The sequence below is a fragment of the Sinohyriopsis cumingii genome, unplaced genomic scaffold (genome assembly GCF_028554795.1).
Source record: "Sinohyriopsis cumingii isolate HCF-2022 unplaced genomic scaffold, ASM2855479v2 utg002842l, whole genome shotgun sequence".
NCBI lineage: Eukaryota > Metazoa > Mollusca > Bivalvia > Unionida > Unionidae > Sinohyriopsis > Sinohyriopsis cumingii.
In genome coordinates, this window is record NW_028316314.1 from 118426 (window position 1) to 190514 (window position 72089).

A 72089-nucleotide genomic window follows, 5' to 3' on the forward strand; every position below is an offset into this window, starting at 1 on the left:
TGTGTCAGGTAGATAGTCAAACTCAATGGACAAATTCCTATAAGAATAAACTTTCCTTGATGGTAGTTACCTTCAGACTGGGCCTAATTGAAATCTATCTTTCACTTGTGAATTTGGCCTTTAAAAAGAGGGTTGAATGGTCTTTGATCACATTCCCTCAACCAAATCTCCTCTTAAGTGCTTGTTTTTTCATTGTGACGTTCTTGAATAACATAGATGATGTCACAGCACTGCTGCAGTGAAGAGCAAAAGATATGAGAATTGAAAAGGGCAGTGATAAAGTAAACTTATTAATTCAAATGCTGAGCCAAATTTTAATTTATATATATCATGTCCAAAAAGAATGCTTCAGCATTATTTCAGTCCGTTTGAGAATCTGAAGATTTTATTGATTTTAATAAATTTAAGCAGTACTATCTTTTGTCCTTATTAAGTGTGTGTAATCCTGCCACCTAGTGTGTGTAATCCTGCCACCTAGTGTGTGTAATCCTACCACCTAGTGTGTGTAATCCTGCCACCTAGTGTGTGTAATCCTGCCACCTAGTGTCTGTAATCCTACCACCTAGTGTCTGTAATCCTGCCACCTAGTGTGTGTAATCCTGCCACCTAGTGTCTGTAATCCTGCCAACTAGTGTGTGTAATCCTGCCACCTAGTGTCTGTAATCCTACCAACTAGTGTGTGTAATCCTGCCACCCACTGTGTGTAATCCTGCCACCCACAGTGTGTAATCCTGCCACCCAGGGTCAGATCTGTACAGTCATGTTGCCATGTTATGTCATGTTTTAACAGGCGCATATTGAAAAATATTCCTATCTGAGCTTTACTGTTTTGTGAGCAACTGGACAGTTGTCAATATCAAATGCTTTATCTCATATTCTCAAAACATTTTTACCACAAAAAATTCAAAACTTCTAATTAATGATCTTAAAGTTAAAGATATCAGGATCATTTAATGCAGTGTTCTATGCAGTAAGATATCAGCATTATTGAACTCCATATTATATAAAGTGAGATATCAGCATTTTTTAACAGTGCTGTATATAGTGAGATATCGTCATTATTGAACAGTGTTGTTAATAGTGAGATATGAGCATTATTGAACAATGTTCCATAAACTGAGATATCAGCATTATTGAACACCATATTATATACAGTGAAATATCAGCATTATTGAGCACAGTGTTGTATATAGTGAGATATTGGCATTATTGAACAGTGTTGTTAATAGTGAGATATGAGTATTATTGAACAGTGTTCCATAAACTGAGATATCAGCATTATTGAACACAGTATTATATACAGTGAGATATCAACATTATTGGATGCAGTGCTGTATATAGTGAGATATCATCATTATTGAACAGTGTTATTAATAGGGAGATATCAGCATTATTGAACACAGTATTATATACAGTGAGATATCAACATTATTGGATGCAGTGCTGTATATAGTGAGATATCAGCATTATTGAACAGTTATTAATAGGGAGATATCAGCATTATTGAACAGAGTATTATATACAGTGAGATATCAACATTATTGGATGCAGTGCTGTATATAGTGAGATATCAGCATTATTGAACAGTTATTAATAGGGAGATATCAGCATTATTGAACACAGTATTATATACAGTGAGATATCAGCATTATTGGACACTATGTTGTATAAAGTCCTAAAATTTCTGGAGTTTGAGACTGACTTTTACCTTTTGCTCTTAGAGTTTTGAGAAAAGGGGGCCTTTGCAAATTCTTCTTTAATAATGTTTGGTAGGAAAGAAGGTTTCATGCCTTGAAAGGACCTTTACAGTGTTGTTGTTTGTCTAAGTTTTCCTGAGTTCTTTTTAATATCCTCCTTATGTCTTGGCAGATGTACAATGTTTTCTGTTTTTTTTTTGTAAAATGGACAGAAATTTGTGTTAACTCAAAGTAAAAAAAGTGTGAATGCATGAAAACCTCTAATGTCAGTATAAAATATACAGATACATAAATTATATATAATCGGACACTGCATGTATATATGCTTATTTATATATTTTCTTAAATATTTATATAAAGCTCTCTCTCTCATTATAACAGTAGTTGTAATACATATTTGCAAATGCAACACACTGCAGTACAAGGAGAATGAAAACAAATTGGATGAATACTGTACATTATATTTGTTCAGAAGAGAGAAGTAAACACCATTTAAATGTGTTGCAGTTTAGATTATGAAAATTAAATTAATTTTTTTATTCCATGGCGTTGTGGATTTAATAATAATAATATCTGAAATAGAACATGAGACATATTACAAGACTTGATGCTGTTTTCTTTCAACCGTTAATGGAATACATTGGTTGCCCCAGTTCAAGTCAGTGATTTAATTTTGGTTATAGTGTCCATTGTGGTGCCAAGTTATATCTGTAATGGTTTTAAATTGAAGAGTAGTATAAGAAGAGAGGAGAGTTATATATGAATCATTCATATCTATATTTATTTTAGTTTCTCAGATTAAGGACCTGTAAAAAGTTTGGTTAAATATATACTGTATATACACACTTGTATGACGAGTCCCACTGCAAGTTACACAGACTCAAATCTGCCATTGCATAATGCGCTGACAGATCTGGGTCTGTGTAGTTTGTAAGGACTAATCAGTAGATAAACAACAAAGACCCTGGTCTGCAAACGCATCATGCTTCAGCAGATCAGGGTGTTTGCTGTTGGCAGTTGGACTTATAAGTGAGTATATATGGTGTAGAAAACTGAAAAATACCAAATATATAGCTCACAAGGCCAATGAGATATCTGTATTACTTTTATAATAATAATAGTAAGAATAAAAATAATTTATTATCTGCAGTCATGCCTTTAATTTTTGTGGGCTACAGAACAACATAGTTATAGCTACATGTATTTAGTTTCACTGGTACTGCGATAGATTTGTATTGTTAATGTACTTTACTGTTGTTATAGTATCAGTCTTGATCCAGACATAACAGTATTACTTATTTAATAGTGGTATGCAACTGTATATGTCTGCATGTGTGATAGCAGTTTGGATTTACTACTGTAATGAATTTGTGGCATTTATTAACATGAACTACATTACTCACCCACCTGTGAACAATAGTGTAATCCCAGATCAGCCATCACATAATGGCAGCTGCTGACCAGGATCTGTGTTGTTTTGTTTGAAATGCAGATCTTTGGTACATTAGGCAGCAGTTTATCTGGATCTAGATTTTTCACATCCATGTGTTTATCTGGATCTAGACCAGTGCTGTCCAACCCGTAGCCCACAGGCCGTATGCAGCCTGCGGGCTGATTTTAAATGGCCCGCCAGAGTTTGAGCAGCTATATAGTCGTTGCTTTTAAGTTTTCTGCTGCGGCCATCGGCTTTTCAGTGGCCCATGGTGTCAAAAAGGTTGGACAGCACTGATCTAGACTGTTCACATACATGTGTTTATCTGGATCTAGACTGTTCACATCCATGTGTTTATCTGGATCTAGATTGTTCACATCCATGTGTTTATCTGGATCTAGACTGTTCACATCCATGTGTTTATCTGGATCTAAACTGTTCACATCCAGCAGTGTATCTGGATCTAGACTGTTCACATCCATGTGTTTATCTGGATCTAGACTGTTCACATCCATGTGTTTATCTGGATCTAGACTGTTCACATCCATGTGTTTATCTGGATCCAGACTGTTCACATCCATGTGTTTATATGGATCTAGACTGTTCACATCCATGTGTTTATCTGGATCTAGACTATTCACATCCATGTGTTTATCTGGATCTAGACTGTTCACATTCATGTGTTTATCTGGATCTAGACTGTTCACATCCATGTGTTTATCTGGATCTAGACTGTTCACATCCATGTGTTTATCTGGATCTAGACTGTTCATATCCATGTGTTTATCTGGATCTAAACTGTTCACATCCAGCAGTGTATCTGGATCTAGACTGTTCACATCCATGTGTTTATCTGGATCTAGACTGTTCACATCCATGTGTTTATCTGGATCTAGACAGTTCACATCCATGTGTTTTTTAACAATTATACTCTACTACATTTCTATTCAAAAACATTTTTTTCTGAGTAGTACTGCACACTATTAAGGATTCAGTTTTGCTTATAGGAAACCATTTCATATTTTCATATCAGATGTAACATATTTATTATATTATTATATGTTGTTTTTTTTATATCGATGAGAAATTCTAATATGAACATGTTTCATCTTGTTAAACTGTGCATGGAGATAAAGAGGTATTTACATTGCACAATAGATGGTTAACTTGAGGTATGTGCATATCACCAACAGTACTGGTCATTATTATGTAACATTCTGATGCCATCACTGGCTCGCTATTCGATAATATAATATTACAGCCTCAGAAACAGGTGTTTATTTCAATCAATAAATACCTCTTTTTAATTCGTTATTTATTAAATAACGAAACAGAAACACTACCTGAAACAAACTAGTTTCATTTCTGTTATTTCCAACGTAATACACAATCATATGCAAATAAACAGGAAAAAAAAATATGACTGAGTATTCACAGAACTGCAGACTTGGTCACAGGTCATACGAAAAAATGAACACAATAATAATAAACATGGATACACGCTGTAAGCTAGCTCATAAAGTAGTCTTTTAAAGATATTGAAAATCAAGATCCATACACCACTTTTCATCAGGTTTTCAGCACAGAGTCCCATCAGGACTCCAATAGCACCGAGAGTTCAATCAGGAGACCAGTTGCTTAAAACAAATAAAAACAAAAAGTAATAAATTTGCATCAGTATCCACAATTAAAGGGCTATTTCAGGATTGTAACAAGTGGTCACATGACCATTCAGATATAAAACTGATGGGTCGAAAGATGGAAAAACTATAACGAAGTGTGAGGTAATTACAATTCTCCCACTTTTCAAATATAATAAATCTCTTCACTGCATTAGCATAGGGAAATTTTGTCTGAAAATTCCATTTTATGGTTAATTCAGTAATGGAGATTGAAATTTTGTATTGATTGCATATTTTATGAGCATTTTTATCCTGGCAGAAAACTTTTTTGTAGTTTCTTAGTATTAACCAAGTTAAATTCGTTATTTTTCATTTGATACAATTTTGTACTTGGTATTTACCCTTATGGTTCCTTTATCTTCATTGATCAGTATTCTACAGCTTTGCTTTTCTGTTTGAAGAAACATTTTTCATAGATAGCATCATAACATTCATTCTAAGCTTTATTTCAATAATTCATAAATTCCTAAGTATAAACATGAGGCAGGGTGGGGTGGAGTGGGGACTGGAAATGGTTTGAGTAAATCAAATGTTTTCATTTACTAAAAGGAGCCCCGAGTGACCGAGTGGTCTAAAGTGCTCACCATTCCGGATCACTCCCATCTCACCTCTGTCTTCATGTGTTCGAGTCTCTGGTTTGGCTAACATGGGTATGTGAGAAAGCTTGCCAGTAGCTTTTCGTGGGTCGGTGGTTCTTCTGGGGCTTTTTAGGGTTCTTCCTTCACCAGTCATACTGGCCGCCATGTATAGCCTATCTTGTGCTGAAAAAATGGCATTAAACCCAACAACAACAACAACATTTACTAAAAATAACTGTGGCCCTAACCTGTCTTTCTAAGATAAGGATATTGGTATTTCTTTTAGAAGCTGAGTAATCCTTTATTTTGACATGAAATATTCATGTAATATTCATGATTCCAGTTAAGAATGGATAATCCTTATTTTGATATGTATGGACAACCAACAGCAATAACATGTAAGCATTTCACATACTTGTTTTAATGTTACGGGCTGTTGGCTTTCCATACTACCGGTAGTTCATCTTTGCTTAATGGAAGTCTCGTCAGTTCATTTATGTGCATTCAGATATCATGTGATTGAAACGTATCTTATAATTGACACCCACAAAATTGTGTAATTGAATCTTATGGTTTTAAAACCTTTCCTTGTTATGGCCTCAACAGCTTGCCATATGCTTCCACTGGAGGACTCTTGTTGCATTATTCACTACATTCAAGTGATGTCTTATTTGGGGGTTGGGATGGTTGGGAAATGGTTACTTATTCAGTTTTGCAGGAAATATAACAGAGCTTTGAAAATTATAATTGCTGCATGCCTACTGTATTTTTGTTGTTTTATTATCATTATTGGTTGTTTTGAGTTGCACAAGGTTTCAGGTTTTAGAAAGTTCTTACTCAAGAGCTAAGTGAGTAATTCTAGTGATGTTTGAGTTATTAAAATGTTACTTTCTTCCTCCATCTTTTATTCATCATGTTAGTAAACATCATTTGACAGTCATGTTTGCCAAAACCAGTTTTCTTCTTAAAAAGTCATCATTCTCCTGTAGCATTGCTTTTTACCCAATGCAACATTTCTGAAAACATACAAACATGTTGCTTTGCAGCTAATTCCTAATTCATGTCATATTTTTCTCATCACATTTGATCACACTTTCATGAAATGCACCTATTTCAGCTGGCCGCAAAAAAAACTTATCCAAGAGCACTCTCACAGAGGTCCCATCTAACCCTAATATCACTGCCATGTTCCAGACAGGTAGGCCCAGCTTTCTTTCATTGTCCTTTTCTTTTCATTGGGGCTTTGCTTTGAAGACTGGGGGTTAGGTAGTGGTATAGCACTTTCAATGCACCATTAAGTTCAGATGTTCAGTTCCTGCTACCATCAGGTGTAAAGGCTTAATATTTTTCCAATAGATCAGGAGGTGACAGGCTTGGTCAAAAGACATATTAACGCTAATAGTGTATTAGGATGACATATCATAGGACCATTAGTCATGACATCATGTCAGAATATATTGTTGATTGTATACCACGTATACTTGCTTATAAGTTGAGTCAAATTGCAAACAACAAAAGATCATGATCTGCCATAGCATAATGCACCTGTAGATCAGGGTCTATGTTGTTTATTCTTCTGATTACTCCTAGCAAACTGCACAGACCCAGATCTGCTGGCACATTATGTGGTAGTAGATCTGGGCAGTGCAATTTGCAGTTGGACTCAATTTATAAGCAATTATATAGAGTACTTGACAAGCTATTGCTGAACTCGACAGTATGTGAATCCATCATTACTGAGTGAATTTCATTAGTACTTTCCCAGGAACTGGTAGTTTTCAAATCAGGGTAGTTGAAATAAAGTTCCTTTTCATTATGATTATGTTTGTATTGATCATTATCTTTTATTTCAAACCATGTGTCACCTCAGTATTGCATTCATATTGCCATACACTAACTTGGACTTTTTTCACTTCAGCAAATTCGTTTCAGCCAAATTGTATATACAACCACTTCATTTACAATATCTTTTCAAACTTGAACTGTTTGGATTCTTCAAAATCATTTTTTACTGATTGGAAGTACCATCTTCAAAATCATTTCTTACTTAATGCATTGGAAGTATCATCTTCAGAATTGTTTCTTATTGGAACTACCATCTGTACTAGCGTGTAAGTAGAGTCCCACTCCAAAGAATAGAGACCCTGATCTGCCATCACATAATGAGCCTGCATATCAAGCTCAGCATTGATTGTTCTACTAATTAATCTTAAGAAACTGCATAGAGCCAGATCTGCTGGCACATTAACGAAAGCAGATCTGGGTCTGTGCAGTTTACAGCTGGACTCAACTTATCAAGCAAGTAGTGCATATCAAGAGATTTTCTTTTAAAAAGTGCAGGACGTCTGCTCATCAATCTTCTTATCACATTCTGATTTTGGTTTGTTACATTCATTCATCATTAATTAACTCCAATATGGTAATCTGTAGTTTTCTTTGGTACTATAAAGTTTTGTTGAATAAAAATCGTGTCTTACAAAAGAAAGAGGTAGTTATTCAATTTGAATAAGAATTTGAAAGGATTTACCATCTCATTTGCAGTGTCATTATGCCAAAAAGTAGGGTAAACTGCCCAAGAGCTGAATATGTAAAGTAGTCTTGCACTATTGAACCTCTCATGTTACCACTGCCATTCTTTTTAAATCAGGTATCATCATTTGTTGATATTTTATATTTGCTGCTTATTTCTTGAAGAACAGGAAACATATCATCTACATTCATTACACCTTTGGTTCCACTCTTTCAAACTGTTTGAAATTAAGAGATGAATTTTGGTATGCTTATGCATTATCATCACAAGGTGGGTCATATACCATCTAGAAGGTCATATCTTCAAGGTCAAGGATCAGTATAGAAATTTCTATCACATTTTCCCCTCCTCCATTTTCTCCAATGTATATACATTAACATTATCATTTGAATGTGTCTTGCACACTTTTTAGAGAATCTGTGATTACTACCTTTAGAGACTGACACACACAGACACACACAGAAACAGACACACACACACATTGCAACTCATGAGAATCCCTCAGACGTGTGATTCAGATATGTTTTTGCACTTGTATCATCACCTTGTGAATTGAAGATTGATACAGCAGGAAATATTAAGAGAAGTGCATGGAGGTAATGTATGAGATATTTGACCCATGGACAATCATACAAAATTGGCTAGTGCTACCTTTGTAAGGACATTTTGAACAGAGTTAATCAGTGTCATATCTTTGCATGGGATATTGCTTGTAATAGCTTTTCAAGATATTTAGATGCAGTTTCTTATGAACATTGTTTCATAGACCTGGATTTTTTCCCCTGACCTAGATGTTTCTTTTACATGTTCTGTCCTGTTGATTCCATTTGACAACTTTATATCTTTACTTGGGATGTTGCTTCTTTTTAAGAATCCTTGAAGATAGTTGGCTATCTATCAGTCCATGTTATCATTAAAGGAGAAGCCCATCCTTGCCGACCTTGGTTTCCCAACACATATAACTGTTAAAGGAGCAAATACTAGTGAGAAGGGCTTTTTATGAAGCACCCATTGCTAACAGATCTAGTCTGAACACCTGTATAGGAAATAAGCACTAGGAGCTCTAGTCTTAATACATATGCAGGAAATAATTACAAATAATGCTAGTCTTAACACCCATTTGGGAAATAACTGTTCCAGCTCTAGTCTTAACTCCTGTGTAGGAAATAATTGCTAACAGATATATTCTTAACACCTGTGTAGGAAATAACTGCTAACAGTTCTAGTCTTAACACCCATGTAGGAAATATCTTGGCTGTAATTATTATTTAAATACACCCATTGAGACCAAATTTAAATTGTGGGTGTATCTTTGGATGAAAACGTGTGGTATAACTCATCTGGGTTATTGTAACCTACTTGGGTTATTGTAACCTACTTCCATTTCAGTTTTATATAATAAATAGGTATTTGAACTCCAGTATTTTTTCCTTTCTCACTTATTGTTACAAAATAGGTGCATATTGAGATGAGAAAGTGTGGTGCGTCAAAACTGGATGTATGTGACCTACATTCGAATGTGTTCTTAACATTGCTTAAATTGTTGAATCATATCACAGAAGCAGAGATATCATGTGAGCTTCTGCTTTCTCGTAAGAACAGGGCTGAAAAAAAGTTGGCCCAAAAGTCTGAATAGCTGGGGTTTTCTTGCAAACCATCTGATTCATCACATTAATACACTGTATTGTGTTATTATCCAATACATGTCTTAATAATCTTGCACAGTATAATCATATTGATCAACACAGCAAATGCATGTAATCATTTTCAGGGTTGTCTTTGGTTAGCCTATTAAAAGTCATGTCTTACCCAAGCATGCCAATGTTCATTGAGATTGGTATGTGTTCTTCAGTTTCATTGGTCTTGTTCATGTGCATGTTGTTTATGGTCTGTTATTAGACATTCAATGGCATAAGCTTAAGGAAGTCATTTACATATGTGGTGAATAGAATTATATTTTTTACAAAACCTTTTTCCTCAGGAATTTTATTTATTTTGCTCTGCCATTATCTTTATAGGTTTGTAATGAAAATTGTAAATAATTAACCAAGAAGGTTTTTCTTTCTACATAAAATGAGAGCACATATAAGTCATTTTCACACATTTTCTAATTGGTCAGAGGCCTTTTTTCTGTAAATTTAAAATTTTGCAATGGAAGAGGTGTTTGTATTTTTGGGACATTATTCATTTCTAGGTAAGTCTAATTATTTATCCTTCTCTAGTGAATTTTCTTATGCATGAAGGACTTTGAAGATGTTATTTTGCAGTTTAACACAAATTCAATCTGTTCATAGAATTTTATCATTTATTTGAGAAGCTATAAAGTAGTTGTATTGTGTGCATGAAAAATAATTCATCCTTTCATTGTCAGGATACACTTTGGGTGTAATTTATCCAAAAGCAATTATTTTAATGTCATTTTATACATAAATTTTTCATTGTTATCAGCTTCATCTTAGCATTGTTATCTTCATCATTTATAGTCATCATCATTATCATTGTCCTGATCTTTATCATCCAGCATTGTCTCCAGACTACTTGCCAGGGCAGAGTGATGGTTGCCTGGTAGAATATTGTAAGTGCAGTATTGTCTTGCACCAATGTGTTTTTGATATTCTTGCACTGCAGGTGAAAATTAGAGTTAAATGTTGTCAAGTTGATGCTGAAAATTGCACATGTTAAATTTTGCTATGTCATATTTTAAACCTCTTGAGAGGATAGGGCACAGGTTGCAGCACTCTTGAAAGGGGTGGGTGCAGGTTGCAGCACTCTTGAGAGGGTAGGGCACAGGCTGCAGCACTCTTGAGTGGATAGGGCACAGGTTGTAGCACTCTTGAGAGGGGTGGGCACAGGTTGAAGCACTTCAGAGAGGGTAGGGCACAGGTTGCAGCACTCTTGAGAGGGGTGGGCACAGGTTGAAGCACTTCAGAGAGGGTAGGGCACAGGTTGCAGCACTCTTGAGAGGGGTGGGCACAGGCTGAAACACTTCAGAGAGGGTAGGGCACAGGTTGCAGCACTCTTAAGAGGGTAGGGCACAGGTTGCAGCACTCCAGAGAAAGTAGGGAACAGGTTGTAGCAGTCACCTAAAACAGGCTAGAAAGACCACTTTCATCAGTGCTGTCCTAGAAAACAACTTTTTCTTTAATCACACTCAGAAATGTTCAGTATTAAATGCATGTTATTATTGTGCTGATGTGCCTTTAAAACAATATCACAAATGTACAAACTAAATGCATGTCAATGTTTTCATGCAAACTCAAATAAGTAGTAATTAATATACAGTGTGACCCCGCTATAACACAGTAGTTGGGAGCCATAAAACCCGAACATGTTATAAGCAACCAGGTCAGTTAGCTGAAGAAAATGATGCATGTAACCCCAAAAATTGGGGGGCAGGTAGGTAATAAATTTGGGCGGTAAAATACATGCTTCGTTAGCACAGTTATCATCTTACATCGATGCATATTAAATGAGCAGTACACTTGTAGTGAAAACAGAAAAGGCATATATAATATTTTACTATATTTAGAGAACAACACATTGGTACATAGTACGTGTATACTGTTTATATATACATGTCTAATGTATAGCATGAATCAACATTGTGTACTCACCCGCGAATCTAATCACATACATTGAATCCACAATACAAGTGATTCCATTGAAAATATGCAATCACACAGATTTAAAATATTCAATAATTTTGTCATAGGTCATATATGTCTGAATTTAGTGGAAAAACATAGCACAGTCATGTAACGGATGACGAAGCAAATTTACTTTTCAGTACGTCCTAAGTCGGTAAAAGTTAGTTTGCATTTTAAGGCACCATTACCATTGGTAGTGTTCGTAAGCATAAACTTTTCTCTGGAAAATGGAAACTTTCAAGGCATAGTTAATGTTTTCCAGTCACATTGGAAATGCAAAAATACAACAGATTCCATTGCTTTTATTTAAGTTTGGTACTTACTTCCTCTGAAGAAAGTTTCTTTGTTTTTATTGAAGATTGTAGTTGGCTTTCTTTAATGAAGGATGCATACGTTATTGAAGTTACCACTAAAGGACAGCTTTGGAGAACCAAGCAAATGCCCATTTCTTATAATGGCGGCAACATCAGATAATTATATTGCATGATTGAGACTGATCTTTTTTCCATTTGCTTAGTATGTTTTCATAACAATCGGTGCTTCAGAGGTAACATTTTATAAAAAAGGAATTGGCCATCATTTGTTCTATTCTAGTTACTGTTCCTCACTGCTCCTCACTGCCTATTGAACAGACCAACACTGGTGGTAGCGGAGTGATGCTGCTTTCCACGCATGCATCAGAAATTTAACAAAGGGTCAGTGAACTATAGAGATGCAGGTGTTCTGGTCTGATGGCAGGGATTATTACAGAAAATGTGACTGTTGTGAAGGATTTAATTCTACGTGAAAAGAAGACAAATTTTATTTCCCATCCACATACAAATGTCAGTCTGTGTAAATATATTAATTACTGGCAAGCGGCCAAAAATCCAATGAAAGATAGATTACGAGATAATGCCTCATCCGTTGATATCCGTTACTGGAAATGTCAACAACAAAAAAAGCGGATATCTCACAACATACAGTACTCATGCTAGATGTCAAGATAAGCGGATTATGATATAACAATGCACTGTTTAGACTGTTTGTAAATATGGACAAATAATTTGTTTATGTAATAATAGATAAATTTCAATGCATTTTGTATAACGTTTCCGGCTTCCTTTCATGGGGCCTCTGAATTTCTCCACTATAAACCAATGGTTGTATACAAGTTTAAACAGCCAATAATGTCGCCAATAAAAATAATTACCATATTTTGCCACTATAAAGGAAAATAAATCCAAGTTTGTGACATTGGTGAAGCCCTACACAATCCCGGAATAAACTTTTTACACGTTATTTTTCATACTTTTAAGAAGAAAAATGCTATATTTTCGTGTGCAAGACAAATACATATAAAATTTCAGGAGCCACGCCTTGATTGTCTGTTATTATTCATATGCGATCTTTTCCCCAAATGATAATAAACTTTTTGTTTTTTCATACTTTTAAGAAAGAATTTTTTTCATGTACAAGAAAAATACATGTATATGAAATTTTGGGAGCCACACCACGACCATGTTATATCCGTATTTGTGTTATAATGGAGCATGTTATAGTGGGGTCACACTGTATTGTACTGCTTTTTATACAGTATGATATAATATTTTGATTTCAATTTTAATGATTTTTCTATTCCCAAAATATCATATTTAATTCACTTTAAAATTGCCTAATTTTAAAATAATGGTTTTGGAATATGTTTCTTTTATATTGAAGTATACTTTATTTAGTTGTCATTTGCATTAGCAACTCATTCTGTAATTATGCAAGTCATAATTTGAATTGTATAATCATAGTAACCATAATGAATGTATTTGAGTGTCATTCTTTTTTGTGCAAAATTTTGTTGATCATCCATATTAACAACAACAAAAAATATTTGAATAATCTACTGCATACTTAAACTGTATTCTTTATTACTGCTTTTGCTAATTTCCTTTCCTTGCATAATTTACACAAATTCTTTGCTTGTGGAAATTACTGTCTACCTAACCTTAACCATGACCCTCAACCATAGTTAAGTCAAATATTTTAAAATAAATTTAAATATAAAAGAAAAATTGTACAATGGAAATTGTTTATCAGGCTTAAATAGTGATGGTTTGTCCTGGGTAATATATAATGAAATACTGTTCAGTTTATGAAATAATCTATCATTTGATTAACTATAACTGACAGATTTCAGTTTAACTTTATAGAGGCCTCATACTCACAGACTTAGGCTAAGCAATCAAACTTAGAATCTTTAAATATCTAAATTTTCCTGACACTAAAAATACAGACAAGTCAGGATAATCACCAGCTTTCTCGATTCTAACCTAGCTAGGGAAAAGTTATGTGAGACCGCTTCAGTGGCCTAGTGGTTAGAGCGTCCACCTCGTATGCGGAGGGTCATGGGTTCGATCCCTGGCTGAGCCATACCAAAGACTTACAAAAATGGTACTAACAACTGCCTTGCTTGGCACTCAGCATCAAGAGGTTAGTTTTAGGATATGTCAGCCTGGTGTCAGGATAATGTGACTGGGTGGGACATCATGCTACATGTCTGCGGCATGATGCCCCAGTGCTAGACATCACTATAAAGTGTCATACTGCAGACATCGTAGTGATATGACTGAAAAATTGTTAAAGCTGCATTAAGAATCCAAGTCACACATACTAGGGAAAAGATAAATAAGATAGAAAAGTTTGAAATGATGAGCAGAAGTGAAATTTTCATGATCCGATGTTTCATGAGCAGGAATTAAATTTTCATGATCAGATGGAGTTAAATTTCTGTGATCATATGTTTCATGAGCAGGAGTTAAATTTTTTTGATCAGATGTTTCATGAGCAGAAGTGAAATTTTCATGATCCGATGTTTCATGAGCAGGAATTAAATTTTCATGATCAGATGGAGTTAAATTTCTGTCATCATATGTTTCATGAGCAGGAGTAAAATTTTTTTGATCAGATGTTTCATGAGCAGGAGTTAAATTTTTGGGATCCGATGTTTCATGAGCAGGAATTAAATTTTCATGATCAGATGGAGTTAAATTTCTGTGATCATATGTTTCATGAGCAGGAGTTACATTTTTGTGATCAGATGTTTCATGAGCAGGAGTTAAATTTTTGTTGTCAGATGTTTCATGACTACAGGACTGAACCTTGTATTCAAGAAAATGTCTGAGCAAAAAAATTTAACTCCTGCTGAGATTTCAAACATTTTGATCTTCTAGAACTTTCTTCCAACTGAAGTTTAATTTACAAAAATTGCAGCATGATCTTAACTTTCATATCCATGTCAAATTTCACTGTGGAATTTAAAATCAGAGATAAATTTTTGTACTCCAACTGTTTTCTGACTGCTGATCCAGGCTCTATAGTAAAAATTTTAAGCACTAATAAAATCTGTTAAAAGTCCAAAATTCCAAAACAAACTTGGAGTTGGTAGAGACCTTTGAAATTTGACATATATAGTATGTATGTTGTATCCTTGATATACCACAAGATGTATAAATGTTTCATTAATATTTCATTAAAGGAAATGAGGCTTGCCAAGTTCTCTTTTAATGAAAGATTTATACATCTCATGGTATATCAAAGATACAGCATATATACTATACGTATATTTTTTTTATGTCACATAGAAATACACATACTTGCATTTCCAACACAGTTAAGGTTGACTACAAGCAACTGTGTATTGACCAAATGAATGAACTCTGTACAACACTGTGCTGTGTGCCCACTCAAAATGTAGTTTTTGACCTTTCAGAAATAATCACAATGTCCTTTTCAAATTGATAACTGGTTTCTTTCAGTTTCTGAACTTCTAATTTCAGTCATTTTGATTAAATAAATATAAGACGTGTAGGAATTAAACAAGAAAGATGATTTAAATGAAGAAAGTGGAGCACTACAAACACAGCATCATGACATGGTTAAATACTTGAACAGTGAATGCACCAGCTTTCACATACTGCCTCGCATAATGAAAGTTGGAAACATAAACTAATTGGAATGAGGAACTGGCAAGAGGTAATTCAAATATTTAAATGTATTTACAGTTCTCATAAGTCATTATTATGATTTAATTTACATTGCTACCAACCATACAATTGTTTCTATCCTCCGTTTTTAACTTTTCCCTCTCCATTGATACATGTGACTGCATTTTTCCATCATTCATAAGTCCAGAAACATTGTTGCATGACACAGGTGAAAATACTTCATGCTCATTTTTTAGCTGAATTCACTGGTATCTTTCATTGGAGGTCGAGAGAGAGAGAGATCATGGTAGGGTTGGCGAGATGTACAAAAAGGCATTGATTCGCTGCCCATCGCTACGTTTATTTGTTGGTTAATTAGTCTGCTCTCTTTCCACCCCAAACAGTGATTGAGAAATGTAGAGAGAGGGTAGAGCAGCCTTCAGATATTTTAATATTAAATAATAGGTTTTTAGACCCATATTACTAGTAATAGGTTTTATAAAACATGAATAAATAAATATAAAGAAACAAAGCATTAAATAGATTACAGTATGTGCATTCTTCCTTACAAATAAATGTACCATACAAGTCTTGACAGGCTATTGCAACTCTATAATTGGTATTGTGAACACTATTAAAATCCCATGGAACATTTACACCTGACCGTTATAAAGCCCCAGGTATTTGTAGGTTACTTGGTGCAAGTTCATTTTCTTTTTGTCTCTCACTCTTCATATTATCTTCCATTTGCATGAGAGAGAGAGAGGATTTCAATGGAATTCTGCACCCTGTTTAATTCTTTTAGAAGATGGGGATTACTGATATTTTTATCATCATTTTATTACAGTGCTAATGATTAATCAGCTAAAATTCATCACAAATTTAGAGAATATAGAAGCGATAGCCTATTGATGAAATATAACCTAATGTTGACACAGTATTTATATATGTGTATTAATGCACCGTGGCAGATTGCAGTTTGATATGTCAACAGTATTGATATATCAAATTGCTTTATACCAGCACTTTAAAAAGCCATGTTAATTTTAATGCATATGGTCTGTGTGTTAATATATCTATATATATATATATATATATATATATATATATATATATATATATATATATATATATATATATATATATATATATATATATATATATATACACACACACATACATACATACAGAGAGAATATTAAGATACCTACATAATTTTCATGTTTCAAACCTCACTTAGAAACTTAGAATGAAGTTATAAAATAAATACAAAGAAAGAAATTCAGAACAATTTAAATGTTCAGATTGCTTAGTGACCATCGGTCCAGGTGTATAGGACATGCTTGTAGATCCTGATCTAATGCACTGGCAGATCTGGCCCCATCACCACCGAAATGCCTGAGCACAAAAAAAATGAACATTGACCCAGGATTCTAACATTTGAAACCATATTTACTGAAACTTGGCTTGTACGTATAGATATTAATGCTAAGATATCCCTACAATGAATTTACATAAAGTTAAAATTTCTAAAATTTGAGCACGAGTACAATTTTTATTGATCAGAGAGCTTGATGGCTGTGTGACCAGGTCGACACAATTGAAGTTGCTTATAGCATCAGGTAAATGATATGGACCCAGATCTGCCAGTACGTTATACAGTAGCAGATGTGGGTTTATGGTAAACAAAAGATCTGCCAGTACATTTTAGATGTGGGCTTACTGTGGACCCAGACATGCCATTATGTTATAAAGTAGCAGATGTGGGTTTATTGTGGACCTAGATTTATCGTTATGTTATAAAGTAAACAGATATGGGTTTATTGTGGACCTAGATCTGCTAGCAGATGTGGGTTAATCATGAACCCAGATCTGCCAGTACATTATATAGTAGGAGACATGTGTTTACTGTGAACCCAGATCTGCTGGTACATAATTCAGTTTACCACTCCGGTAGAATAGTGGTTAGAGTGTCCACCTTGGATGTGGAAGGTCGTGGGTTTGAACCCTTGCCAAGTTGAACGAAAGACATATAAAAATGGTACTTAACAGCTGTCTCGTTTGGCGCTTATCATTAAGAGTTTAGTGTTAGGACTGGTCAGCCTAGTGTCATGATATTGTTACTGGGTGGGACATCATGTTACATGTCTGCGTCATGATGCCCCAGTGCTAAACATCACTATAAACTGCCACACTGCAGACATCATAGCTGTATGACTGAATTTGTTTTAAAGCTACATTAAAAATCCAAATCACACACACACACACACACACACACACACACAATTCACTAACAGATATTGGTTTACTGAGGACCCAAATCAGCTTGAACATTGCACAGTAGCAGATATAGTTTTAGTGAGAACCCAGATATGACATTATATTATACAGTAGCAGACATGGGTTTACTGAGGACCTAGATCAACTGGTACATTCTACAGTAGCAGACATGGGTTTACTGTGGACCCACATATGATGGTATATTATACAGTATCAGATATGGGTTTACTGAGGACCTAGATCTACCAGTACCTTCTACAGTAGTAGACAGGGGTTACTGAGGACTCAGATATACTGGTACATTATACAGCATCAAATATGGGTTTACTGAGGACCCATATCTACCATTATATTGTACAGTAGCAGATGTGGGTTTACTGTGGACCCAGATCTGCCAGTACAATGTATAGTAGTAAATATGGGTTTACTATGTTTGCATTTGGGAGTATTCTGCACAAAGGTTGAATACAATATAACAAAGTTTCTTCATATCCTTGAAGTTTTGTAATACTCAGAATTATCTATCTATATTTTTCCAGCTATTCAAAAAGTAAAACGATCCAACAGCTGGTCAGATTTCTCAATGGATGACTACAGGTTTGCAGAAGATGGTGACCCAAAAGAAAAAGCTATTCAGAATGAAAAACAACAGCATGAAAACAATTGCAGGCATGGTCAATTTATGCTTTATTTATTTTATTTTGATACTTTAAAATTTTACTGTGATACTTCATATATGCATTCATCTTGAAAAGTACAACTCATCCTTGTAAAGAGTTGGTCACAATGACCTTTTCTCATACTTAAGTGACAGTATAGAGTTTTGGGACCATGGACTGTTCAGGTACTCTACAAGATTCCTGTATTTTCAGTCATGTGTTTTGTATAAATTGAACTGTAAGGAGCAATGAAAATGCCAGATCTGAAATAGGGTACAATTGTTCTTATGGAAAAGAAGTGGGTCACTGTATATAATGTCATCTGAAATATATAGACAGAAACTCACTCAGAGCTCAGCATCTTCACTCCGATTTAATGAAATTTATTACTGGGGTAGACATGTTACATGTATTAATTATATATATAATTTTACATGGTTGGTATTGTGTTCAAGACAGATGTTCAGTCTTTATCAGTTGTTCATTACATATTTAATCTTGTAAGGTTGGCTGCAGTTCTTGCCCCCCTTATTTGCCAAAGCTGCCTTTGCATGAGAAAGTGCAACAAGCCACTGTCAAATACACTCACTGAATTTCCAACCCATGGCCAGTTTGGGATATTGTTTACAATAACCATAAAACATCTTACCTTCTAAGTCAATAAATTCATGCCAAGGATAGCAATCAACCTAATGCAGTTGAAAATTTGTCTTTTCATTATGTCCTGTTTGACATTTTTTGCCGCCACAGATTCTGGCTTATTTCTCTTAGGAGAAATAGTTACCTAATACTCATTTGCAATCTTAAATTTTATTTCTCTACTTTCACATGAATTTTCCTTCTCTGAATCCTCCCTATTACCATCCTTGCAAAAATAATTTAGCAAACTCATTTTATCCATGGAACAAATAATATCTTGCCTGACAACTACTTTTAAAGTGAATATAACATATGTTTTGTCATTTATATATGAACAGAGATGTCTCATTAGCGTTTTTGTTTTCATTATTTAAATATTTGCACATGGAAGTTAATCCTCTGTATAATCAAATAAAAGTTAGAGAATCATTGCTGTCATTTAGTCAGTTCATAAAGAATATCTTGTTGTGCAAAATCCTTTTATTAATTTAATTAATCTTGCAGGATTCAAATCAGAGTGAGCCATTGGTGAGGATCTTGTTTGAGTAAAGTCGGCTTAAAATACGGCTAAATAACCATATCTTCTTTGTTTTGTGCAACATTTTTTATTTGTTAGTAATTTGGTCACAGGAGGTAAATGTAGACATGTGAAAGGGGTGTAAACAAGTGTTCAGTATGCCCCAAGGGTATGACTGGCCAGATAAAGGTAGGTAAAGTAATTTAAGCATGAAAATACAGGCGTGCATGGCCCTTTTTAAAATATGAAAGGAGCACTTGTCCCAGACTAGCGACTTGGAAGATTTTACTTGCCTGACGTCGAAAAGGAGTAGTCAGGGGCATTGGGTTATGAGATTTGACCAGCCCTGCAGTCTTTTCTCTCAGGATTTCAGAATGTCACATACTGGAAGCATGTTAAAACTAAAAAAAATACTTTGAATCAGTGAGCTTTTATGCTGAAAATAAAACTGGTGAATAAAAAATGCACAGTATTCCAAATTTTATGCTCAGATTCAGACTTTTTAGACCACTTGATGGTTTAGTGGTTGGTTGCAGGTTCAAACCCGGCCAAGTCATAACAAAGACTTATAAAAATGGTACTAACAGCTGCCTCGCAAGGTGCTCAGCATTAAGAGGTTAGGTTAGTGTTAGGACTGGTCGTGCTAGTGTCAAAATAATATGACTGGGTGGGACATCATGCTATGTGTCTGCGGCATGATGCCCCAGTGCTAGACATCACTATAAACTGCCACACTGCAGACATCATAGCGATATGACTGAAAAATTGTCAAAGGTATGTTAAAAATCCAGATCAAACACTCACACTTTTTAAAGCTGATATTCCTCATTCACAGTTGTAAGGGTGGGCACTTCAGTCTTCATTTAATCAGGATTTTCTGCTATATCTCTTGAGAATGCTACTGCATTCTGTTCAAGTATCTGAATGAGTAAGAGTGAGGCCATTACATGTGACTCCCTTGAGTTGGCTGTTGCAATGAACTGTTGACAAATACAATAAATCAGTTGGGTTTATGATCACACTAAATAAAATATAAGATAGTCAGAACAGAGATGAAGGAATACATATGAAGATGATTTTTGTCATCAGTCAATTTGTGCAAACTGTTTTTTGTATAGAATTTTGGGTGTCAGATAATTTGAGGACCATTGACACTAGAAATAACTACATGATCACTTTGAAAGTTTCTTCAGATCTGTTGATGGTAGAGCAGCTGTCATTGTTGATTAATTATTAATTGTTGGTTAATTCAACCTTGAACAATTCTTAAATCTGAGGGGTTGTCTTGAAAATTTCTTTAATTGTGAAACCTTTTGTTTCATCTTTGAAAAGATTAATTTTGTTAAAAAAATTCCTTGCCTTTTGCCCCAAACTTCAAATTTCTCATAGAAAATACAGAACATTAAATATATGTATATATAATTTTTAAATTAAAAACTATTGGGTGTTTTTTTTTGGCACATTTTCATAAAATAATAAATAAAATGGGATAAAACAGGTGATTCATGACATGAGTACTTACCAGATGGAGCAGTATTCATGATTCATGACACTGGTACTTACTAGATAGAGCAGTATCCATGATTCATGACACAGGTACTTACCAGATGGAGCAGTATCTGTTTGTTGTATTGGTTTACTTATTATTTATATGTTTTTCTATATTTGTTCCTAATTATGCAGTTAAAAGAAATTAATTTCTGTATATAAAAATCCTTCTTTAAAATTTTTGGAAATTCTTGAAAACTCTATGAAAAATCCATTAGACAAAGATTCTTCTGGACTATATGAACCATGGGTATGCCATACTCTAGCAGATGGCTAAAATTACAGATTGGAATTTAGAAAATGATTGATAGGATGAGGTCTGTCAAAGCAAATGGGTTAGCTTTAAATGAATTCTCAAAAACTGCTCCAAAGAATGTAACCAAATTTGAGAGAAGCAACATGGCTTAAAGCCTTTAAAGTTTGTGTAGATGGTGCTAATATACCATCAGACATGGCTACCATTGCAAAAACTAACAAAATCTTTAAACAAATTCTTCTAAAAAAATATCTTGATGTAATTTTATCGACTTTCATTCATAGTAAGCATCCTTTAATAAAACTCTTTCAGGCTTATACAAAAGGCATATCCCCCACAACATATGACCACAGTTACTAAAAGTTGTTGTTGTAGGGTTTAACGCCACTTTTCAGCACATGATAGGCTATACATGGTGGCCAGTATTAATGGTGGAGGAAGAACCTGGGAAAACCCCCAGAAAGAACCACCAAACCACGAGAAGCTACTGGCAAGCTTTCTCACATACCCACATTGGCTGAATCCGAGACTCGAACCCATGCAGACAGAGGTGAGATGGCAGTGATCCGTAATGGAGAGCGCTTTAGACCACTCTGCCACTCGGGGCCCCCAATTACTAAAAGTAAAAATCATAAACTTAAAATGGCTTCTCAGAAATCCCTTAACAAAGTTTAACAAATATTGAGTAAAATGTCATTTTATGAAGGCCTTTATAGTTGAAAATGATCACCTTTTAAAAAAAAATATCTTTCATTGTTTTATACAAATGATGCTTACATAGTGTACACCTTTCCCTTGACATCTTGCTCACAACTGGGTACAAAAGCATAGACTATAATATCACTGATCGTGCAAATTACTGAGGGACCTCCCCACAAAAAATGAGAAGTGATACCATCCAAGCCGGATTTTGAGAAAACTACAAACTCTGAAACTTGCTTCTCCACAGTGAACTGTATCTGTCAGAGAAAGCTTTTTATTTCGTACTCATTTTGCTTGGTTACATTGCCATGTTTAATTTCATTTGTGAACTAGTAGGTCAGTGTAAGGTTGTTTAATTATATTACTTACACAATAATATTTATAACAATGTTTGATTGATCAGTTAGGACTTTATGCAGTGGTGTGCACAAATGAATATAATAGTCCAAATCAGACATATCCCCAGCAGGCTCAGTGTTCCAACTAATTCCTTGTTGAGGAAGGGTCAACCCTTCAAACAGAATATTCTGTCCATCCATCTATCTTTCAAGGATTTATTCACTTTGGGGTCATCCAATGATAAAACGTTTTACAACAAGATGGAATTACAAACTGACAACCTTCATCTTTCCTGTCCTGGAATCAGAAACCTTGTCTGTGGATGCAACTTAACTCAGTTGGGAGGGGTTTTTGGTTTTCCAAGGAGATATTTTAGCCTCAGTATTACAACTCTGTGGTCTTAAACTAAGTAATAGAAAAGAGCAAAAACAGTTTAACAAAAATTTATTTCTCTAAAATACAAAGTGAAAATTTTAAAAGAACTTACAGTAATATGAATAAAATCCCAAAATATTCCAAAACTTTTTATTACCCATCCTAATGAATAAAGTTCTAATTAAATTCCAGTGGTGTTAGAATTTAGATCCAGTTCCGAAGGTGTTGATGTGCCTGTAGTCTTGAATGTACTAATGTTCCAGTACCCTGAAGTGTGATGATGTGCCAACAGTCTTCCAATTAATCACATTAATAAAATCCAAGATGTCCTTGTTTGAATTCATTATAATTCCAAGCTAATGTTTCTGCCCAAGAATATTATTTAAGAGCACTTTGTATTTCCAGTACATACTAATTTGAATAAATAACTTCACCAGAATCAAATACTGAACACAACAATAAGAATGATTCTGCTTAAACCTGCTAAAGCAAGAAATAAATACTTTTTCAAGTAAGCAAGATTATATATAAAAAGTAAGACACAAAAGAAGAGCCATAATGTAGGTCCAAAGTTCATTTCTAGAAAATTCTAAATTGTCAACAAGATAAAATCTGTTACTAAAATTGAAATAACATGGTAAACATAATGTCCTTGACTCAGAATAAGATAATGATCCTAATATTTAACCCTAATATTTTTTAAATAAATAATATTTTAATGTATAACTCCTAGATAATTATTAACTATGTATTATTTGTTTACAAAATAAAAACATCACTGCTTCTCGTCAGGAACAACATGAACTCAATTTTGGATAAGGTCAAGTCCAAATACAGTTATACATAATCGTAGAAAAACTAACAAATACAAATTAAATATCCTTAACTCCAGTTCATTTTCAAGTCGACTGCTTGATGATACCAGACACATTCAGGCATCATGGTAGAGTGGACATTGGTCCTGAAAAGGATTTATCTATATACTAAAAGAAATAATGCATGGCTGATAACATGGCTTACTTCAGATAATTTGAAGATTTCTTCATAATATGTTGAAGCTGCTATCATACAAAACATGTTTTCTGATAGCTTTTCACTTCAGCATGCAGGGTGCAAGTTGCATGCTCTTTCAGTGGACCCACACTATCTCCAGTTAAGATCAGATGGTTTTGTGCTTGCACCTAGGTTTTAAAGCAAAGGACATGTTGCCATCAGCAGGCAATGAAAAAGTTATCTCCCCTCTCTCCAGCTATAAGTCTAGAGAGACAGAGATATAAAACCTGGTCCATGAGATCAAAGACTACTTAAAGCAGATGGAGAGGTGCCATGTGGCCTGACAATGCTTCTCTCTTCTGATGTAGCCAGGGAAAGAGGATATAACCACCGAAACCCTTGCTTCATGGCCGAAGTAGGTAATTTGTTTGTCATTTCCCCAGATTTCCAGAGACAGGCATGACTGATGAACATTTCAGCTGGTGAAATTAGAGCTATCTCTCCAAGCCTCATGTTCAAGTGGAACATTTCAATCCAAGACATATTTCAAACTGTTGGCTTGCAGACATAGCCAGTGTCCTTTAGCTTTCATCTGCATGATATTGCGTTATAGAGGTAATGCAGACTGTCACCATGCTAGATGAAATTGGCACAACTTTTCCATGGGTGTAGTACAGTGTCTTTGCTGGATTCACCTGGAATATTTTCCTCAGTAAGAAAACTCTTTAGTTTCTCTTCTCTTAACTGGTATGAGTGTAATGGCTTGGATGACAAGGCATTGTTCTGGTCACATGTTAGGAGTGTGGTTTATCCTTATAGAGAGAATACAGGGTTTTTTCAATGGAGGTCAGGGGAGGTAATGTGGAGTTTCTTCCTTTTATCTGTATGTTCTATAAAGGCCAAAAATGTCATCTTTTTGTAATTGCTTGATTAAAGAGATAGTAGAAATTCTTTTCCAACATTAATATGATTGGATAAGTGTTGTTCTTGAAGAAACATGGTTTTCTAACCCAGATTTGCTTTTGATTTGAGTATGTATAAAATGGTTCAAAGAAATCAGTTATTTTATTTTGTTTTTATTTAGATTTGATTTTTCAGTCATTATCATTTGGCTTATTTGTGTTTATGACTTAATTGCATGATGTCACTTTTTTTGCATCATGTGCACTCTAACACCCTACTCCCTTTTGGACCTCAGAACACTTTTTTTTAGTCTAACTAGATCACCCTTTATTGTCTGGAAGGTTGGCAGGTATCCATTTGTTTCCTTCTAAGCCATAGAAATTTGATATGATCTTGGAATGCATCCTAATCCCAAACCATCTAAAACTTGTTCATTTTGCCAACTCAGAATAAAATATGCCAGCTGCTCCAGTGGGCTAGTGGTTGGAGTGTCCACCTCAGATGCAGGAGGTCATAGGTTCAATCCCCGACCAAGTCATACCAAAGACTTACAAAAATGGTACTAACAGCTGCCTCACTTGGAGCTCAGCATTAAGAGGTTAGTGTTAGGACTGGTTGGCTTGGTATCAGTATAAAGTGACTGGGTGGGACATCATGCTACATGTCTGCGGCATGATGCCCCAGTGCTAGACATCACTATAAACTGCCACACTGCAGACATCCTAGCGATATGATTGAAACGTTGTTAAAGCTATGTTAAAAATCCAAATCACGCACACACACACATAAAATATGCCCAGTAGTTTTATGTATGTATGTTGCACTATGAGAGAAAATAGCTCACACAGTAATGTACTTTAACAACACAATTTAAAATTATATAACATGACTCAGGACAGGTCAAGGGGGGAAGGCAGTTTTGAGAAGGGTGGTTCATTTTGCTTGAAATGGACAACTATAGCAGTTTATCACTGAAATTTTACCACTTTATGTCAAATTAGAACCCCCTTGTATGTACGTAGAATATATTATTTAATTAATTTCATAAATTTCTTTTCTATACATACATAAGATCATTTGTGTATTCATTTTTCATGAACCAGTATGATTTTCAGTATTTTCAATTATATGCCTGCAAAATATTTGATGGAATCGGAAACTACGCACATGGATGTTCCAAAATATTCACAACAGATGAAAGTTAGATTTTAAAAAGATATCATGATGGTGATATTTATGTTTTTCTCTTCAGGTTATTAGATCCCTCCCGTCAGGCTCAGTATGAGCAGTACCTCAGAACTTATGCCAACATCCTGTACTGCTGGAAACTATTGACAAAATCTGCAGAGGTCCTTAAACATATCAGTACCCCTCCTGAGTCACACAGTGGGATAGGTAAATAAATTTTTTCTTTTATATGCCCACCATAAGGTATTATGTTGTGATGTTGTCCATCCATCTATCAGTTGCATTGTCTCAAACTGGATAGTTACCAAGCCTTTTGGATGGCTTGCTTTTGGGATAAGGAATGACCTTTTTGATTTTGGTGTCATGTCCTGAATGATCAGTGTCTCTATGACTGAAAGAAGAAAATTGGTTCCCCCACAATAGTTTGAGCTCTCCATCATCTGTAGTTATCAGACTTCACAGAAAGCTTGCACAGGGAGTAAGGCAGAATTCTTTTGATTTGGGGGTCTTAAGGTAAAAGGCCAAGGCCACTGTGATTGAATGAGGAAAAATGGTTTCCCCAGAATAACTCCAGTTGTCCACCATCCACAGTACCAGACTTTGATGGCCCAATATTTGCCATGATAGCAGCGGATATTTTTGGGGTGCTTTTTGCATTAATTTCACACTTTATACAATGTTGCTGCCCTGAAAAATTTAATAAATAATTCCTGTATTCACTGAATGTTAGCATCCACTATTTCATTCACAGCAAACTTTGAAATAGTAAGTTTTGCCTTCAAACAATAGTTTGGCCTGATGTGTAGAATATAAACTTGTGCCAGACTTAATAGAGAATTACATTTACTAAGCACCCATTTACTAAGCACCCCCTACGATAGCCAGTCAGTGTACTGTGTAACTATTCAATGTTTTCATTTTTGTCAGAGAATTCCTTTCATTGGTGACCTTGGTAACCTGGCTTGCTTTCATAAAGCTTTCCTGAACATATACTCAAATAAAAAAATCTTTCCTCTTTAATGTTATATTTTAAGGTCAGTGTCACATAACTAGTTTCAAAATGTAGATTTAAAGCAGTTATATTATCAGAATTTACATATAATCAATAATCAAATTTTGAGCAGAATTTTTTACTCAAAGTTAAGGTGTTTTATGAAGGTGGGTCCGAATTCCAAATAACATGCAGGCAAGACTAAGGTGTAATAACATGCATAAGGAGACGATATTGAGGTGTGACAATGTACCCAGGCATTCCTATCACTTGTGGTTCTGATAATGGTCCTTGTCTGCACTATTACTTGCCATTTGCTTAATGGTAACAGTCTGGTTCTAGTTTTTCTGCCTGTTAATCACACTATGTTCTTATAACAAGAAGACTGCTGACTGACAGTAATAGCTTGGCTTACAGAATAAAGTTCAGTAAACATTCAGTTGATTCTTGAATTTATATTGCCAGTCAGCTAATTAAAATAAAACCTATATGATCTTAATTAATTGTAGTGACTGGTAAATGAAAACAAAACACCTTTTAAATGTAATTTATGCTGTACTGGTTATAGACCACAAGAGATTATGGGTGACCTTTTGTCTGTCATCCACCATCCATCCATTCATCTATTAACACAAGTTTGCTAGTACTACTCCTCCTTAACTACTTTTGAGGATTGCGATGAAACTTGACCAATACATCGATTCCCTTTTCTAGCTGGTCCCAGATGAAATTGGTTTTGCTGAAACATCCATTATGACCCTTACAGCAGCCATTTTAAAAATCTTATCGCTACTCCTCCTGGGCATTGACATTGGGTTTTCACCTTAAGACTTCTTAAAATGTCTAGCTGGCCCAAGATGAAAATGGTACTGATACAAAGACCAATATGACCACCATCATGGTCATTTTGAATCTCTTTGTTATTGTTACTCCTCCTGAACAGATAGCCAGAGCGACATGGGGTTTTCACTAGAGTTGAAATGATAGAACATTATCAGTACTTTTTCCACATCACTACCCATATCAATGAAGAATCAATACAGCATGATACTTACCCTAAACAAGTTACTTTATTCTTCGTCAGTCATGAATAATTATTGGTGTTGTCAGCAGTTTCTATTTTTGCTAGCAGAAATGATGTCTGTGGCTGCTTTCTCCACAAGACTTCTTATAATGTCAGGTTGAAATGGTGCCAGTCTGATATCCAGTATGGGAATCATGGCATCCATATTAAAAATCCTCCAATACAGGAAGTCCTATCAGCATGAGTCCCCCTCACCAGAAGAGTATTGAATGTATTGAATAAGACAACAGACAAGTACAGTGAAATGACACTGAAACACTGATAAAATATTATAAATTTATTAAGTACAACAGTACAATATAGTGAATTTGTTTTCACTAAAACTGATATAATGTAATGAATTTCTTCAATAAAACAGCAGAAATGCAATGAAATGGCACTTAAACACTGATAAAATGTAATAAGTTATTCAGTACAGTAGTAGTTTGATACAGTGAACTGACACTGAAACTGTGATAAAATGGTGATGAATTGACATTGAAACACTAATAAATTGTAATACATTACAGGGCAGCTGATATGGCACGAAAACACTGATAAAATGTAATAAGTTATTCAGTACAGTAGTAGTTTGATACAGTGAACATGACACTGAAACTGTGATAAAATGGTGATGAATTGACATTGAAACACTAATAAATTGTAATACATTACAGGGCAGCTGATATGGCACGAAAACACTGATAAAATGTAATAAGTTATTCAGTACAGTAGTAGTTTGATACAGTGAACTGACACTGAAACTGTGATAAAATGGTGATGAATTGACATTGAAACACTAATAAATTGTAATACATTACAGGGCAGCTGATATGGCATGAAAACACTGATAAAATGTAATAAGTTATTCAGTACAGTAGTAGTTTGATACAGTGAACATGACACTGAAACTGTGATAAAATGGTGATGAATTGACATTGAAACACTAATAAATTGTAATACATTACAGGGCAGCTGATATGGCACGAAAACACTGATAAAATGTAATAAGTTATTCAGTACAGTAGTAGTTTGATACAGTGAACATGACACTGAAACTGTGATAAAATGGTGATGAATTGACATTGAAACACTAATAAATTGTAATACATTACAGGGCAGCTGATATGGCACGAAAACACTGATAAAATGTAATAAGTTATTCAGTACAGTAGTAGTTTGATACAGTGAACTGACACTGAAACTGTGATAAAATGGTGATGAATTGACATTGAAACACTAATAAATTGTAATACATTACAGGGCAGCTGATATGGCACGAAAACACTGATAAAATTTATATTTATTCAGTACAGCAGCAGTGCTGTGTGATAAAATACCGCTGATAAAATGTCATAAATTTTAAAGTAGCACTGAAATGGCACTTGAAACACTGAACACTCATACCTGTTAGCTTGCATGCCAGGAGTAAAAACCTCACCATTTTTGGGGTTGTTCCATGGCTACCTCCCAATTTTATATGATCTCCAGACTTTTGCAGAGAGCTCCTGATTATTACATTATGTCTGTTGATATTCATTTCTCCTATAAAAGACCCTACACCAATATATATCTTATTCGATCAACAGAAGCCATATTCTATTTAATCACCCGTGAATATTGTTGTAATGAAATAATTATTATCACACTACAAAGGAATTTATTCTCCAGTAAATAGAATGTTAAATTAAAACTTTATTCACATCAATTTATGAATTTTTTATTCCTCTGCAACAATACTAAAATTAGATAATAAACCACAGCAAAACTAAACCACATCAATAACAATGTCAGCAATTAGTTTAAAACCCAAGAATTATCACTGATGCTGTAGCATTTCCATTCCCACCAAAGAAACTTACATGATTTAACATTTGGCATTACACTGTACAAGTGAACACCTGGCATTATTGTACCATAAATACAAACATTAATTCTCATCGTTAAACTAAATTAAAAGAAGGAGTGAAGAAACATACCTTGCAGCTTATGTTCCCTCTAAAAACTAATTCAAATAAATATGTTATTTATTAAACAATGTTGAATGCCTTTTGAGTTGAGAATAAGAAAATAAGGTGGGATATAAAATGTGGGAAAAATAATTGCCACATGTATGGTAGCTTCAGACTGTATGTTTAGGCACTGCTAGTTACAACAAAATAGGGCATCATTTATTTGCCAATCAATTGCTGGTGCTTACATAACACACTGTAGAACATGGTTTCTTTGAATTATGTTGGAGGGCTAGTCCTTTTCACAGGATAGTTGCAATGATAAAGATTAACTGTCAATCAGTCAGACTAGCTTTCTTGCTTATTTATTTGAGACTAACTTTAGCTATTGTGCAGTTTGACCATAGCTGACCAAAATATGCAAAAAAGGCAGAGACAGGGGAGAAAAGTAGGCATGTCAAAGGGAGAAATGGCGCATCCGTGGAGAATTTCATGTGTATTCGATGTGGAAAATCTACAATATTTAGTGAAAATCAGGCTTTAAAAATGCCGCAAAAAACTCCAGATTTTAGGTCCCAATCTGCCTATTTTTTTATTCAATCTCCTTACTTGGCTTTTGTAAAGGCGACAGGTATGAATATTGATAAAATGTAATGAATTTTTAATCGGTACAACAGTAATACAGTGTGGTGAAATGGCACTAAAACACTGAAAATTTAATTTATTTTATTTCTGAAACTTTAATTAATGTGATTCAGTACATCATTATAGCCTTGTTCAAAACAGTCTTCTCTAATCTGATATAAAAATTATCTGTTTATGTGTGTGGTGAAAAAAATTACCTATTACATGAACTAGTTTCAAACATAAGCTGTATAATGCATACCCCTTTGAAAGAGTAATTTAAATGTTTGATTGTGTTTTTGCTTTCATCCCCCCCCCCAGATTTGTGGCTTTATCATGTACATGTTCATGTAAATATTGACAGAAGTTTTGAGATGGGGTTGGGGAGAGTGAAGTAAGTAAAAGGAGGGCTGGATAGATTGGTAGAGAAGATTGACTTTTGCAGATTCGTAACCCGTCAGCTTTTTTTCTTACAGAATTCGGAGTAGTGTGCCAATACTGTGGAAGAAATGCCATAGGTGCCAGATGTGACAATGAAAACTGTTTAATGTTGGCCTTTCAGTGTGCAATATGCCATACTGGGGTCAGAGGTACAGTCCAAAAATTTATAATTATGTTTCAGTGTGTGATATGTCCTACTGGGGTCAGAGGAACAGTCCTAAAATTTGCAATTATGTTTCAGTGTTTTCATCTTGTAATAATAGTGAGACACTTTTTGGACTTTCATGGCATGGCTAAGGTATAAACATTTACAGTGTTTATTAAGTTTTTATGTTAAAGCTTACTGAAAGGCAGGGTGAATCAAAACTTTTTGGTGTTCTGTGAACCCATATTTCCGTCCATTATTGCTACTCATCCAATCTGTTTAAGTTGCATTGCCGTATTTCATGTTATTTTTTTGTACCCTTTAATTTTTCATACACCATCAAACCATAAAATAATAATTAATTAATTTTATCATATTTTTTTGTACACAAAATTTAATATTGTTTCTGTCATCCTATTATTTTTCATACATAAAACGATATACTGCAAAGATTTACTTTTGCCAAAGTGATAAAAAAAAAAGTACGGCCCTTTAAATTTTACAGCCAAGAATAAGACATAAAATTATTGTTTTCGTTGCATTTTTATTTATCTGTTATTTGTATTTCATTTTGTTAAAACTGAAGACAGATTCCCATTTCAAACGGATTCAAAAATATACCAAAGTTTAATCATGCATTTGAAGCTGAAAATATGTTACAAGATTCTGTTCAAAATGCTTAGTAAATATCAGCTTTAGTTTCAGACTGCTTACTATACTAACTCTGCTAGCCATGACTGATTGCCCCCCACCCCCTACAAAAACACCCTGCGGGTGCCCATGTTTATAAGCTCTCTTATTGTCATTACAATATATACTGGTATTTATTAACAAATGGACAAAGGACTTCACAGACCATACCTTTAAATATTATCGTTAATTAGTTCTGCTTGTTAAGTCTGTCACCTTCACAAAACACCACGTGCATTTTAAAATTAGTTCGGAAGACATTAGGTGTTTTCTTATCCAACAAATATTACATCTCAGTACACACTAAAGTGAAGACCAAAGACCATTGGTCAACTAGTCTTATTGTTTCATTATAGTCATACAAACATAAAATATGAAAACCTAGTCATTTTCTATCGTAAATATGAAAGTCACGGACTCCGTTAAGTCGATTTGTATATATACATATACTATCTTCTAAGTACTTGTTCTGTTTTGACTTGGATATAATTAACATTTTTTTGCAAATCTATTCTACGATATACCCTACTATTATCTTTATTGGCGAGTTCAAATGACAAGTAATGCATATGATCACTTGTCCTTATAACATCTGCTGTGTGAACAACGGCTTTAATAGCACAGTGACAGTTTTTCATTTCCCTAAAGAGAACCTCATTTCCCTACTGGCTGCCTCGCTGATTTGACCTCTTCTGTCAATTCTTGCACTCGATCTGGTTTCATCTGGAATAACCCGAAGGCTGAGCATGTTTAATTACCGTGTAAATAACACTGCATAGCCATGTGGTTGTTGTGACAATGTACATCGTAATTAAAACGAATGAATTGTTGATTTAGCAGTGTTTATTGATAATGGAATATAGTAGGGTCGTAATACATGAAGATTATCACAATCGTCAGGTAACAATCATTTTTTCTCATTGCAAATGCTAAAAATAAAAACCACCCTGAATAAATACAGTCTTGTACACTGGAAAAATTTTGTTTCATCTCCTTCTTTCATCTCTTTCTTTCTCACATACACAGATACGCGCGTACGCTCATGCTCATTAACTAAAACGTGTGTAATTTTAAGTTGTTGCAATTTGATAATGAGTTTATTGTTAATGTAAAAATACAAGTTGCGCCTAATTTCTTGACAGTGTGGTCTTATATTGTTGTGTACAACTTACCAATAAATAATACCCATAACTAATACATGTTCAAACCATCTTAATCGTTTTGCCAACATTACACAACATAACAGCTACATATGCTCCAAAATCAGACGAGCTTGCACAATGAGACATAATCCTCTCCCCCCTCTCTGTATCTCTCTTTCGTTCATTAATAACAACAAAAATTTTGGAGTACTTTTTTTTATATTGTGTTAAGATTCTTGAGCTGAGAGCAGAATGAGACAGAATATGTACGTTTACTTTGTACGTTTGTACCGTTAGGTTGTCAAGTAGCAATTGTTTCATAGAACCTGTTCAGGTACAATCCCTTTATTTTTTGTACATGGTCAGTACTACTAAATGATAATTATTTATTTTACATTTAATTTTTCAGACACTGAAATTAATAATTATTTTTTCATGTACGAAAAATAACATCAAATACGGTATGTTAAAAAGAAACAAAGGCAGCAATGGCAGTGATCCTATGATAACAATGTACATATCAGTTCAGTTCAAACTGTCAGCAAGTTGCAGTTATCATTCTAGGCATCACAGATTTTTTTTCTGGTATCGATTGTTCACTGAATCCTGAGGGGTTGTTCAAGCCTGAGCCAAAAGGGCAAGGGTTTTAACACAGCTAAGGGAGTTGATAAACTATGCAAATGGGGAATAAAGCATAATGAACATTCACTTTGTCATTTTATTGATGGCAAAATACATGTTCAACCACAAATGGATGATGAATCTCAAATACTCCTGGATTAGAGACATAGCTGTCACTTTTCTGACAAAAATGGCAGCAGCGGTTGTGTCAATAGTGAGGTTAAAATTTTCATTTGCTTGTATTTCCTTGTTAGATTCTCATCATTCTTATCATGAACTATTATGAAACTTGGTTAATTGATTCTCTTTCATGCACACTGGCCCATTTCACCTAAGTCCCAGTCATACAGAATTTGCATTAAGGTTTTGGTCAAACTTTTCTCATTCCTAAACCCTTTGATACATTCTCATCATGCTTTTCATTTATCATTATGAAGAAGTTATGGTTTACAGTCTCAGAAAATTTGTGCTAAGGTTTTGGTTAAATTTGTATATGTCATAATATGTTGTCCATCCATCCATCTCTGTTACCAGTTTTGTTTCCAAATAAAACTAGAGTTTGACAGCATCAACAGCTACCAAACTTTGTGAGTAGCTGCACTCCAAGTGCAGCATTCTTCCTTACTCCAAGTAAGGAAGAATGCTATCAGTTTTAGAGTAAAAAGGTCAAAGGCCTAGGTCATAGTGACTAAAAGCAGACAAATGGCTTCCACACTATAACTCCAGTTCTCCAACATCTACAGCTACCAAACTTTGTTGATGACATGCAGTTGGAAAGAACCCTATCAATTTTGGGGTCAAAGGTCATGGTCACTGAATGAAAGAAAAATGCATTCTGTACAATAACATTAGTTCTGTGTCACATACCTAGCTCAAACTTTGTGTATGGATTGTAATCGGGATAAGGAAAAAGTATATTTATGTCTATATGTTTGAGGTCAAAAGGTAAACTACAACTGAAAAAAGAATCATTTCTGCACAATAACAATGGTTCGTCATCACAGACCTGGACCAAACCCTGTGGATAGCTTGCACTTGGGGTAATGAAGGTTACTATGACTGAAAGGAGAAAAGTGCTTTCACACAAAAGTTAGTTATTGAAGATGTACCTTCACCAAAGTTTGTGAATGACTTACAAATCAGGAAGAAAGAAGCATAATGATTATGTCGTCAAAACATCAAAGGGCACTGTGACTGAAAGAAGACAATTTTTGGGCATAGTAAGTTTAGTTCTAGATCACATATCTTGTCCAAAGTTTGTGGAGCCAAAAGGTCAAAAAAGGGTCATTATGGGACAAAGAAAAATTGCCTTTGCAGAATTACTTTTGTTTCTCATGTATATTCCTTGACAAAATTTTGTGGATGTCTTGCACATGAATAAAGAGGGGCCGTGGGTGGCCAGTGGTCTAAAGTGCTCTCCTTTACCATTACCAATCACTGCCATCTCACATCTGTCCATTTGGGTTAAAGTATCTATCTTGGCCAGTGTGGGTAAGTGAGAAGGTTGCCAGTAGCTTCCCACAGATTGGTGATTCTTACTGGCTTTTCATGGGATTTTCCATCACCATTTATACTAGCCACCATATATTGCCTATTTTGAACTGACATCAGGACCTTTCATATTTGTTCAGAGGATGTTGATCCCTCCGCCAGTATGGCCACTATTACTAAATATATAAAAGCTAGCAAAAGAGTCTTAAACACCGCTCAACATAAAATTTGGCCAAATTGATATATACTATCCCAGCATAATGGTCTTTCAGATCTGTACCATTGAAGACATTCAGATTTGTTCAAAAGATGCTGATTTGCCATCATATATAATTGTAGTTACTAACATTAGAAAAACCTTTAAATTATTTATCTGCAGTCACTCAACAGAGATCTTAAATATAGCTAACATTACTAAACTTAGAAAAATATTCAAATGACTTCTTTTGAAAAATCTCTTGACAGGTCGTAACCAAATTTAACAATAATTTTCCTAACAAAGAGTTCTTTCGGTTTTGTAGAAATTATCCTGATTCACCATCAAATATGGCTGCCAATACTAAAAATAGAAAAAAACTTGAAAGAACTTCTCAAAACCTACCTGTAGAATGTGATCAAATGTAACAAAATATAATGGTATTTATGACTTTAAAATTTGTACAAATAATATTCATTCACTATCAAAGCCACTGTCAATAAAAATAGAAAATTCTGTAAATGACTTATCAAAACCACACCAGAATGTGACAGAAGGTATCCTGTAATGAATGCCATCAGATGTATCTGCTGTTCCTAAAAATAGAAACTGTAATAGTTCTAAAAAAAAACCTAAACATAATTTGACCAATTTTGACAGAAATGGTCCAAACTTAAAAACCTTCCAGATTTATAACAGTAAACAGTATTTTTCTGCCTTTAAATGTGGTCACCATTACTAAATAATGAGACATTTGCACAACTTTATAACAGAAAACTGTTGCCATAGAGCTTGTGTCCCAAAACCATACCTATGTCAAAATGGCAATCATGACTGAAAAGGTGATTAATTGTAGGCTTGTAATGTTAGTCACAGCTTCATCACTATGTTCTTTTGCTATATTTGATAAAGGAATACTTATTTGCTTGGTCACAGTTCATTAGCATGTCATATTGAACAAAATCATTTGATGGAACTATTAACTCACCAGCAAACATAAGTGAAACCATGCATGCCATCATTTGAAAGAGTTGCAGCCCCTGAATGCCCCATCTTCTCCAGACTTTGGTTTCTACAAGAAGATCCTCTATTTATTGTTTTAGTGGGCAAAGCTTTTTTCAATGCATCTGTCACAAAAAACTGTAGCATTTTCTCAAGACCCTGCCAAGCAAATTATAGTAGGCAAGGCCATTTTCAATCCATCTGTCACAAATAGCTGTATTATTTTCTCAAGTAAATGTGCTCAACCACATTTGACCAAATGTGTCAGGTACCAGGCACATATTTATATTCTGGTAAAATATAATCCAGCTCTACGGTCTCATATTGCAAATTTATTTTAAAAATACAATGTACTCTGACAGGAATTTTATTATCTAATTCATATCACCCAGTAAATTGCCATTTCTCTTGGATTTTGGGTCAGTGTAAGATAGGTGAGTGATCTCAGGTCATCTTGAGTCTCTTACTTTTCAGGAGCCTCTAATTTTTGCCTGCTGTGTAGTCATGGTGGACATGCTGAACACATGCTGGAGTGGTTCCAGCTGGAAGACAAATGTCCCACTGGATGTGGATGCTTCTGTCTTAATGGAGACCCTTTTTGATGCGGCACATATTGTATAAAGGATCCACAAGAAGAAATGCAGATCTACATTAGACTTGTGCCTACAGAAAGAAAGCAAAAAATTAGTGTCAGAGGAAGGAAGATTATTCCATGTCAAAATTATGTCTCCAGAACTATGTTGAATATCAGATCTTTGCCCATCGGAGGAAACTCTGATATTAGAATCTTCCCATTGTAGGAGATATTCTTTTCTTTGATCTTATATATATATATATATATATATATATATATATATATATATATATATATATATATATATATATATATATATATATATATATATATATATATATATATATATATAGGTTGCTGATACATAAGAATTAGGCCATGTCCTGGATTGTGGTTGGAGGGAATGTGGCTTCTGGCTCTTTATGCTGATAGTAACCTATCGTTTAATGTGTTATCAAGTACTTTTATGTTTTAAAAATAGCAGATATTCAAGTTACAGTTATGTGGTCTTTTTGCATATAATTTAATTATCAAGCAAATAAAGAGAAAAATTCTGATTGGAGGCTCATGATTAGGAATGGGTCAGAGGTGGATCTTAGAGACAGAATGATGATAAAATAGAAACTTGATAATCAGTGCCTCAGAGGGAAACAGCATATCTGGGTTTGTTTATTTGGTTGGAATATTTGTATGTTTATACTGTTACTTGAGTCACATGAGGACAAAAGTTTTCAGGTGGAATAATTGGACAGTTATGCATATTCTTAGTGACTGGATCACACTGGTCAGATTGTACAGTACATGCAAGGTTCTCCACAGAAACTTTGATTGATTCCTCAGAAGCAACCATTAATTTTGAAAATATAAATTCTTAATAAAATAAAGGTATGATATAATGATATCACACACTATTAGCAAATAAAGTCAACAAAATTAATATAATTAGAAAGAAAAGAATAATTTAACTCAATTAGAAAGTCATTCTCTTTGAGCTCTTTTCTTTAATTGCAATCAGAATCTTTTATTTCTCCAATCTTTTATTTTTATTTCATGTTTATAGCAGGCTCTTTAGGTAATAACAATAAACAGCAGTGTAGCTAGGGTACTTATGATGTGTATGCAGGGCTTGTTAAATAGATGTGAGAATGCCATACAAGAGCAGGCTTCCCATCTAAATTTGGCAACAATTCAATACCACCACTATTTGAACTTAGATCTTTGAAAAATAAGGTCTTAAAGGTCAAGCTGTTAGACCACTTCAGCAAGGATCCATACACTAACAAATTAGCACAGATTGTATACTGCAGGAAGATGAACAATTTTGATTTTTTAAAAATGGAGAAATCAAGCTTCTGAGACACAAGAGAGAAGAAGAAAAAACAGCCCTAGGTTCACATTGATAGATCTGCATGGCCACAAGTATCAAGTATATAATTGCCACTGTCTTTCAAATGTGGGATGGAGAGCCATCTCAAGGCAGCTTTACGAAATACTTGTAACATAATCAACATCATATGGAAGGAAAAGATACAAAAGCGAATACAGAAGTTAACAAAGACAATTTGTATTGGGATATCAGTTTATTAGTATGTGCGAGTGGTAGATGAAAGAGACAGAAAGAAAAAAAATAGCTTTAGAAACGGAGTTGGATATCCTATTTTTCCTGTTCATACTCTACATGTACTCTGTGTTACAGCTCTTCTTCATTATGATGTTCTAGTTGGAGTCCATGACTGTTGACTGCATTATATACAGAACTGCATTATATTGAGAACTGCAATCTATACAGGACCACGATATATTGAAAATAGCATACTATGCCAAACTGTGGTAAAGCAGGCACAAAAGTCTTATGAAAAGGAAATGAACATTTTAAGACTAAGTTTAACCATGATTTCTTTCAACGAATATTGTTAAACATTTGTAAAGATTTTAGTCCTTGGATCCAAAGTAGTATTGTAATTGCATTATAACAAGACATATTTTAATGGGGGAGAGCTGTATTATTTATTATATCATCATGTTTACAAATATTTATTAATTAATTGAATGACAAAACATTTTTTAAGCTAGCCAATTTGCACCTGTTATATGTATTGTTTTTTTTAGTTTTGTAGGTTTTTTTTGTAATCTTCTGAAAAATCTGTATATTAAGATATTCATCTGTGAATTTACAAATATATGTCTGTTTGTCTGACATGCTGTCTAACCTGTCCTAACAGTTACCTTAACATAATGGTCACCTGGTCACAGTATCCATTCAGATTCATGAATTGAATGGTCTCATGCTTTCTGTGATCAGTAAACTGGTGTTTCCTAATAAAACTGGCTTCTACCTGCCTTAAGCATTCACTGTGATGTGTTTATAGTGACTGCTTAGTTTGTACAAACTAAACATTTACTTCATGAGGAAGGCACTTTTTAGATCAAGGAATATCATGTGAATCAATGTGCAGACATGTCTTATCTCATTTGTACTCACTGTACTCCAGTCACATTGTCATGTGAATCAATGTGCAGACATGTCTTATCTCATTTGTACTCACTGTACTCCAGTCACATTGTCAGTGTAATTCATAGGTGTCAATACGTCAGATTCAAAAGTGAGGCAATTTTTGTCATTGGAATAGAGGATCAAAGCACCTGTTGTCATGTTATCACAGCAAAATTGGAAGCCACCTTTTACGCTTCAGTATCTTCATATATTTGCCTGTGAATTAAAGCTATCTCTGATGAAAAAGTTCATCTTTGAGAAGTGGTGTGAGTTACATTTCTTTTCGTTAGGTCAAGGGTCATTCAGTATTTAAAACGTCTCTTTAAAGGTGGCTGCAGTTTCAGTTCATGGCAAGCTGATTAATCCAGATATTGTTTTTGAAGTATGAGCAGCTGTTTCTAAGCCTAATTTATACAAGCTGGCTGTCCAAAGAGTCAGTCCTCTGTAAACAAACAATGATCAGTGATGATTTATAGGATGGGTTAGAGTGAGCTGGATACAGTAATTTTGTGTAAACATAAATGTAATACATTAATTTTGTGTAAGCATAAATGCAATACAGTAATTTTGTGTAAACATAAATTTAGGAGAGAACGGCTTTATGAATCTTTCATGATTTTGTTGATAGTACACAGAAAATTATAATAATAATAATAATTTTCAGTTTATTGGAATTTGTTCAAAAAATCCAGTTTTGAATGGTGAACTGTATACAAATTCCAGTTTTGTTTTGCCTTTTCCAATGGATGGCTGCTATTACTGACAGGTTTGACTCTCCCTTTCTTTATATATATCATGGTCATCTTTGTTAACAAGACAGTTTCATATAAGAGATTGCAGTGTAAAATATGATGGTACTTGTTCTCTATCCATGTCTTTATATTTTTCCACAAATTTGTATATCCCAATCAAGAAATAGCTGAATCAGCATTTTAATTTGATTCCTAGAAATGTATGCTTCTTTTAATTTTTAAGTCCAATGATCAATTATACAAAGTTCTATTAAAAAGTATATATCCATATTGAAACATAGTTTTGTACACTTGATTCCTAGAAAAGGAAGGGAATACATTTTATCCCAGTCATTTTCATCTAAGTTAAGTAAATTTCTCCATTTCTTTTTTGCAGTACCATCTTTACCTGCTTATAAGTCAAGTTCTACTGGAAGCAACATAGAGCCAGATTTGCCATTGTACTATGCACTGGTAGGTCAGGGTCTGTGTTGCTTATTCTACTGATAACTCTTAATAAATTGCATTGACCCTGATCTGCCAACAGAAAATCTGGATCCTGGGCAGTTTGCAGTTGGACTTTTAAGGGAGTACAGAAGGACAGATTAATTATTGTCTATTAAGACTTTGTACATGCGCTTACAGCTCTTTACACATTTCACTAGTAATAATGTTTGGTACTTTGTTAAAGAACAGTTGCTTTCTTTTCCGCATATTAGGAGAGTACTAGTCACTTTCATTGAAATGTTTCAATTGCCTTGATGACACCATACAGTCTTGAAAATTACAATATTATGGAGCTATTGAAATTGTTATAAACATTTAAAATCTCCATTGCTATTCAGTAAAACATTAATATATTTATATCCATTGCTCAACAGAATTTCATTAAATTTGATGATAACCTTCCTGGCATAATGGTTTCTCAGATTTGGTCAAATGATGATGATCCACCTTCAAAATATGGCTGCCATTATCAAAAATAGAAGAGTCTTCAAACAAATTTTGCTAAAAAATGTTCAACAGAATTTTACCAAATTTGATGGGAAGCATCCTGGCATGAAAGTCTTTCACATTTGTTAATATGCTGCCAATCCACCATCAAAATGTAGTCACCGTTGCTAAAAACAGAAACAGATTTAAACATCCTTTTGTTCAGAACTGATCTGCAGAATTTGACCAGATTTGACAGATAGCATCCTGGCATGAAGGTCTTTGAGATTGTTCAGATCATGCTGTAAAATATGGCCACAGTTGCTAGAAACAGAAAACCCTTGAAATGACTTATTACAATTTGCTAAATTTCAGAAAACACGAAGATCTTTCAGATTTGTTGAGGTGATGCCAGTGAACTATCAAGCATGGCCAACTTCTGAACAACTGCTCAGTAGAATTTGACTAAATTTGACAAAAAGCATCACATGAGAATGAGAAATATCCGGGGTACAATGATAGTTGTGTACCCTACTTTTCCTCTGTATGTCAACAAAGCAATCCTATATATATATATATATATATATATATATATATATATATATATATATATATAGTCTAAGAAATAAGACAAATCATATCAACATTAGAAACTATGCTTTCCAAGTTTATCCTTCCGCTTTACAGTTTCAGTAAGTGTGCAAATTTGCATTCACAACCCGACATATATGTCAGCAGTCTAGGTCAGTAATGTCTGCCCCACTTGAACCTCTTGTTCATTAATGACTGAAACTCAGCACAGATTTGGAATATATATAGAGACAAAGAATCACACCGTCTTCAACCATTGCAGATGGGAAACCATGTTGAAGGATAGTCATTAACACAGTAAAATAAAACATAATGTTATAAAATGTAGAAATCATTTACAAAAAGAATTTCCAAATTAAAAAATATCGAATACTTGTTTGGCATATCTTTGTCACAAAGTTGATCATTTTAAATTAGTTACTTTGTCATCTTGCAGCAAATTTTTGTACATGACACATTTCTTATATAAATTTGTAGACTGAAGTTCAGATATGTATGAAGTTATGTTTAGTATGGAGTATGGTACTTGTAAGTGTTAACATCAAGATGTATGTGTATTTAAAATATTCAGTTATGTTTAGTACTTGCAAGTCTTAACATTAGAATGTATATGTATTTGAAATATTCTGTGATAATTAGTATGGTACTTGTAAGTCATAACATCAGGACGCATGTGTATTTCAGTTATTCATTCATGTTTTGTTTGGTATTTGTAAGCCTTAGAATGAAGGTGTGTGTATATTTCAAATATTCATTATGTATTGTATGGTTAATGCAAGTCTTCACATAATGATGTATACTTCAAACATTTAGTCATGTTTTGTATGGTATTTGTAAGATCAAAATGTGTATTTCAAATATTCAGTCATGTTTAGTATGGTACTTGTAAGTCTTAGCATCAGGATGTATGTGTATTTAAAATATTCAGTCATGTTTTGTATGGTATTTGTAAGATCAAAATGTGTATTTCAGATATTCAGTCATATTTAGTAGGATACTTGTAAGTCTTAGTATCAGGATGTATGTGTATTTCAAATATTCAGTTATGTTTAGTATGGTACTTGTAAGTCTTAGCATCAGGATGTATGTGTATCTAAAATATTCAGTCATGTTTTGTATGGTACTTGTAAGTCTTTTGTTATAAAGTGCTTAGAGCTCCTAAAGGTTAGGTGCTATACAAAGTCCTTATTATTATTATATCTTCTGAGACAGGGCACATTATGTTGAGATTAGCTTTGCATCAAATGCAAAACTAGTCATGTGTAGTACATTCTTGTAAGTCTTTTCAGCATCAGACTCATAATTCATGTTTTGTGTGTTTAATACCTGACCAGCCCTGGTTGGCTGCCTCAGTTTCTAATTGGGAAAAATACTTAGCTCCAATTTCTTTAACATGATATGGCCAATAATGTTTTAAAAATGCTGTTAAAACCAACTAAATGTATTTCAAATATTGATTTTATTTGTATGAAAGAATGCAAATGTTCTGTATTCTTTGTTTCTATTTAATTACATTTTATGTTAGTTTTCAACCCAATACGTCTTTCAGATTTTCTGACAAAATAAATTGTTTGTGTAAAAGACATGGCATGTTTTATCAGTAGATATTTATGATATGCGAGCGTAGAATAGGTGATAGGAGCCATGTTTAATTTATTTGACGATTAATTTTTATGTCCCTACTCGACTATAGAAGGTTAAATAGTGTTTACCTTATGTCCATCCCTCTTTCCATCCATTCTTCCATAATTTTTTGGTTAATATGACCAGATGTAGACTATTGTAACCGCTTAGTTGTGTAGCATTTACGTCAGTTTCTTTTGCACTTTTGGGTGCAGGTTTATAGAACTTTGTCAGTGCTATTGAAGTGTATCATTCTTCATATCAAGCAATAAGGAGAAGAGGTGGTATTGTGCCAGTCACACACACCGGTCAACTCTCACAGATGGAGGAAAAAACTCCCAATTTTGGGGGTTGTTCTATGCCTACCTCTCAAATTTTATAATATCTCTCGATTTTTGCAGAATCTCCCGATTATTACATTATGTCTATCAATTTTCATTTCTCCTATATAAAAAATTCTACATATCCTACATAAATAGATATATCTTATGCAATCCACAGAAGCCATGTTCTGTTTTATCACCTGTGAATATTTTTATGATGTAATAATTACTATCACACTACAAAGCAAGTTTTCTTCAGCAAAAGAATGTTAGGTTTAAACGTTATTCACATCAATTTATGATTTTTAAAACCTAGAACAATACTAAAATCAGAAAATAAACCACAAGAAAAACATAAACCACAACAATAAAATTGTCAGCAAATAATTTCAATTTGAAGAAATGATTACTGTGAATGCTGTAGCATCTCCATTCCCATCAATGAAACTTATACACGTGAACACCTGACATTGCTGTACTGTATAAACAAACGTTAATTACCAGCAATAAATTAAAAGAAAGAATCAAGAAACATACCATGCAGCTTATGTGCCCGCAAAAGTATTAATTCAGGGCTGTTCCAGTAAAACATATATCCCCCCCGGGGACAGCACTTCAAAAAAACTTCTGTAGGAGGATGTGTTTCGAACTATTTTGATTCTGACAGTGGAAGGTTGGTTAGGAAAATCACTTCTATTGTGGGTTGTTCTAACAAAATGAGAAATCACTGGTGGGGTTGTCAGAAAGAAGATAATAAAAAAAAAAAACGAATATATATTTAAAATCACATCTGCCTTCTCCCAGAGGTCTAACTTGAATAAAACATTGGGTCAGAAAATGATGCCAGTACAAGCGAGTGCACGTAATTTGTACAAATTTGCGTACTTTTAAAGCAGTGATACGCGTTCGGCAAATTATGTCAACGCCGCGGATATAAAAAAAAATGTGCTTTGCGCAGTATGCAATTTTTATTAAACTTTCAAATTTAACTTTAAAAGTGCATTTCGCGACGTAATTCGCGCTGCCGCAGCTGTCTCACATCGCTTGATGCGACATCCAGATATTTGGATACTTCGGTTCGACATGAATGGCTGTTAAACTAAATTTGATTCGTTCTTTGGCCCTGGAACAAGCATTTTAGTTTTACAAATGCGTGTTTCCAATAAGGGCCACACAGGAAACCAAAATGGTTGAATCACAACACGGTATATCTTCAGACGAAGTTTTTGTCGGCAAATACTGGCTGGTGATAGCTATGATGACAATGAATTTCATGTATATCGGTCTGTTGGACATTGGAAAAATGTCTCTGGAAATACCAGTGTGTGATTTTGAGCCTAAAATTGATGTTGAGTGCGTGTCCGATGTACGTGTTGGATGGACAATATACCGGTTACATTTGTTAAATATACCCATGTCTAAACAAGCAGACAATGGGAATGTTGGACTTAAAACCCTAATACAGCATTATGGAAGAGAAAAATCTGGCATAAGAGGCAGCAAAACACTGATTCAAGGAAGTGAATCTTTGGCAGGGTTCATGTTAGTGAAAACTGACAGAGGTCTCGGAAACGCTTATAATCACGCGTATTTGGACGCCAATTCTTTTTATTTAGGTGGGCGGTAAAATTCAAAGACTTGCCAGTCCTGCTTCAGTTACCTGTATAGTGGGAAAATGTGTTGATCAGTTAGCTGTGATGATATTTACAATGACAGAATTTAGTGGTTGAAAGCCCCCCCCCCCGGTCGTCACCATTATAAAAGTACATCAAAAGAACATGCTGCAATAGCTAAGCGGTGAGATCAAAGGCTTTGACTGACAGCTGGGTGGGAAAATATACTGATATTTACAGTGCTTGAATTAAGAGGCAGAAATACCCAGAGATGTACATGTGGTCATTTATAACAGTACATCAAATAAACAACTTTAGCTTTCATTCTTGTGTTCATTTCAGAGTGTAACAGAATAAGCAGTGCACGTGACCTCGGAATTATGACATGCTGAGGCATAGACTTCAATGAGTATTTTGGGGTTCAATGGCAAACTGACGAAGATTGTGAGATTCAGGAGAGGACTAAAAGTTGCTAGAACTGATAGTTTGAAAGGGACATTAGCCAAGTGTAAGAAAGTGTATGATGCCTAGCTTAGTGCTTTGAATAAGACCTTCTTTGGATCGAAAAAATTCAGACTCACTCTGATGGACAAGCAAGAGCTATGTCAGTGTTTTAAAGAATGTAGAAATTAAACTCTAAACCAAAATGGGAGCCATGGACTCTTAGTTTTAAAATCCTAACGAGACCTCTGGTTCAAAACTTTTCTTTCTGGGACAGAGATATCCATGAGAGAATACCCATGGGGCCATACATGTGAGATGTTGAAAATTGCACAATCATAAAGAACAGTAACTTGTTCAAGCTAGTTATGCATATGCGTTTCAGACAGCAGGCAATGAAAGGAGTTCACAGCACAGAATAATATTTGTACACCGAAGAGGAGGATCTTATTAAATTCAGGAACAATTAACAGATTTATGCTCGTAGGGAACATCAGAGAATCCCCATACAACATAATTAAGTTTGTGTAGATCTCAAGTTGGCAGAACCACTGTTCAACAAAACAAGAGAAAGACAAACTTTTGTATCATGCAGATGTATGACCAAATGATGTACATGCTCTCTATGTGCAAAAATTAAATGACATTAAACGTAAGAGACTGACTGATCTGTGTAAACTCAAAGCAAGATGGATAAAAATTTGTCCTGTTTGTGTTCGGTTCTTCCTATGTATATTTTGATCATGGTGGTATTTTCTGCAGACCTTTTGGCACTTAGTTCCAAGCCATCATTTGGTATTTGTATTGCAAAATGGATAACTAAAAATGTATATTATCTAGTACAATACATTTTTAAGCAGTATCATTAACTGATGATGAAATTGATGAAAGAATACTTGAAGTCCTTTACTACACTACTAATCTGTTCATCATGATTCTTTTTTTTTTACATCTCCTTTAGTCTTACTGGTACCAGTGCTTTTAATAAAATTGTAACTTCTATTTTCTTGCAATATAAATATTTGTAATGATGTGTTATTGGCAAAAGGTAAAATGTGCTTAGTGTTGTAAAATCTAAAACTATTAATTAGCAAGGGACTAAAGTAAAAAGTGGACAGAAATTACTGCCATATTACAATGCTGTTAGAAACAACAGAATAGTTGTAAAAGATGTATTTTGCACAAAGTTGTAGAACTAGCGCTCGTATTGTTACCACATATTCTACTTAAATAATTATATCGTTATTTCTGTATATTCCTATCAGTATTTTCCCAGTGGTAGTAATTTTCTGATCTGATGTTCATTTCTTGTGCAATTTTTACACATCAAGAATTCTCACCGTATCATTAAAAAACTATGTAATCTGCACCAAATTGAGTTGCTTGAGAAGAAATTAATTTTTTTAACCCCCAAAATCACTGAAGCTATGAGTTCTTGCATTAAAGTCTCACATTAAATAACATTTGAAGTAGCCACGATAGTAGTTTAGGATGCAACTGTACGAATTTCACCTTTGGTATATCCAAAACTTGAATGTGATGGAGGAACATTATGAGCTCGAAAATAAATCAATTTTAGAACCTGTTCATTGACTATGAATCAAGTATCCGAGTCCAACTGAATTGCTAGAAATTTTTGAATTCTTTTGACAACATCATAATTAGCTGTCAAATATGGAGTAAGCCTATAGTCTTTATGCCATCCCAACCAAGACCCCACCACAACCACGTGACCATGCCCAATGACATCACAGTAATAATCACTATACAACTAGAGATGACATCTCTTTGAGAATTTTGATTTCAGTAGAGCTGTAACAGAGTGGAACAGTAAGAAAGAGTGACAGATATTTGTGTTAGGGAGATATTTAACAATGGCTATTCCCACCACTTCCTCACTGGAGATCACACACACAAAAAACTTGGAGTACATCCTGAAATCCTGTTAGCATCCCTGCAGAGGAGATAACTTGACTATTCAATTTTATTTGTCTCTGGTTATCCGATGGTATTTCTGTTACTTGAACATTATCTTACAGTGTGTCCATTCAGCATGGTCGAAAAAGGCTTACAACCATTGAGAGTTGTTCAAGGACTCGCATCACTACAGATGTGAAAGAACGAGAACCATACTATAAATCAGTGAAGATAAAATAGAGTATATATGTGTTTGACTGTCCCTGATTGATTGATAATGAAAGTAAGTTTTAGTATAAGCAATCTTTTGAGAGCTTGTCTTACTTGTAACTGAAAAAAGTAAGGGACATTGTTTTATTAACATAATTTCCATCCCTTTACAGACCCGAGTTTGGACGACTCATTAGTGAAATCAGCAGCTGACTCTTTGGTGCAGTATTGAAAGCACACATTTCAAATTTGTATAGATCCAGAAAATGGTGGGGCTGTTATGTTTTTTTCTTCTCACAAAAGCTGTCGTCATAGATGTGTCTATACTGATATAAATTTGATCATGAGCACTCAAAATTTAAAGTTACTGAATTTTAATATCGTGGTGTTTGCACAAATTTACAGTGGGAACTGAATTAGTGCAGAGTCCTGAACTCTTGAGTTTTGTGCAGAAATATGGAATCCAAGCAGAATACATCAAGAAATGTAGAGGTTTTCAATCTTGGATTTAGTCTCCCCATTGTGTTTCACACTGATATGCATATTCACAGAACATTTGTATAGTAATTAGTAGGAAAAGTGAGAAATTTAGATATATATCATAAACAAGACAAACAGTATGTGGGGGGAGAAGATCATAAGAACAGGCTGGAATGGAGAAATATAAAAAAAACAATAATGAGTAGAAGTGTGCCTCTTTTTTATGTGTGCAACATTATTTTCTTGGCTTCAGTAAGAAATTTCATCAAAAGGAAGACAATAAAAGGTGTACAGTTAACTAAACCAATATGAATTGAGCTACTTAAAAGCTGTATCAAATTGATTTTATCCTTCTGGTCTGTTTCTGTCCATTCTGGTGATATGTCCACTGAATCAGTATGGTTGGAAAAAATACTTGGCAAATTTAAAAAATTAAAAAACTTTTGGCAGATTATGATTATACCCTACTTCTGCCTGAGAGAGTGTGAATAATTTTATTTCTTGGTTTGTTGATTGTGGTTGTTGCTCAATTCAAATTCATCATTGAAAAAACATTGATGCATTCTCATACATTGTTACAAATATTTATTACAGATGCATATCATCAGATATTGGTGAATATAGCTTGAATAAGTTATAATAGTTCTAGCTGGAACAATGAACATTGTTAAGACAAAATCTAAGTGAGCTAAATGTAAACCTTTCGGCAGTGTGTGATGCAGGATTGCTCAAGACTTTTCCATCTCGTATGCTCACCATGAAAAATCCATTTGCACCTACTGATGATGACTTTTAGGTAACTGTCAGAAAGGCATAATTGACGATATTCGACGATATTCTAAGGTCTGCAAAAATTACTTTAGTCAAAAGTTATAAACTCATACAGCTGTGGCAAAAATGACTGACTAGTACCTTTGCTGCTGTGGCCAAGGTTGATTAGTTGTTGATTCAGTGTGGTTTGATTTTGGGTTTTTTGGTGATTTTTTTTTACAATATATTAGGTGGAGGAAGAACCCCGAAAGACCACCAACCTAAATTGGTTGATCTGTGACACAAACTCACTCTGTGATATGTTTAAGTGATGTAAAAGCAAGCACCTTAGTACACTTGGGCACATGGAGCCTCTGTTGATTTGATGTTTATCTCCAACAGCTGTAGTCATTTAGACATGAGATCTCCGGGGTTTCAGTCGATCATTATGGCCTTTACACCATTTTCAGATGAAGAGAATCTATATATGGCAGCCAGTTTTACTGCTGAAGAAAATCCAAGTCCTTTTGAGACACCAAACACCACTTATGTAGAACCACTGACCTTCCACAAGTAACTGGTAACATTCTCATTTACATATTGGAGGCAAGTAATCACATGACAAGCATCTTGTACCACTGCCATGGAAGCCCCTCAGATCTGTATCACAAGACAAGCGTCTTATACCACACTGCCATGAAAGCCCCTCAGGCCATAGGTATAAGTCTCATATGAAAGACTAGAAGTGGGAGATAGAACCTGTGACAACTGGATTGAAAGTGCAGAATGTTACTGCTAGGCCATCAGTGATGATGATGCTGCTGTTGACAATACAGTTAACTGCAATGACATTGATTTTATGAGTGCTCTGGGAAAAACGATTCTTTGACTTTCATCCATTTTTTTAAATCTATGATATACAAATGTTTGACTTGCTATATTTTTTAATAACTTTATATTAGTCTTGCAACAAGGCGTAAAAATAAGACATCGGTAACTGAAAAAGATGTTCTTACAAGAAATTATGTAGTATAAAAGTAGACAAATATGCAACATCACTTCCACAGGCATCATTATTTTTTTTTTCTGACAAATCATATAAGTTTACCAAAACATTTATTGGAAAAAAATAATAACAATGAATCATAGAATCTGACCACACATTTAAAGCATCACAAGATTTAACTATTATTCCAATCAAAAGCAGCATGCCTGAGAACAAAGAAAAATAGCAAGACATATTGATCACTTTAGGAAACACAGAGTTTAGTAAGGATACAAATTCATGATTTCTGTATTAGAATAGAAATAATTATTATAAAATCTGTATTCATGGATGTTAAATTAGTAGGTATTAAGGGACTGATCAGTGACATCTTCAAATAATAAGTCACCATGAAAATCTGTGATTTCACAGTATCAGAAACATACTTGGCTGACAGAAAAACAAAGAAAAGGACAAAAGACTGATTATAATGAATGAGTACAAATAAAAATATGCAGTAGATATATGATGTATATGAATTCAGTAGATACCTCCAGCCAGCTGTCATTTAAATCACTTCTGTCCCCAACCCAATATTAAAATCGCTTCTACCGCCCACTAACCCATAGCCAGAAATTATGTTAAAAAATGTACTTCTGTAGGGGGCAGTGTTTCTCGATTAAAACACATCTGACGGTGGATCATAATTTTTTAAAATTGCTTCTGTTGTGGGTTGGTTGAATTAGAAAGTGCCTTCCCCCCGGGGGGTATATGTTTTACTGGAACAGCCCTCAGAATAAATATGTTATTTAGTAAACAATTGTTAAATGCCTTTTGAGTTCAGAATAAGGGCTGTACCATTTAAACATACATGGTACCCAGGATGTTCTTATTAAAATGATGAGAAAATTCTAAATTGTATCTATGGGTGAGTACCCCACTTTAAAAGTGCCTTCCCTGTGTGTCCTACATATGTTTTAATGGAACAGCCCTAACGAAATAAGGTGGGATGTAAAAAAAATATAAAAAAGCGTGGGAAAAAGAGTTGCCATGTTTGGTAGCTTGAGACAGCTTATTTAAGCTCCACTAGTTATGACAAAATAGGGTATTGTTTATTTGCCAATCGATTGCTGGTGCTTACATAATATACACTGTAGAACATGGTTTCTTTGAATTATGTTGGAGGGCCAGTCCTTTTTACAAGATAATTGAAATAATAGGGATTAACTGTTAATTAGTCACCATTGCTCTCTTGCTTATTTACTTTACTTAACACTTACCTTTCGCTACTGTGCAGTTTGTCCACAGCTGACCAGAATATGAAAAGACAGCACACCCTGGGGAAAAATAAGGCTGTCATGGAGAAATGGCGTGTTCTTTGAGAATTAAGATCAGTTAATATTTAGTGAAAATGAGGCTTAAAAATGGGGAAAAAACTCCCAATTTTAGGTCCCAATCTCCTTTTATTTTAAATTCAGTCTCCCTTTTTGCTTTGAAAATTTGACTTGGTCACATGTCGGATGTACCCACCTTGAGTAAACCTCCTGAATAGTGAACCTTAACTGGAGTGTGTGTCATGTCAGTGTCTGCTGACATTGGAGCACATTCTTGTCGAGTTTGTCAAACTCACCTATTTGAGATGGAAATATTTGATGTTAACTGCTTTAAGAAACTGTGATGATGACCAGCTGAGAAAATCTTAAGCTTTTTTAAGGAAATCTGGTTTATACAACAAATTTTTATGTTTTAACACTTTTATATGTATTACCTTTTATCTATTTTATATACATTTCACAGAATTTTAACATCTTTGCATTTTATTCATGATCTTACATCTTGCAAAGTGAAATTTCCTTGTACCAAAAGCAAGTAGTTGTTGTAGGGTTTAATGCCATTTTTCAGCACTTGATAGGTTATACATGGCGGCCAGTATTAATGGTGGAGAAAGAACCCAGGGAAAACCCCGGAAAGAACCACCGACCTACAAGAAGCTACTGGCAAGCTTTCTCACATACCCACATTGGCCGGACCCGAGACTCGAACCCATGCAGACAGAGATGAAATGGCAGTGATCCCTAATGGTGAGCGATTTAGACCACTCGGCCACTCGGGGCCCCCCAACATGTCACTCTTCACTTTACACATGCATTGAATGGATATCCTAAGTTGATGGAAATAAATACCAATTTTTTAAAATTCCAATCCACTTAGCAGTTCTGAAGATATGGCCAATCATTCTGCTCAATAGTATAAAGCTTTGAAAACTACCATAATGGATATAGTTGTGATGTCACTAATTCACATCCAGCTTGTCACTGTAACATCTCTACCAGTTCACTGTTCTACCATTGCAGCATTGGTCTTCCAGATTACTGTTCTGTCACTGCAACATTGGTCTTCCACTTCAGTGTTCTGTAACTGCATCAAAGGTCTACCAATTCACTGGTCTGTCATTGCAACATTAAACTTCCAATTTATTATGTCACTGCATCTTTGGTCATCCAGATCACTGTTCTGTCACTGCATCATGGGTCTTCCTGTTCACTTTCTGTCACTGTCATTGCAACATAGATCTACCACTTCACTGGTCTGTCGCTGCAACATTGGTCTTTCAGTTGTATGGGGGAAGCCCTAACACAACCCATGTGAGATTTTGACTCTGTCAATGGAATCTTTGGGTTGGGAAGCAAATCATAATAAAGTCTGCACCAAGAAAAATGTTCACCTTGAACCAAGACATGAGCAGTGTTTACACCCATGTGCTGCAACATTGATGTGATCCCGGAAGCTTAACAGCGTTATTGCATGGTGTCTTTTGAAATCACCAATGCACCTTGACTAGGACTTGAACTCATTAGCGAGAATACTTGACAGCCTCAGCAGTGATAGTAGCTGTGATATTGGGGCAGTTTTCTTTATCAGTGACTGCACATGCAATTGCAGCCCACCTGACCCACGAAAGAATTTTGATACGTAACTGCTCTGCCATTGCATGAAACTGCCCCCCCCCCAGTCAGACTTGTGTCCTAGTAAACCAGCTTTTCTTGTACCTCTGGGTAATCTTATTCTATGGTTTTGTAATTTTTACTTTGCCAATCACTTCAATCATTTTACATTGAATTAAAAAAATTTCCTCAACATTTTTCACATTCACATTGACAAGTCTTTGCTTGTACTCATGTACAGATTCATGTAGTCTGCATAGCTGATTACATGATTTGACCCCAAAGCTGCATCACAGGCATGGTCGAGTGCCAGTGCCAATATGTATGTATTTCACTATATGTGCTGTCTTTGTTGGGTAGACTGTGTGTCTCATAAATGACTGAAATATTTTCTTGTGCAATACAATAACTTTTCACTCTTCCTTGCCAAGTTTTCACTGTGCTTGCTCTAACATAATCCCTAACTCTGTTAATATTTTTAATGTGCTCCGAATAAATATTAGAAAAATCATGCTGTGCATTTTGAGCGCATGCAGTTTAATTTCTAAGTCAGCCACAGACTTAAATTCTTTCACAATACTGTATACATCAAACGTTAGTGATTTCAGTAACATTATATATACTTGCAGTGAATATTTAGTATTGTATTCTCACACAAAAGGATCTCCCCACCAGATTAGTGTTTCTTTGAGAACCAACCAAATGCTGCGATCTTAAGAGCAAGCACAATGCTGTCAGCTATTTACAGATTGAGCTGATTGATATAACTGCACCCTATTGGAGTTTTAGTCAGCTGGGGTTTCGTCACATGCTAGTTCATCTTGACAATGTTTTTACGCACAGAATCATATTTGTATGCATGGGGCATGCATTCTTGTGTGCAAAAAATGGTAAAAAAAGTAATGACCTAGATCAATAATCACCATCTTAATTTACTTCTACTTGTCTTCCAGCTGAACATAAATATTTTCACTGTATGGACCTATTTTAATGTCAAGTTTGCATCAAGTACCTATGCACAGATCAAAGTCGGCTTCCTTTGTGACATGTTCAGGACTGAAAACAAGTATCCAGTATACAAAAAACTAATCTATAATTGATATACGCTAGATGCTAAGTAATGTTGAACTTAACCACTTGTTAAGGGTATAAATGCATGAGGTGTTAATCTGCATCAAATATACTTGGGGTCTAGTAAATACAAAAGTTTTTCTCAGCACAGACAATTTTTTTCTGGTCAGAATATGAGGACAGGTGGGCTTCCTGAAACCTGACTTTATATAACTGAAAGGAGTGAAATGACTAGGTAACTCTACTGGTGTTAGACTAGAAGCTTATGAGATAGTCTATTGTTCTTCATCTGTTTGTTAGCACAAGTTTATTATTGCTACTCCTCCTAAACTTCATTGCCATGAAAATCTACACTAACATTCAACCAATGGTCTACTTCTTCCTCAATAGTCTAGTTCTTCCTCAATGGTCTAATTCTTCCTCAATGGTCTAGTTCTTCCTCAGTGGTCTAGTTCTTCCTCAATGGTCTAGTTCTTCCTCAATGGTCTAGTTCTTCCTCAATGGTATAGCTCTTCCTCAATGAAATTAATGCTGCGATCGTGAAAATCTTATTATTGCTCCACAACAAAGGGAAAATTCCATTGGGCAAAAAAATATTTTATAAGGATAATATGAACCTTTTTAGCAAGGAATGATTTCCTGTCTGGTGCATAAGTGGGTTTCAGAAACAGTTTCTCTTCCGAGGACAATGTACTTACATTATACACTTTGTTATACACTGACAATAGATGAACAAGCAAACAAAAAGAAGACAAAAATACATAATGTACTTTGGTTTAACTTATTTTCCTCAGGCTTATCTGGGAAATGATTTAAAGTTATATGTGATCTTTGACAAAAAATATATAATCTTTTTTGTAATATTAAAGATGACCATGTATGCTGCTTTGTTGTGATATACGAGTAGGAAAAGGAGGCAATACTATATATATATATATATATATATATATATATATATATATATATATATATATATATATATATATATATATATATATATATATATATATATATATATATATATATATATATATATATATATATGTATATATATATATATATATATATCCTTTAGTGCTGAATTTCATCACATTCGGCTGGATTCGTGCATCAAATTTTAAAAAAATAAAACCGGAAAAAAGAATTTTAGAGGGGGAAACAAATTGGGATACACATATTAAAATTTACTTGCATAAGAGTGAACTACTGAAAGCCTTAACATTTATACACAAATAAAGTCTGTTTTTGCATGTATAGTGTTGGAAATTGACTTTCTAGTCAAAAAAATTAATTTGGAAATAATAACTATTCCATCTGCAACATTTTTTGTTAATTAACTGTTAAAAAAATTTGACAGGAACTACACAGCATTAAGATGTCAACCATCTTATAGAAAGCGGGTCACATGTGTGAACGGTTTAATCAACAGAGATGTTGCCATTGTTGAGTCTACTGGACAGTATGTTACATTATGTACTAGGACCATTATATGATCGGTCTTTTCTTTCGGTCTACAATCTATATGATAGTAAGGTTGATGTAATGTTCATTTTTCTTCAATGCAATCACTAAAATCCTGAGACTTTTGATATTAAAAATTACGTCTTTGAGTGTACAGTGCAACCCAGCTATAACGCAAATTCAGATATAACGCGGTCATGGCATGGCTCCAGAACTTTTGTACATTCATTTGTACATGAAAAAATATATTTTGTTCAAAGTACATGAAATAGTGTATAAAAATGTATTAACATTATGGGGAAGAGATCGTGTATGAATTCAAAATTAAATATGATCGTGGCGTGGTTCCTGAAATTTTAAATACATCTATGTGTATTTTTCTCATACCAGGAAAGTAATGAGAAATAGTGTGTAAAACGTTTATTATCATTTTGGGGAAGAGTTCGCGTATGAATTTTAATATAATTTGATCGTGGCGTAGCTTCTGAAATTTAACAATATCACCAGGTTCTTGAAGTGTTACACCAAAATAAACATTATTGGAAATGTTACTTATTACTGGTCCATGAGTAAAGTCAGTAAGTCGTCTTTGTGATTGTCTTCAATTAATTGTATATACAATCGTTGCTCAAACAATAGCTAACATGTGTTTCTTCTTTAACTGCAGACACAACCAAGCAGCAGACAATGCAGTGGTTGATAAAAGATTCTTGCAGTTTAATAAACATTAAAAAAAAAGCCGCCAAGATGTTTGCTGGGCGTGGTGGTGCTATTAGACGCAATCAGTTGACCAGTAAATAATGTCCACTTTATTAGCTGGAAATTGAAAGGGTATGAAATTGTACATTCAACTGTAAATTGTTTAATAAAAATGACTTGTGACCATTGCAGGCCTACTGCACTTAGTTCTCAGGTTTTACATGTGTATGTGGTTTCCTTATGAACTCATTATTAATTTCCTATTTTTTTATAAAAAATATTTTACCATTATGGAAAAGCAAGTTCACAAATACAAGTCATTCTCTGCAATTTGCGCAGTGATTAGTACAGTAGTTTTCACATGTTTTTTCTCGATATTCACAAAATCTGAAGTAAAAGTTATATGCACGCTGAAAGCATGTGTTGATTGTTAGTTATTCTTGCTGTAGTCGTTCAAATGAATAGGCACTACTCCGGTGGCCTAGTGGTTAGAGCATCCGCCTTGGATGCGGGAAGTCGTGTGTTCGATCCCTGGCCAAGTCATACCAAAGACTAATAAAAATGGTATTAACAGCTGCCCCGCTTGGCACTCAGCATTAAGAGGTTAGTGTTAGGAATGGTGGGCCTGGTGCCAGGATAATATGACTGGGTGGGACATCATGCTACATGTCTGCAGCATGATGCCTCAGTGCAAGATATCACTATAAACTGTCACACTGCAGACATCGTAGCCATATGACTGAAAAATTGTTAAAGCTAAGTTAAAAATCCAAATCACACACACACACTCAAACAAATAGGCATACAAGCGTTAATTATTGGAAATTTGCAATGGATAAATGCGCATGGAAACGCATATGAGAAAAGTTTAGCAGTATGAAATTTGTTCATAGACACTGGAATGTAATGAACCGTACACATGCTTTGTCTTTCTCAACCTAATTTTGCTGTTAATTTTTCCCATTGAATTCAGACACATAATGATGTGTGATAAAATTATTGAATAGTTTAAATATGTATGCAATTTTGGCAATGGAATTACATATATTATGGATTATTTGCAAGCCCCGACGGTATGATATCAGACGGCAAGAAAATGGTGTTGACACTCTGTTCATGATGTATATTAGACATTGAATTTAGACACAATGATCTGGAAATTTTTTTTTAAATATTGTAAATATGTGTGCAATTTTTCAATGGAATTACATGCATTATAGATCTGCATGCCACGACGGCATGATAGTAAACGGTGTTGATACCCTATTCATCATACACATTAGACATGAATACACATATATGTGCCAATGAGTTGTTCTCTGAAAAAAGTAAAATACTATAAAACCCCGCATTAATGCGACCCCGATATTAACACAATCCAATTGTTTGGACCCCAATTATCGCGTTATAGCGGGGTTCCACTGTCAATATATTTGAGTGTATTTGATAAAAATACGCACACTGCCTCCTATACAGTATTAAAAAAAGGTAATGAAAACGCATCAAAAGATAGTGTTATTATTTATGTTGATTGATTTTTTGTAAGAAACTAAGTATATAGTTCAATTTCGTTTATTACTTGGAATAAAGAAGCAGTTGTTACTGACTTAGTTGGAGGAAAATATTATCTTGTATACATGAAGACAATATTTTTTGATGCAAACTACATTCAAAATAGTTTGAACTTAACTTCATTGAAAACATTTACTAAAATGAAGACTAATAACATACTAAATACAACTATTTAAATCCTCTTACCTTGATAAAGCCGCTCCTGCATCATACTCATCACCTTCAAATGCACGGGATTTGCAGAGGAATTAGAGTTATTTTAATTTAAAACTTTCCCTAATCTAAAAAGATAGTTTTAAGGTACACACAGTGTCTATGTTTAAATTAATTTTTTTATTTATCTTTAGAATTGTTACATTTATTTTAATCTTAAAACACATCTAGAGATTCCTGTTGCCTCACGGCCCAGAGAGCCTCAGATGATTAGTAGTGATTTTAAAGACCAAGATTTTAGTTCTTGCAGAGACATATCAATACATCTCCTATGGTACCATTTACAACAATCTGAGTACTGAATGGTATTATGGTCATATTCCAGTTTACACTTGCCACAGGGAAATTCAGCCATCTATCTTGATTCACTAATGAACATAGCCAACTGACCAAAGATTTGCAGAGTTTAAACAATTATACGAAGAAACATGCCATTGTCATCAATTCATATTCTGAAATAGCACATACATATGCCCCATTGGCAAAGTAAACATGCCAATACGACCATATTATCCGCCGCAATTGCATCTGGAGATGCCTTCATATCTGTACACTAAAAATGTGTATGGGAGAGGTGATTAGGGTAAAAATCGACCGGTACCAAAAAGGAAATAAGTTACTGAATGTGAGAAAGTTAAAAGAAGGCAAATACTAACTGTGAAAGAGAACATTTGAAGTAAAGTGAATCAATATCTCTGTTATAAATTTACAAAGACTATGGTTGAGCAGGCCAGCAGCAGAGGAGGGGAACAGACCACTTAAGGGAAGGGTCACCCTTGTTATACAAAAAAAATAGTGACCCTTCATAGAGGTCAAATACCATGTCTACGATTATTGTTTGTCCCCGACATAATTGTAGACGAGCCTCCTCTGCTGCTCAATCTTCATCTGAATCCTGGGAATCTTCATCTGAATCCTGGGATTTTGTTTTATGTTTCAAGTAATATTCAAGTTCTGATGGTGGTTTTTCTATTTTTGGATTTGTTTTTTCTTTTTCTGTAATATATCATTAAACTTCTGTATCGATCTCCACCGCAATTTTTGCAAATCTGATATAATCCTCTAACGCCGTTGTTACATCCAACACATCTTCGTGGACCAGCATGAGGGTTTTTCTTTATAAGATAATTATGTTTTTTGCAATATTCTCCACGACATTTTTTATCACATTTGTTAGTGGTTCCTTGACGCAGCCACGCACAATTGTTCATTATATTAATGATATCAGTTTAATTTTATCATGACCCCTTCTGCTGTTATAATAATTAAATCATTATGTTATAATAAAATGGTACATCCGGAATCTCATACTGCAAGGATAGCTCGAGAACGATTAGAAGCAATTAAAAAATTTCTTCCTGTTAGAGATTCATTTAGAAAAAATCTACAAGCGCAGCAAGAAGCACAAGTTGAGTACGAAGAGGACACTAAAAAACTGTTTAAGCCCGTCACTGCAGCTACTGAACAAGTTGTAACAGTCATCAAAGAAGATCTTCTTCCGGTATCAAAACAAACTGCGGCGCAGACTGAAAAAATAGCAAGAAGAACTAAACAGACAAAAAAGATTTTACGAGATCTTCCAACTGATATAGCTGCAGCTCAACCTCCACCTGTCGGTGAAGAAATACTTGAAGGTATTGGAAAACTTCGTACTGAATTCGCCGACGTGAGAAAAAAACATGCATCTGAATCCAAACCAGTAGGAGAAAATTTAGAATTGATTGCAAGATTTAACGAAGGGGTTGTTGAAGATATTAGAAATACTGAAAAAGAAAAATTACCTGAAATGATATTATTTGGTATATTTAATAAATCTGGTATTTTAAAAACCAGTCATGAAAAAGTAAATGATGATAATGTTATTAAATGGATATATCGCGTATATTACAACAAAAAACAAGCTAGAGGTCCAGAATACGAAAGTCTTCATGAAGAAGTAAAAAGACTTTATAAAGAGAGAATGAAACAACTAGAACAAGAACAACTCTCTCAGTATCAACTTCCTCCACCTCTGCAACAGATAGAACAACAACAGTCTTCTTCACCGCAGGAAGAGATGATGTTGAAATCACCTATCGAGAGAATAAAAAAGATGGCGAGAGAAGTAAAGCAAAGAATGAAGAAAGGATTGAGAAAAAAAACTAAACAGAGGGAGGAATTACGTTCACTGGGTGAAGAAAGAGATCCTGACGATGATCCTCCTGGCGCTGTAGGAAGTGGTTTTTTGACTGCATCAGGAGAAAATAATTTTGTTTGTCCTAATAATATCCTCAATGACGTGTCACGGTTAGAAGTTCTCATAGGGGGAAAACGTGCAGGAAATAACTCAACAGAAATAACCAATGAAATATCTGATATTTGTCGAAGATTATTTCAAGGTGGTATTATGGATCGCAGCATTTATCGTTCACTTATTGATGAAATTGCTGATGATTATCACAGTGACTAAACAATTAATCAATCAGTATATAAAAATGATTATACATACTGCTCAACGTGGACCGATCATGGTCAGGGTAGTAAACTCACGACTGCCAAATTACAAAGTAATTTACGGAGATGGACTTGGTGATGTTATTCAGGGTTTATTTAGAAGGATGGCTCCAAAAGCAATACCGATTGTAAAACAATTAGGTATGAAGGCTATTGAGGCTATTCGTGAAAAAGCTCCTGGTGCAATTGTCAATGTTGCTGGTAAGGCGTTCTCGGCGATCAAAGATAGACTAGCACGATTAATAAGACGAAAACAACCACCAGTGAAACTGACAAGTACTGAGGTTATGCCAGCAAATGTCAGTAAAATAATAAATCAGGCTGCAAATCAAAAACTAGCGGAATTATCTGAGGAAGCAGAAAAAAATATAACAGCGAATTTAATAGCGGGAGGCGGTCTTCGTCGACGATGATTATCATTTGGAAAAATGGTAATTACAATAAAATGTTTAAACGCATGTCCGACCCAGCATTTGACATGGATGCACCGGTCCTCAAAGATGAATCAGTGCGTGATTATCAATTTTATTCCTATGACGCAAGACAACCAAATCAGTGGGGGAGAATCGAATTACAGGTTCATGATACAAGTAGATATTTCTTGCCCGCTGAGGCGTTTATTGAAATAGAGGGTAGAATTGTAACAAATGTTGCAGCTAATACGCCATATGCTGCTAATTTGCGTGTTGGTTTTGTCAACAACGGGATTATGGCACTGTTTGATAGCGCCACATACATGATTGATGGAAAAAATATTGAATCAATTCAGAAGGATGTCGATGTTGCTACAACAATAATTGGTCTAGCCAGATATTCTGATGATTACACAAGATCAGCCGGTCCAACAATAATGTTTGCTAAGGATATCACTGACAGCGCTGATCATGTTCAGTATACTAAAATACGAACACCTCGAGATACTGCATCTGATCCACAACCAGTTGATTTTGAACACGCAGACAGACCAGGTGCTGCTTTTGATATTGTAGGAAGCGTTAATGCGACTTACAACCTGGGATTTGCAACACGCCGAGCAGCATTGTCAGGAAATGATAGAAATTTTTCATGTGCAATTCCATTATCTCACATCTTTGGATTTTGCAGAAATGTTAGAAAGGTCATCTTTGGAGCTAAACACACAATTGTGCTCGTAAGAAAAAATAATGATAATGATGCAATCTGGCGAGGTGCTGATGTCGCTGAGGGTAAAGTAAATATATCAAAGCTTTCATTGTGGATGCCAGTAATGATTCCATCTATTATTGAAGAACAAAAATTACTATCTTTTATGGATCAAGGCGGTAAATCATTGATATCGTGGTTAACAGCAACCACAGATGCTATTCAAAGTTCTGTTAATGGTTTATTTACATGGAATATAGCATCACAACAGGGTGTTTCTGCACCGAGACATATTTTTATTGCGCTGCAAGATAATGCTCGGACGAGTAATCAAGAACGTTCACATATGATATTTGACAACCTTGGAGTTAATGAAGTTTCCTTGCGGATAAATGGACATCAAGAACCGGCTGAGGATATATTGTTAAATTTTGATCAAAATCACGTAGCGCGTGCATATCATCGTTTGATGTCATTCATGGGACGTGATCAAAACGTAGATACTGGGCTGCAAATATCACAGTTAGATTTTACAAAACTATATCAGATTTATTACTTTTCGTTGGAACATCTTGATTTATCCAAACAATCTGTCGTTGATATACACTTTCGAGCTCGTGTTACTAACCCTCCTCCTGATATAGCTGGTCCACCACTTGTTCGCGGCGCATACAAAGCAATCGCGGTTATTCTTAGCGATAAAGCCATGTTACTTGAAGGTGGTAGTGGTCGAATGAGAGTCGTTGATGCACCAGTGGAAAATCTTTAATCGTGTTATTTAAAAACACGAGTATTGTCATAAAATGCCATATCAACACGTTAGTGTCAGTCTGACTCACGGTCAGATTAAAAACCTTCAATCAAATTCAGCAAAAAACTGCGGAATGAAAATATCACTAAAGCGTGATCAGATCACGGGTGGTCAAAATAAGCTATCATTATCAGAACGCCAGCTTAAACATTTCAACGACGCTAAACAATCAAAAACAGGCGTCAAACTCAATCTCTCTGCGGGTGCGGTTAAAGACTCAATTAAAACAGGCGGTATACTTCCACTTCTTGCGGCTATTCCAGCGTTAATAGCTGCTGCCGCGCCAGCCGTAGCAAAGGCAGCCGCGTTAGGTGCTGTTGGAACGGCTGCTGGAATGGCTCTAAAGAAAGCAACAGGGCAAGGATACAAAAAAAAGGGACGCGGCTTAAGATTGCCAGGATCTCGTTGGGGAAGAGGCCTAAGGCTTCCACGTTAGACGTTCCAGCATCAAATTTTGATTTACTTGATGCCGCTAAACGATTAAAAATATCTGCCTTTAGAGGTGTTTTCATGCGAGATCAATTACCAAAACAACCAAACAAACTCGAAACAGGTATTATTAATCTCGACGAACGTTCCGGACCTGGTACTCATTGGGTATCATACGCGGTTGATCCACGTGGAATCGTTTATTTTGATTCATACGGGTTAGCTCCGCCTGTTGAATTTATCAAGTATGTTGCACCACTTCACGCAACAACCAAAGTTTGGTATTCAACACTACCCACACAAACAATGACAGATCCGCCAATATGCGGCCGTGAAGTAATTAATGTACTCGATGCTATATCAAAATCATCCAGGCCGCCACATAAAGTCGTGCATGATTATACAAGCAACCGATTCGTTTTAAACAACAGGTCTTATTATAATGGTTGATATTTACGGAAGATCTTCCTCACGCGTTAAGAAAAAGCCCGGTGACGTTGATCTATCGAAGTACGCGACTAAGGATGACCTCGCTGATATTATGAACCTGGCTGGAGTTGACCCAGATGAGGTTGTTATTTTTCAGGATCGACATGGTAAACTAAAAAGCAGCAATATCAAATGGAATGATATAATTCGACGAGTATTTGGTGCAGTTACGGATAATATACCCGTGTTTACTGACAGCGGCAAAATCAGGGATTCAAGTATATCGTTTACAACCATTAGAGATGAAATTGGAAGAAGCGTTGCTAATCGCGTAAAAAATACCGGTGACACAATGACGGGTGAACTTAGCATGAACGGAAACAAAATAGTAGTTTTAAGAGATCCAACATCCGAGGAAGATGCTGCAACGAAAAGGTATGTTGACACCGTAGATGGTAAATTATCCACGTTACGGGCTGAGTATGATGTTCACGTAGGCGCTTTTGGAAGATTTCGAAGAAATTTTCAAAAAACCGACGAATCCATAGATAAATTCTTCGGTACTCCGCGCGCCGTTGACATAAATCTCGTTGATATCAAAACTAACCTAGACACGATCAAACGAACACAGCAAGACATCGTAGCGGGAATTCCTGAAATCGTTAATAAAACCAGTCTGATTAAAATCTCAGCCGGAATAACTTCCGGGCATATTACCAACATCGTATGCACGGTATCATCGGGATTTGCAACATGGTCGCAGCAAAATAATACTATCAAATATACTGCAACAGTCACTGGCGTGTACAGGCTGTTTGTGTTTAGTGCTGCAAAATTTGAAATATTTACAACGTTTCCATGGCGTCATTCCACCGACAGGTTTTCCGGGGTTGTATCTGTTATATTAAATAGCGGAACCGAAGAAATATTTATTCTGGAAGCAGCTGATAAGAAATTAACCGCAACATCCTTCTGGTGGTGTTTGGAATTTGTAGCTGGAACACCTCAATTGGTTACGGCATAAAATATAATGAGTGCTATCGACGTTCAAGGATTTAGGTACAATCAAGCGCGTGAATGGCAGGCAGCGTTGAAAGATCGAGTCGAACAATATACAGTAAAAATAAAAAAGTATCAACGACGATTAGTTATCATCGACGTTGTTGTTTATTCGGTATCCGCTGTTGTTGCCGGAAGCGGAATAATATTATCCGCGGTAACAATGATGGCACCAGTAGCTGTGACTATTTGTGTTTGTGCAACTACGACAATTGCAGGTGTGCTTAATATCGTTGCAAAAAAAATATGTACTTGCACGAACGAAAAATTATCCGATTACAAGATAAAATTACACATAGCAACTGTCGCATACACGAGGTTATCCTCGTTGTTATCAGCGAGTCTCAATGATGGAATTATATCCGATTTTGAGTTTTCAATGATGATCAGCGTATACAATTGCGCTGGTATTAAAGGTACGAGTATCAATAATGACGGAATTACTACAGCAGATCGTGACAAACACAACCCCGCACAAGACCACGATGATCTCGCTAAGTTCGATTAATCCTGAATTTAACATCAATTTTCCAACAGCAATTCGCGCGAATGAAATTGCACTAGCACAATTACGAGTATATTACAGCTGGCCAAACATCAGATCGAGATCATTTAATGGTACACCAGCAAATAATTCGCTTGTATTTACTGATAAAAACAAACCCGATGGAACACCTGACTGGGTTGTTGTTGGAATACCAACTGGTAGTTATGAGGTCGAACAAATCAATGATGAATTTGCTCGTAGAATAAAATCAATAACAGGAAAAGAAGCAAAAATATCAATTAATGTTCATGAGCCGACGCTGTCCTCGACGATTGAAATAGACTCTCCTGATTACGTCGTTGATATTTATCAGTCCACGATAAGATCCGTACTAGGATGGCCTGATATTGTGCCAGTGCATGAAGGACCACCAGAACCAAAATTAATTGATTTTATCTCCTGGCAGTGCCGGGTTTATAACAACTCCAGAATACCGAAATTTGTATCCATGGACTGGTAGGGATTTTCGTATTATTAATGATGGAAAATATTATCCTATGACACCGTTTTCTATCATTGATTTTGATGCAAAAACATCAACTAATATTGTTTATGAAAGAAATTTCAGATCAAGGGCTAGCGAAATTAGAACTGAATACACAACTACATTAACGACACTAGCACAGTTGTTTAAAAACTATATCCTGGAATATCCTAATGACGATCTAAGACATCAGATCATTGCAACGATGCAACATTTAAATCAAATTGTATTAGATCTTAAATATTTTAATCAGACCATTATTGAGGTAATAAATGCTAATAATTATACAGATTCAGGAAGAAAAAGTATCAAACAAGCATACATTGATCATTATAAAATAACTGAAGCAGATTTATTAAATTTTACACTACCAGGATTTGAAACTGGCGAATTGATAAGATCACTCAATGATCTTGTCGCGAGAAACTTTTCTGAAATACTAGCTGTGTGGACAAAAATAACCCCACCAGCAACTGTTCTCAGACATAATAATGATCCACTCGGCGGCGGTAGGCACATATCTCCGGGAATCGTTAATATAACATCGACGATCGCGGTTAACCTAGTTTGTGACGTAATCGAAGGCAGTTATCAAATAGATCTTGGAAAATCAAATCAGGCTCAACAAGGATACATCCTATACACGTTCACACCACAAGTTCCCCCTGGCGATTTGATCGTGCAAGTACCAACCAATCCTGTCTATCTGCGCACACATAATCAGTATTTGTCACGAATAAATTTCAAACTCACGGACCACCTTAATCGCTTAATTGACCTACGTGGAGAAGAGCTTGTAATAAATCTGTATGTAAAGTCGTAGAAAGACCCAGCACGTGAGGGTTTTTATACACTTGAAAACGCGCGTTTTCACAAAACATAGAACAATTTAGCCACGGAAACGAGGATTTCTTATTAACACAATGAACTCCGTCGAGAGAGCACATTCCTGCATTAAAGTCGATCAACTATTCCAGAATGAATAAAATAAGGAGTGGATTAAGAAATATTTTATTTTATTTCATCAGAAATATTTTATTTTCTGAATTTCAGTGAAAAATCAACAAATTTCGTGTTTTTGATGGGTATTTTAGTCGATTTGTCAGGGAAAATTTGTCAAATTACAGTTTTTCGTCAGGTCAAACCTCAAGCGGTTCTCTAATTGATTTATCGATAAATCGTCAAAAACCCTCATTTTTTTCGAAAACTACCAGAAAAATTAACAAAAATCGCATGAAAAATCTCATTTTTTGAGCTAATTTTACTGATTTTTGACGATTTATCGATAAATCAATTAGAGAACCGCTTGAGGTTTGACCCGAATGATAATGGAAAATTCATCAATTTTCACTGACAAATGTTGAAATATTTTATTTTTTTTCTGAAAATTTGATCATTTTACATAAATCTGAGGACCAACCAACCCATCAATTTCAGAAATAAATAATAATTCAGAATAAATAAAATAATTCAGAAATAAATAAAATAATTCAGAAATAAATAAAATAATTCAGAAAAAAATAAATAATAAATCTGACTACCAACTAACCCATCAAAATTACAAAATTGATTGGTTTGCATGATTCAGAGTATTAACTAACCCATCAAAATTACAAAATTGATTGGTTTGCATGATTCAGAGTATTAACTAACCCATCAATTTCAGAAATAAATAAAATAATTCAGAAATAAATAATAATAATTCAGAATAAATAAAATAATAATTCAGAAATAAAATAATAATTCAGAATAAATAAAATAATAATTCAGAAATAAAATAATAATTCAGAAATAAAATAATAAATCTAAGTCCCAACTAACCCATCAAAGATCTCAGTCATCTTCAAAATTACTACTTTGGACGGGGTTACTCGCTAACATAATTTTTCTTAATAGTCTTATGCGAGTACTAATTGTTTTCTTTTCCTCGTACTCGTGGGATAACAGCGATCTAATTTTTTCAACTGCGGCGGAGAGAGGAACGAATTCCTTCACCTGATTATCTTCTACGGTAGCTAGCGACTGAAACATAGCTGCCTGAATCCGCTTTATGAACTTATATTGAGATGATAGAACGTACTTATTTTCATTCTTAAGCTCTTCTAACGTTTCAAAATCAGATATTATTTTTTCAGGATTTAGTTCATCAGATATATTAATTCTGTTTTCTTCTAGTTTTTTGATGGCAGAAATAATGTCTTCGATATTTTCATGGTTCATTATATAATATATAAATCTTTAAAATAAAAAAAAATATCCCTAGAACCCCTATCGAGTCTTTAGCGAGTTCGTCGGGATGTTTCAAGGACAGTACAAACATATAATGAAAGACAGTACAGCCAAGAACTCATAGCTTGCCATCGCATTCTATCAAGTTCACCAGGCACATGAAATATTCCTTCTACGAGAGCTTCTAACCCGTCAAACAACGGTCTAGAGGCCCAAGAAGGGGGACGGCACAAACATATATTATGAATGAACCTCTATTCGAGTCTTTTAGCAGGTTCAGTAAATATGTAATGAGATGTAATGAATGAATGAATGTAATGAGATGTAATGAATGAATGAATGTAATGAGATGTAATGAATGAATGGCCATTTTCTCCGCTCAACAGAACCACCTACCCCAATAATCAACCCGTGGGTGGTACAAAACATGTATCAACCACCGGTGATATGTGGTTTGGATGGTTTTGAGAGCGGAGAGAGGCTGGCGGTGCCCCAATTAATTATAAAAATCGCTAATATGCGTAACCACCGACCAATTGTCAGTCATGGGATTCGATCCTGGACCGCGAGCGTCACAGTCCAATTCGATACGGATTGAGCTATCAAATCTTATTACAAACATATGTTTCGGAAGTTAATATATAGCTACAGCATTTCTAAATTCAAGAAATACGTTTTCACCAAACAAGTTAGATTTATAAAGCTGGACCACGCCATATAACTGTTAGATGTTTTCATTCTTCCTATAATATAACTGTTAGATGTTTTCATTCTTCCTATAATATAACTGTTAGATGTTTTCATCCTTCCTATGACTATACGAGATTTTCAATCCTCTCTATGTCTGTTCTATGGAGAAATATATATTACGAGATTTCCCACTCGTAAATCTGTATCGTGGTCAAGGGAGTATTTAGTTGTTAATATTACTCGATAAAAAAAAAGTAACCACACAAATACATACGCACACACATACGTATTCAAATATATTTTGCTCTGAACAAGGAAAATGCAATTGATTTTTAATTCCAAACACTATATACATGTATTTCTGTAATTGAGTAAATACATGCAGGATCCCTGTACTGTTAACCCGCCACGATCGATACATACTAGACGCTGGATTCTACATTCAGTAAGCTGGCATATAAATGTCGGTTTTCTGTAGTTTGGATGTAATGTATATGCTGTGTTGTTCTAAATGTTTCACGAATAGAACAGAAAAATACACGAACTGCATATTTTTGTAAGTTAGAAACCGAAATAATTATGACCATAAAATTACCTCCCTTTCATGAGTCAAAAATAAGTAGTGTATGGGGGAAAATCTGTGACATAAATTAATTCAATGTGGTAATGATAATTATTGATATCGGAAGATAATTTTTTGCTTATATTTTTTCGAGAAAGCGGTTTTATATATATTTTCTGCTACTTTTTGTACTGAATGCGGGGTAATATCAAAATATTTCGCAGCTGAATGCATCGAACGAAATATAATTTCTTCGCCAGTTTCTCTGTTTGTAGCCTTGATCACCCTTCTAGAAACTGTCTTACATCTTCCTGTATTACCACGCGCAGAGTTCACGCTCTGCGTGACAACACAAAGGTTGGATAAATTATTGTTTTGAGGAACCCCGTCAAGATGATCAATAACAAGACCGTCATTGATCAATCCGTTATGACACTCATAGGTAAATCTATGACACAGATAATGTTTCTTTCCTCCCTCGTATGTGAACGCTAGATAACCAGAATTAATGACATGACCAACTGTTTTTTTTAACCTGCAGTGTCTGATGATACCATTAATATTTGATTCGTAGTTTGTCACGACAGGATGTGGGATAAATATATTTTGCTCCATATATGATAATATTATTTGTTTAAATTATTGTTTGTCCGAAAACTTAGTTAGATAATCCTCCACGGATTTTATAGCATTTTCACTATTATTATTTTTTTTGTCATAATATCTTTTAAGTTCTCTGAACCGTTTCCCCCCGCACTTTCCACATAATTTTGTTTTTCCTCGCACTCCAGTACCACATCGCAGACATGGTATTGGTCCTAAGCTTCCACGGTTAACGCACTGCATGTGTTGTCCGCAGAACTCCCTTTTACAGGATTTATTACAACGAGTCAATGAACCCACCATGAGCCATCTGCATTGAGACATTGTATACATAATATTTTAATTTAAATACTTGTCTGAAATATAGTATGAACGAATTCGATAGATTATCCCGAATAAAGCCCTGGAGCGTGGATAAATTCAACCTCGACAGAATATCTCCAGACTTACCAGTACGAGATCTGGTTGATCCGAAAAATAAAAGTTTGATCTCGAAAATTCACGACGCCAAGAAAGAATTTCACACAGATGGTGCATCTCATGTCTGGTCAACGTTCAAGATTATACGCAACGGCGCCATTAACGCTATGATGAACGACAAACGAGCAGCAATTATCATTAACTACCTCTTTGATATTCATCAAAGTAATCGCAAGTATCTTTTCAAAATAAAATTCGTCGTGTTGACAGAAACAAATGATTGGATTATCCGTGACAAATATGATCCTGTCCATGGTAATAAAAAAACTGTCGTACTAAGTAAAGATTCCAAACCAGGTCTATTGACAGGTATTGACAAACCGTATTATGAACGAGCATATCCTGTGACCGCGGTTATTTATGGAATCTATGTGATAAATGAAAAACCTAGCGTTGATAAACTAGCGCCGATGAAATTTTCAAAAATAAATTGTGTAGCTGAACGAGTAACAGAACATTTTACCGTTTTGACTCGTGGAAACGGTCTAACGGATAAGAGACGTAAAATAATAAACACGTGGGGAGAAATGGTTAAAGATACTGGTGCGTCTATGAAAGATGTCGCTGAGTTAGGAAAAAGATTAAAATTTCCAATAACCGTAGCGACGATAACTGGAGAAATTTTGTATGAATCAAAATATAGATCAAAAGGAGCTTCGATCGAAATTATTGATCATAACTCACACGCGTGGACTAACGCAGTAACAATATTTCCACGAGATCGAACTGTTAAATGTTATCCCGGAGACATGTTTGATTTTATTAACGAAATAAGTAAAAACGATCCTGTGTCAGTATGGTTATTTCATTCTTGCGTGGAAGAAAATAATCAATTTGATCAGTTTGTGAGGCCAAATGGTGTTATTTATCGAACAAATCATCTTCACGAGAAAATGAAAAATCTTGCACTGCAATACACTGATGACACTGACGAATTATTGACCAACTGCTTTACTGTTCCGTCCGTTGCGGCTCATTTTGCTAGAAAGAAAAATTCGTGGAAACCAACTCGGTTTGATTTTCTCAATGACATAGTATCCAGTTGTGTCGAATATGGACACGGCGGACTATGGAATACTAAATACGATCATAGAGATGTTATTTCAGTTGATATGGTTGCGTGTTATCCGGGAAGTTTTCTTGGATACGGAGATTGTTCTGTGTATTTTGAGCGATTCGGTCATCCCACGCACGAAATGACGCGAGTATCGATAAATGGACCATTACCGGATTTTGATCTGACTGGATTTGCTCGTATCGAGTCATTCGAAATGTCTAAAGGACTCCATGCAATTTATTATGTTTGGTTTGGAAAACATTTTTCAGAAAAAATGTGGACACCAATAGTACTATTATGGTATATGCTTGATTGCACGATGTTAATATCGCTGACGATCAGCGAAGCAATTATATCATATCGAAAACAAACCGAAGTTTGGTTACCACATTCGGATGAAACCAATTCGAAGGATCTTGGTAGAAAAATAATTGGCAAATTTACCCAAGGAGCAGCATATGATCACAGACAACATTGTACAAGATTGATCATGGACGACGCTGAGTTAGATTTTATAATCGCTGATACAACGAACAAGAACACGTTTGTAAGTCGAGAAACAGCTTTCTTGTCAAATGGAAATAAACTAGGTACCATTGTGAACTACATGGACGGTGAGTCACCTCAGTATACTCATTTAAGATCATCGATGCTCGCGTATGTTTCAATAAATCTATTATCGATGATAAATAAGGTTTCTACGCATGCCGTCAGAGTTGCTACCGATTCGTTTTATATAAGCAAAAAACATTCAATGCTGTTAGAAGGATTAAACATAGGCACTTATGCATCGTGGGGTTCGTGGAGAATAAAAAATGAATATATGCTCGATTATTCCGAATCCGCTGATGTTGCGGTTAAAGATATTTACTGTAAAAAATATCAAACGTTGACAACTTCGTTGTTACCATCGGTATACGATCCAATAACTAGACACAAAACGGTTTATCTAAACGGACCTGGCGGCAGTGGTAAAACCACTCGAGCTATCGAACTATTTCAGAACTCGGATATGATCGTGCTAACACCCACACATAGACTCGCGCGAGAGATGAAACAACGCGGTGTTAATTCCTGTACTTATCACAGCTTTTTTCGATGGAAGGGTGACACATGGACATCTTTAAAGATGGGAGAGAAATACATTCCAAGGATTATAATATGGGATGAAATATGCACTGTACCGCAA

The 72089-nt window shown here is 34.9% G+C and overlaps 1 protein-coding gene across 2 annotated transcripts; it reads left to right on the plus strand.

The window, feature by feature from the left end:
* The first annotated feature begins 10344 nt into the window (after positions 1-10344).
* On the plus strand, positions 10345-38426 carry LOC149770029 (GATOR2 complex protein WDR59-like). 2 transcript variants are annotated; one of them, XM_089949503.1, is made up of 5 exons: positions 10345-10494; positions 18342-18471; positions 25986-26128; positions 31028-31141; positions 36754-38426. In XM_089949503.1, the coding sequence occupies exons 2-5, from the start codon at positions 18386-18388 to the stop codon at positions 36879-36881; spliced, it is 471 nt and encodes a 156-aa protein (XP_089805629.1). In that variant the 5' UTR covers positions 10345-10494; positions 18342-18385; the 3' UTR covers positions 36882-38426. The 2 variants fall into 2 exon arrangements, with proteins under 2 accessions (XP_089805629.1, XP_089805628.1); XM_089949502.1 differs by lacking the exon at positions 10345-10494 and having other exon boundaries at positions 16882-18471.
* Positions 38427-72089: the final 33663 nt, after the last annotated feature.

Bases quoted from the DNA above. Each gene is read 5' to 3' on its own strand.
- LOC149770029 (XM_089949503.1), top strand. From the start codon at position 18,386: ATGGATGACTACAGGTTTGCAGAAGATGGTGACCCAAAAGAAAAAGCT. The intron at 18,472-25,985 runs GCATGGTCAATT...TTTTCTCTTCAG, and splicing joins CAGCATGAAAACAATTGCAG to GTTATTAGATCCCTCCCGTC. The intron at 31,142-36,753 runs GTACAGTCCAAA...CTTACTTTTCAG, and splicing joins ATGCCATACTGGGGTCAGAG to GAGCCTCTAATTTTTGCCTG.